The 71,097-nt window shown below is 52.3% G+C and overlaps 4 pseudogenes; 2 read left to right on the top strand and 2 right to left on the bottom strand.

Moving 5' to 3' along the window:
* Nucleotides 1-35,895: 35,895 nt before the first annotated feature.
* Nucleotides 35,896-36,687, top strand: LOC138070736 (melanoma-associated antigen 10-like; annotated as a pseudogene).
* A 24,977-nt stretch (nt 36,688-61,664) lies between these two features.
* Nucleotides 61,665-63,133, bottom strand: LOC138072009 (heat shock transcription factor, X-linked member 3-like; annotated as a pseudogene).
* Nucleotides 63,134-68,070: 4,937 nt separating this feature from the next.
* Nucleotides 68,071-68,848, bottom strand: LOC138070739 (melanoma-associated antigen 9-like; annotated as a pseudogene).
* Nucleotides 68,849-69,472: 624 nt separating this feature from the next.
* Nucleotides 69,473-70,268, top strand: LOC138070756 (melanoma-associated antigen 10-like; annotated as a pseudogene).
* Nucleotides 70,269-71,097: the final 829 nt, after the last annotated feature.

The raw sequence follows: 71,097 nt of genomic DNA, 5'->3' as shown, positions 1-71,097 counted from the left end.
TAGGCAGGACAGTGGTCCGCCACCGGGGCCCGAGACCGCTGACAGGTGACAGCGCTGACTGGCCTTCGTCCCGTCGCGTCCACAAACACTGAAGCCCCTGATTTCCGGTGTGTATGGCTTCCTGTACTCAAGTACTACTAGTTTGACTCAGTCGTGTCCGACTCTTTGTGACCCCATGGACTGGGGCCCACCAGGCTCCTCCCTCCATGGGATTCTCCAGGCAAGAATACTGGAGTGGGTTGCCATTTCCTTGGCCAGGGGATCCTCCCGACCCAGGGATTGAACCCAGGTCTCCCGCCTTGCGGGCAGACGCTTTAACCTCTGAGCCACCAGGTTGCGTACTCACGTAGGCACGCAGTTATGTAGACACGCACGTAGGAACAAAGGCACATTCCCCAGCCAGCCCTGTCCCCTTGGAGACGAACTAGGATCCGCCAAGCTCTGAGGCGCCTGGAAGGTCAGGCCAGGAGGAGCCTCGAGACCCGCGGCCTGGAGCGGGACCCGGGGGAGGACCAGAAGTGAGCAGTCGGGCGGGCGGAAAAGAGGGGAGGAGATGGGAGGAGCAGGGCGAGAAGTCTGTGGCTGAAGTGTGGGAAACACGTGGGTGAGGAGGAGCTTCTGGAGAAGGAGGCAGGGCTGGGGCGGGGCCGGGTGGGGCCGGGCAGGGTGGGGCGGGGTGGAGCCATCGGGGGAGCGGGGCGGGGCTGACAGGGATGGGGCTGTGGGTACTAGGAAGGCATGGAGGCTAGGACTGACCCACTCAGTGGCATAGGCCAGACCGTGCCCTTCTGAGTCTTTGCCATAGGCGTCCAGTCCCAGAGACTCGGCGAGAGGCAAAGTGACAGCGACCACATCCGATCTTCAGCGTGGACCCCAGGAGCCAGGGAAGCGGGGAGAGGCGGGGCCTCTGGGCAGAATTGCGCATCTCTGGGCAGAAAGCCCAGGCCAGCTCCCCTCCAAGCCACCCTGCGGCTGCTGGCCCAGTGCTGAGCAACAGTCTTTATCTGGGTTTTTTTGCAGATGAGAAGGACAATCCTCACTGTGTTTCTTGCTGCCCCTGGGACCTGAGATGTCCCAGAGAAAGGCAACTTCACCTTCAAAACTGTTTCCTGTCCTCTTCCTCTCTTCCGGGGGCTCAGCCCACCCAGGGCCGCCACCTGACTCTGCTCCTGACTCTGCCACCCTCCCTGCTGTGTCCCTGCCTCCCAAGTGCCTGACCAGAGTAAATTCTCCTCTTCCTGTCCACACTGCTACTGGCTGAGCTCAGACTGCATGGCCTGGGGTGGGTGCTGTCAGCCTAGCCCCCCCCCCACCCCCCGCCACCAGCCTGAACCCCTGCTGTCTCTCCTCCTCCCACCGGTGTTTCACATACCATGGTTCTGGTCACACTGCATGCACATCTGTCCTCATCAACCCCGGATGGAAAGCACAGCCGAGCCCTCTCCTCTTTCAGCCCCAACATGTCCATGGTGCCCTGGTGGGGCTTCCGGTGGTCCTAGGTCTCCTTCCTCTTCGCCCAGCACCCTGGGTGGCTGTGCTGGCCATGCACTCTGCAGAGCTCCTCCGGGACCCGACACTTTCTCATGCAGTTCTGTCCCTGGACCACTGGCTCCTCTTCTCCTGACCACCTACTGTCCTCCTTCCAGGCAGGACCTTAACATCCCTTTCTCCATCTGCCCGCGTGTCAGATGCTCTCATCTGGGAGTTCTGGGGCACCCTGCGTCTTCCTGCAGCCTGCCTGTGCCCCCCTCTTCCTCCCAGGCTGTGGCTGCTGTGCACAAGTGTGGACCGCCCCCCGCCCCCCGCCAACCAAGGTTAGCCGAGTCCCAGGAAGGCAGGGTCAGTGTCTCACTGGTTCCAGTTACCTGGGCACCCACACAACTGCTGCTGTGGGAATGAGTCGGTGGAGCAGTGCTTTCCCTTCCAGCGTGCAACCTGCTCTCTCCTTCCAGAAGCCTCCCAGCCACAAGTTGAGGGGCAGAGGCTGCCTCCTGGATTTGAGGCCTCAGCAATGCCAGAACCCGAGTGGTCACCAGACCCAACTCCCTCATACTGGGCGCCTTGCTCCTCACCCCAAGAGTGGTTACCAGCAGCCTCCAGACACCCCAGAATCTCCTGGTAGTGGTTTCAGATAATGAGGGAGGGTCCTGTGAATGGTGGGTGGGCTGCTGCTGTTCCTCTGAAATCCTGTTTTTTTCACATTAATTAATTATTTTATTATTTTTATATGACAGTATACATGTTTCAATGCCATTCTCCCAAATCATCCCACCCTCTCCCTCTCCCACCAAGTCTAAAAGACTGTTATATACATCTGTGTCTCTTTTGCTGTCTCGCATACAGGGTTATCATTAAAAAGAATACATTTGAATCAGTTCTAATGAGGTGGATGAAACTGGAGCAAATCTTGGTTTTGAAGTAGACCTTGCCCAGTGAACTGGAGACCTATGAGGTGTGGTTGCTGATGGGGCAGCTGTGAGGACCTCCTCCGTGGCATTTCTCCGCACCTGTCCCTTCCCTGCTGCTGGACCCAGCTCTCCTCACGTGCCCAGATGTGAGGACCGAGCCATGGGGAGTGCTGCCTCCCACCCCACCTGGGTCTCTGAGGCTTGGTGAGGGTTTCCACTTTGCTCTTGCTGTGCATTTGCAGGCAGCACTGACCTGGGACGGGCTCGACTCAGATTCTCAGTTTCCCTCAGGTCCTCCTTGGCCAATGTGGTTTCCTCTCTGAAATGCCTGTTGCCCATCTCTCTGCTGAGCTGTGTGTCCTTTCTGTGCTGAGTTGTGGGCACTTCTTTCAGGGTCTGGATGCTCATCCTGCCCTGGATTTTTTGTGTTTCAGATTTTCCCTCATCTGTTTGCAGACTAGTGACAGACTCAGTATTCGCCTGATCTCTTGGAGCCGTAAGTGCCCCAGAGGTCAGTGCGTGTCCCTCAGGCCCTCCCACTGGGGGCTGCAGTCCAGCCCCAGGCTTGGCACCTGGGGCGAGCAGTCCCAGAGGAGACACTGCCCTGGCGTCCAGCACTCTGCCTGTGAGAGAGGGCTCCTTCACGTCCGTGTCAGTCCCTTGGTCCGTGCCTAGCTTCAGTTCCAGGCCTTGGACTTCCCCAGGACAAGCCCAGGAGCAGCCGTGTAGCTCTGGGACATCAAGCAGCCTTCCCCTCTGTCCCTGGGGCAGCTCCTGTTGGCTCTGCCCCTCTCCATGCAGCCCAGATCGAGGGGCCAGCCTGAGAACCAAATGCACTTCTGATTTCATCTCAATTTCACTGCAGTTCCTTGAGAGGACACGGGTGTCCACTTTGCTACCACTTCTCGGGTGCTGCCTGCCCAGGGGATGGGGCACCGCCCAGGGGGACCTCAGGAGTTTATGTGAGCCTCTGGCGCTGCCCTGCTCACATTCGCATCACAGGCCTTTTTATCGCATCTGACCCGGGAACGGGAGATGCTGGTTTGCGTGTCTCCATCTCTCCTGAACTCTGGGGACTACGTGCTCTTCACTGTCCTCCATCTGGACAGGTTGGCCATGACCTGGGTGCCAGGCCCCCCAGCACTGGAGGGGGCTTCTGGACACCAGGCTGCAGCCCACTGAATGGGTCCAGCTGTTTTGTTTCTGAGATCAAGGAGCAGGGAGGGCTGTCTGGAGGAACATTGCCATCCCATACCCATGGTGGGAAGACTTCAGTGATTGGACTCTTGTGCTCTGGGCGAGAGCCCCATCTGGCTACCCTTTGAGTACTTGCGTGCACACCATGGAGACTTGGCTAAGCACAGAGAGGGTGTGAGCAGTCAGGAGCAGAGAATGCCCATGAGGCGCCACCAGGGTGAGAAGGTTCTCCAGTTCATCAGTGGGATGTGTATCTTCTCCTCTTTTTCTGTGCCTTTCTTTTACTCACTGGAATTTACACAGGGTTTCCGTTTGGCCTTACCATCTTTCACTCATATCACATGTTCGCCCAGGTCTCACTAAGCCCCGCATGTGGCTCTGGGGGATACTGCATTCCAGGCTCTCCCAGCTCAAGACCCACTGATGATTCCTTGGGACTGGCCTTGTGTCCCTTGCCCCTTGACCCCCTCTGCTCAGAAAGCCCAGCCCAGGGGGTCCTCCCAAAGTGACTGCAGAGTCAGAGTTAACTGGGTCTGTCACATCAGTGTCAAGTTGACCCTGTGTCTGGCAACATCCACGCCTCTGAAGGTCCCACCTCCTTACATGGGGTCACTGACCAAGAGCCTGAGGTCCCTTTGGGAAGGGCTGGGGTCATTGCCTTGTTTGTTTGCTGTGGTGCTGCAGCATCCTTCCCCCAGGGGCCGGCCCTATCCCTGTTCCTCGGTTCCCGATCTGAGAATTGGCTTGGGGGCCGAACCTGGACGAGGGATCTTGACCTGTTTACTGGGGTGGCTGCCCTTGGCCTCAGCGTCATTTTGGAGCATACCTTAATCCGTTGCCCATCCATTGAGCCCCCAGGAGGCCGTGTTGTACTGACCACCTGCCCGGCTCTGTGGGTTCGGTCTTCTGGGCGGCGGCAGTCCTATTCATGGCCCCTGGCTCCAGGCCACTCAGTGCGACCCTGCAAACTCTGCTGCAATCCCTGGGCAGTGGGGACAGGGAGTGGGGGGTGTCGTCCGTCTCTTCCATCATGAGGCCTGGCGAGCCTGGCCTGTGTTGAGTGGTGACTTCGCTCTGCTTGGTGGCCGAGCAGTATGTGACCACCTCTTCCCATGGTTCCTTGGTTCTCCCGCTGGTAGTGCTATGGGTCCTGCCACAACTCGGGGTGGGGAGCTCCCCTGCCTCCTGGGATGGAGGGCACCTGTGAGGGAGGGCTCCAGTGCCGTTTGCTCCCTTGGGGGTGGGGGTGGGAGGGCACCAGCTCTTTATTGGGTGGGGGGATGGGCTGCTGCTGCAGGCTCCGAAGTTCAGAGACATCTGGGTAGTCCTGGTCTTCAGGGGCCTGCCTCCCAATCTCCCTGGCCTTCATGTCAGGGATGCAGGTTTTCCCAGGAGGACCTCCGATGCCAGCGGGTCAGCTCTGCCTTAGCGGAACGTTCAGTGTCTTTGAGGTTCAGCCAATCCTGTAGAATCCTGGGCTGATGTTTGTCCACTGCCTGAAGCTTTGTCAGATACCACGGAGACCCTGGCTCCCCTGCCCCCGGTTCTTCACCCTGAGCTGCTCAGCCTCCTGTGGACAGCACAACAAAGAGGTCACTTCCCTCTATTTCCCCCTTGTCCCACACTCCTGGATCTTCTCACTTGCCAGGGAATTCGTCTCCCCCTGCCAGCCCAGTGAAAGTTCTAGCAGCTGGGCTGTGGCCTTGAGCCCAGGGCTGAGTGCACCTGACTACCCCCAGTAGGGGATCTCATAATCAGTGGGGCAGGGGATGTCAACCCCGTACCAAGGCCCCATCTTGCCACCTCTCCTCGGACAACTCCAGGGCCAGCCTCCTAGGCATGGGTCCTTTGTGAGGCTATTCCCGGGGGTGGGGTGGATGGGAGTTGGTGCTGGAGTCTGTCTGGGGACTCACCACTAAGGGGAGAGGGAGCAGGCAGGGTGGGCAGGGCATCCCTGCACCTGCGATGTTGACCTGACAGTTCCTGCCAGCCCGTCAGGAGGTGCAGAGCACAGAGAGGCGTTGGAGGTGTCCACGGTGGGCCCCAGTGGCCGGGCCCTCACAGTGCCTGAGGCTCGTGATCGCTACTGACCGAGCGGGAGAACTTAAACCAGGAATTGGTGCCTGAGCGGTGGCTGTGTGTACACACAGGATTCCAAGTGCCTTTGGCTGGGTGGCACCACGCTCTGCCCTGCTCTCAGCCTGGTGGGAGGGGCTCTTGGCGTCTTTCGCATGAGACAACTGCTGGGTTGGGCAGGAGAGCTGCTTCCAGTGTGCTGGCCACCTGGCCATCAGCTGGCCCCGGTGTAAGCACAGCCTGATGGGAGAGGGCAGGTCTGGATGCCAGACCTCACGAGGCAAAGCACATTCAAGCCCAAGGACACCTGTCCTGCAAGAGGCTCCTCCACCATGCAGGGTGTAAGGTCTCCACTCATCCCTATATCACTCAGGGCTGGGGTGGGGAGGCTGGAGCACATCTTCCAGGCAGATCTGTAAAGTGCAGAGCCTGAAATGAAGCAGAGGTTGGGGAGCGTGTAGAGTGGGGAACCAAACACTGACTCACATCAAGGGCTTTTTAGATAAGAGTGTCATCTGGGCTGGGTCTCATAGTGAAGAGGGTCTCCTTGGCTGGAAAATGGGGGAAGGGCCCCCCAGAAGGGTCAGACCCATGGAGGGAACTGAGCCCAGGTGTGTAGCTGGATCAAGGTCATGGGAAAGGGGCTGGGATACTAGCCTGGGTTCCACTCAGGGGCGACTCTAAGTCATCTGGCCTTTGCCCTGCGTACAGTTGATTAATGCCCTCACTTGCAGTTTTAAAGTCAAGCCATTGCCTCTCTGCCCGAGAAGAATTCATTGATTCAGTGATTTGGTTAGACAGTGATTGGACAAAGCTTTGTGTGCCTCCCATACACAGGGTCAGGCAGCAGATAGACAAGAGGGGCGCACAGGTGAGTCAGGCGACCGGCATGGCTCTTTCCAGGATGAGCGGCTCTGGTATCTGATGCCTGTCCTCGCTGAACTGGGCATGGGCACCTTCTTCCACAGGCTGACTTCTCCTGGCTTGTGATGAGGTCTCCAATTCTTGTTCTTGAATCCACATTAGGTTTCTATGTTCTGAGAGTTATTGTCGGGAGATGGTTAGATACCATCACCAACTCTAAATTGCCTCTCTGCCCAAGGAGAATTCATTGATTCAGTCATTTGGTTAGACGGTGATTGGACAAAGCTTTGTGTGCCTCCCATACACAGGGTCAGGCAGCAGATAGACCAGAGGGGCACACAGGTAAGTGTGTGAATTTGAGCAAACTGGGAGATGGTGGAGGACAGGGAAGCCTGGCATGCTGCATTCCATGGGGTCACAAAGAGTAGGACATGACTTAGCGACTGAACACACACAGAGGTGAGGGCGTTGGGCCCAGATTCTCCTGGCCCCCAGAAGTAGGTTGATTTGCCCCATGTGGCACCCAGTGTCCTCCAGGCTGAGCAGAGTGGCTGCTACTGATGCATTGTGCAGAGAAGGAAGATGTGGTGCAGGTGTGCCCAGACCAGCTCCCCAGTGGCCTGAGCTGTGGCAGCTTCAAGTCCCAGGAGTTTAGCAGTGTGGGCCCCTCGCTTACTGCCTTAGAAGGAGTAGGGCAGGCAGTGAAGACAAGATGATATGGGGAGGGTGGCCTTGGCCTGTTGTATTGCCCACCTAGAGTCCCCAGATGACACTTAGAGGAGGCTTTAGGAAAGGGGCCAGCTTTGTGTCTGAAATGAAACTAGAGTTTGACAGTAATGTGCTGCCTGCTCGTTGTGCCATCTGCTGGCCCACTCTTCCAACTTCACTTTTTTTTTAAATTGAAATATAGTTAGGACTTCCCTCATAACTCAGTTGGTAAAGAGTCAGCCTGCAATGCAAGAGACCCCAGTTCAATTCCTGGGTCGGAAAGATCCCCTGGAGAAGGGAAAGGCTACCCACTCCTCTGTTCTGGCCTGGAGAATTCCATGAACTGTATACTATATAGTTCATGGGATGGCAGAGTCGGACATGACTGAGTGACTCTCCCTCACTTTCACATAGTTGGTTAACAATGTTGTGTCCATCGTTTCTGGTGTACATCAAGGTGATTCAGTACATAAACACTTTTAGATTCTTTTCCATTATAAGTTATTGTAGATATTGAGTATAGTTCCCTGTTCTATACAGTAGGACCTTAATTATGTATTTTATACATTGTTGTTCAGTCACTCAGTCATGTTCGACTTTGTGACCCCATGGACTGCAGCACACCAGGCTTCCCTGTCCTTGACTCTCTCCCAGAGTTTGCTCAAACTCATGTCCGTTGAGTCAGTGATGCCATCCAATCATCTCACCCTCTAGCAGTCTCTTCTCCTTCTGTCTTCAGTCTTTCCCAGCATCAGGGTCTTTTCCAGTAAGCTGGCTCTTCACATCAGGTGGCCAAAATATTGGAGCTTCAACTTTAGCATCAGTCCTTTCAATGGATATTCAGGGTTGATTTCTTTAGAATTGACTGACTTGGTCTCCTTGGTGTTCAAGGGACTCTCAAGACTCTTCTCCAGCACCACAGTACTACTATTTTATATATAGTGGTGTGTATCTGTTAATCCCAAACTCCTAACTTATCCCTTCCCCTGCTTTTCCACTTTGGTAACCAAAAGTTAATTCTCTGAGCCTGTTTCTGCTTTGCAAATAATTTCATTTGTATCATCTTTTTAGATTCCACATATAATTAATATCATAGGACATTTGTCTTTCTCTTTCTGACATACTCCACTTAGTATGATAGTCTCTAGGTCCACCCATGTTTCTGCAAAAGGTATTACCTCATTATTTTTCATGGGTGAGTAGTATTCATGTGTGTGTGTGTGTGTGTGTGTGTGTGTGTGTGTGTACCACTTATTCTTTGTCCGTTTATCTGGTGATGGACATTTACACTGCTTCCATATCTTGGCTACTGTAAATAGTGCTGCAATGAACATTGGGATGTATGTATCTTTTCAAACTAGAGTTTTTGTCCTTTCCAGGTATATATTCTGGAGTGGGATTGCTGGATCATATGGCAGTTGTGTTTGTAGTTGTTTGGGGAACCTCCATACTGTTCTTCATATTGAGTGTACCAATTTACTTTTCCACCAACAGTGTACAAGGGTTCCCATTTCTATGCACCCTCTCCAGCATTTAGTCTTTGTAGGTTTTTTGATGATGGCCATTCTTTCCAGTGTAAGATGATACTTCATTGGAGTTTTATTTGCATTTGTCTGATAATTAAGAACGTTGAGCATCTTTTCATGTGCCCTTTGGCCATTTGTGTCTTTGGAGAAATGTCTATTCAGGTGTTCTGACCATTTATTGATTGGATGGTCTTTTCTCTTTTTTGCAGCTTCAGTTTTAGTAAAAGTGGTTGGTGATAAGAGCTTCCATGGCAGAAAGCTCCATGTAGTGCTTGGAGGGTGTGAATATAAAAATGAGGTGCTAAACCTAATATGTAATAGATTGTAAATTATTTCTTTCCCTTTTCCTCCTCTGACCATTTCTGCCTTCTTAATCTTTATAACTTTCCCAAAGCATGGAGATGTCAGATACATAGCAATGGACATTAAAATGGATTCTTAACTCTCCTTACCACAAAGATATAGCAACTGAATTTGCATGTTCCGTGCCTTGAGCCTATAGCAGGAGCCCAGGCATTGGCACAGAAGCCCATTGTTTGTATCCCACAGGTCCGTGAGGGTGGATGGCTCCTTTTTTGAGTGGATGTGTGTCCATGTAGCTCATAGCCTTGGCCAATGCATAGAACACATAGAGGGGCTGCCTATTTGTGCTCACGATGTGAATGACATGATCCAGAACCTGGGCTTTGGGATCCAGGGACCCGGGTTTGGACATCAGCTCTTCTCCTGCTGTGTAGTCTTGGCACTTGCTATCTCTGGGTGTGTCTCTCCTCTGTTGAAAACGAGGTAGCACAAGATGATGCTCATGTCACAGGGCTTTTCCAGGGCACAACCTTGGATGTCATGATGTCTCCCACTAGGGCTCAGGGTCTGTCTTTGCCTCTACTTCTGCAGCTGGGAGGTTATTCCAGCAACACTGCCTATGAAGATTTTTCTTGATTCCCAGACTTTGTAAATTTCAGAATTCTCTAACAGTGTTCAAGGGACTATAATGTGATCTCGGTAAAATTCCCTTATACTATTTGGAAGTTGTCAGTTGTGCATGTAGAAAATGAGATGATTGGTTCAGAACAGTGATTCTCCAACCTTTGTGCCCTGGGATATCTGTCTGGCAGGTGGGGTGGGGTTCAGCATCCCAAACAGATCAGAGGCAGGCTGCTCAGCTTAAGCGAGGACTGCTTCCCATCCCTCTTCTTCTTAATCTGTTCCTGGCCCACTCCTCATAGAGGTCCCCAAAGTGTGCCAAAGAACACGGTTTGAAAACTAGATCTCAGATTTCGGTGTGCATTCAGATCCCTCAGTGATCTTGTCAAATGTGGCTTCTGATTCAGATGTTCCGAGGTGGATGTGAGATTCTGTGCTTCTGAACAGACCCTAGTTGATGCCTAAGTGTCTGGTCCATGGATAGCATTTTGAAAAGCAAAGGTCTGATCACAGACTGCCTTTGACCTTTCACATCCTTTGTTTCGGACTTCTTACTGTTACTCTGATTGTGTCATAAAATTGTTGAATGAATGTTTCTATTAAGGGCAACATCTTCAACTATACAGATCTGGAAACTGACCTGGGATATGAAGGAGACAGAAAGTATTTGTTTCTCAACTGCGAGTGTCTGAAACACCTGTTAAATATTTTCTGAAGAACACAATTTGGGTTAAGAACCTATTGCACTTTGTTAAGAGTTGCATTTTGGTTTGGTTGTAGTCTGGATCATACAGAAAGTGTTAGTCGATGAGTCGTGTCCAATTCTGGGTTACCCCACTGAGTGTAATCTGCCAGGCTTCTCTGTCCATGGAATTTCCCAGGCAAGAATACTGGAGTGGGTAGCCATTCATTTCTCCAGGGGAATCTTCCCGACCCAGGGATAGAACCTGAGTCTTCTGCATTGCAGGCATATTTTTACCATCTGAGCCACAATGTAAGCTAATGGACACTTTTCTAAGGGAATTTCTGATGGAAACAAGTGACCTGCTTTCAGACCTGGCTGAGGCCTGTCTCCACACTCTAAGTCTAAGTGAAGGCTCAGAATTGTGGACAGCTGTTGGTGTGTCTGGCATCCATGTGCTTTTTTGATAATCTTAATGACATGGCATCTAGAAAGATACCTTCATGTAAGTGGCCTCCACCCTTTCTGTCCATTGCTGAGTTGAGTGCTCCAGGTTCAGAGTTGGTAGAGTGTTGTCTTCTGCACTCTGTTGGGACTCCTCTGGTGTGTGTCCAGAAGACCGGCTGCTTTGACAGACCATGTCAGTCTTTGTCTGTTTCAATTCAGTAACATCATGGCTAGAGTGGACCCACTTTAGCAAGGAGACAAGAGGCCAGTCGCTAGAGTAGCCAGTGTGTTGAAATGTCAGGTATCCTTTGTGGAATATGGCAGGAGAACAGTGTGCTCGGTGGCATTGCCCGAGCCCTTCATTCAGAAGGATGACCACTTTCCCATGGGGGTGGAGGTGGCATGTGCACCATCTGAGGAAGCGAGGTGAGACTGAACACCAGGGAGGCTGGATCCAAACACAGAGGTGTTCCTTTGGTGGTCAGTCAGTGAAGAGAACAGTCTAGGGGATGTGTGTTCCCAGGACTTGTCAATGGGCTTCTTTAGCATCAGGCACCTGGGAAGCCCAGACGGAGTGGGCCCAACCGCCCCCTCCTCAAGACGCTGACAGTCTGGCGACACTGGCCCATCAATAGCTCTGTCAACGGCCACCGGTCACCTTTTTTCTTCATTAATCCCCTCCCTCTCTGGTGTGTGAGCACCTCCTTGGTGCCTGGCCTAGGGACTACAAAGGTGGAGAAAATGGGGAAATTGCTGACAAGCCCCAGACTGGCTGACAGCACAAGGGGCCTTAAGAAAAGTGCAGCCCCTAATCTGGAATCTCTGAGGAGGGATGATAGGCATGTTGGTGCAGAGGCCATGGAGCTCAGTGCATGTCTGGGATACCAAACCAGAGTGCATTGCCTTCCCGTCACATCCCGAGATCATTCGAGTCACCGTAGGTACACGTGGAGGGCCTGTGCCTGAGCCTTGCTTGCACACCTTCGTCGAAGCATGAGAGTCTCTTTTCCCAGCCACCCCTCTCTCCTTCAGTTCCCCCTGGCATAAAACCAACAGTTAGGAGTAGAGGAGTCTCAGATAGAATCCTTAAGAAGAAGTTTCTGGAAGAATACCCTGTCTGTCCAGTACTTCCTGAGCTCTCTTAAACCCAGGGCCTTTGCTGACATGACACAGGCAGACTACTAATCGCTCTCTGGTCCCTGCGACCCAGGCCAGCCTAGTAGCATAAGCACAAATCTTAAACCACAGCTTTCCCCGAGGCAACCCCCGACTCCCACAGCTTGGTGTTTGAGTGCCTGCAGCTCTCTGGCTTTATCTTGTCCGTCTGTCTAATGAGGTTAATGAAAACAGTTCTGGGCCCAGGCTCAGCCGTCACTCTCCATGCTTCTCAGGGCTCTGACCCCCACCACGGGCCTTCCTCCCTTCCTCGCAGCAGCACTTCCCCCTGTCTCCCTGATGGTCATGGACTCGCCTCCACTCCCGCAGCCTGACTCCCAGCGTGCCCAGCAAATCCCTCCCTCCTCACTTCCTGTGTCCTCCTGAAGCCTCTGAGGCCGACTTCAGGACTGCTCCTTCCTCCCCAAAACTTCCAGAATCCTCTCTGTAGTACTCTTTTTGTGAAAGGATACCTTGGGCGGTTTCTGTGTGTATGTGTTTGTGTGTGTGTGTGCATGTTTGTGTGCAACCTTCCAGAACCCTCTCTATAGTACTCTTTTTGTGCAAGGTTACCGTGGGCAGTTTCTGGTGTGTGTGTGTGTGTGTGTGTGTGTGTGTGTGTGTGTGTGTGTGTGTGTGTGTGTGCGTGCGTGCGTGTGTGCGCATGCACACACGCACGTTTACATGGAACCTTCCAGAACTCTCTCTATAGTTTTCTTTAGGTGCAAGGTTACCTTGAATAATTTGTTTGTGTGTGCGTGTGCATGTGTGTGTGCATGCACTGTTACCCTAGCTAGACTGCAAGCCCTCTGAGGATAAAGACCTCACCCTGCTTACCTTGGTACTGTCCCCAGAGCTGCCTCTGCCAGAGGAGACACTAGGTGCTGACGGCTGGCTTTGAATCACTTAGCACTCATCAACTCTTCTGCACCACTCTGGACTTGGTAGGTGATGAGATGGGCCCTACCCAGGAGTCAGTGTGTGAAAGGCGGGTATGCAAGGCAAGTATGTCAGTAATCTCACTGGATGCAGGACCACTCTCTGTAGAAACATCTGAAGTGCTAGAATGCCTCTCCCTGTGAGAAGAGGGAGGTGGGCTCTGAGTGGCACACTGCAGAGTGGGTGGGGTGTGGATGGTAACAAGACAGGAGACTACCCTCAAGAGGCCAGTTCTGACCCCTGCACTCGTGACCTGCTCCCTGTCCCCAAAGAGGGTGTGGCGTGGAACATGGGACCTAGAAGGTCCTTTCAAGCTCGGTACATATTGGATGCTATGAGTGTACCATCCTGGAACTCAGTGTTGACAGACTCAGAGGGTTGTCTTTGTCTTTGTCTTTTTGGTTTCTGCGTTACTTGACTCGATGCTGTGCTGGCCCAGCATGGTTCTTCTCTGATGCTGGTTCAAGAAGCCCGCCTTCCCTGAACTGCTTCCTCCTGCTACCACTCAGTGTCTACCCAACATCATGCCGGGCTTCTCACCTCAGCCATGGAGGAAAGACAGCTGTGTAGTTTGGATCCTTGTATGATGTCCCAGCTCAAGCCATCTTTCCATTCTTTAGGTCACATGCTAGTCACTCACTCCCAGGTACTTTTTATTTTTTTATTTTTTGAGCCCTCAGTAAATGTAGGTGTCTTTTTAATTTTTATTTATTTATTTTGGCCTTGCTCTCAGGCATGTGGAATCTTAGTTCCCTGGCCAGGGATCGAACCCATTTCCCTGCAGTGGAAGCAAGGAGTCTTAACCACTGGACAACCAAGGAAGTCCCACTCCCAGGTACTTTCGCATTCTGGTTATCTGGAATTCGTCCTGATTGCCTTATCCTTGCTTCTGGTTAGATACCCTCCTCCCTTCTGCCTTGTTATCTTAGTCACAAGCCTTTTCTCAGTGTTTGGTTTCCCTTCTGTAAGTCTCTGGATCAGACAGAGATGAACAGGAAAGCTAATGAAGTTTAAGATTAAGCTTCAGAGTCATTGGCAGTTCCAGGCCTGGAAGGGGCCCTAGCATTATGGTATATGCCAGCGTCTGGTTTGTAAAATCAACGAACGGTGGTTTAGCCACAGTTGGCTCAGAGCATCTCTGTGTCCATTCTGCTGCCTCCATCCCTCTTGCTGTTGTATTGGGTGGCTATACAGTGACCATGGGCACATTGGGAATCTGGCTAAGGGGAGATTAAATCAGGAGAAAGTAGTTTGGATTTGGAGAAATATATTTTAGGGACTCCCAACCACTTCTGTACACATTCAAGTTATTCCTAGCTGTCCTGTATTGAAATAGCTTCCAGGAATACTCAAACTTACCATGCCTGTGTGCAGTATCAGGACAAGAGGTCTGAGGCTGGAGGGAACATTGTGATGTTACTGTGCTTCACAGCACTAGGTACCAGAAGTATGCTGACAGTGAGGGAGCCTCACAGGTCACACTACATGGAGCTAGAAGCTAGTCTATGGGAAAGTCTTTCAGTCATGAATCAGATATGTAAAGCCAATGAACACAAGTTCTGTCCTGTCAGGAGTATACTCAGTGTGCAGTGTATGCAATTATAAACACAAGATATATTTATATTTCCATTTGGATGGGGCTTGGGGGAAAAGATGTTCTTCAGAATCCCTGACATTGTGGGCACAGACATGAAACAAGACCCCAAACATTGAGGGGTGTGTGTGCAGATGAATTAATGTAGCAGGCCTGAGACTGCTGTTCATAGAAAGGGCTGCTTATAAGAGTGACCTTCTGCTGGCATCTAGCATCGTGGCTCTCAGAATGTCCCCAGTTAACAGAAAACTGTGTTTAGACCATTTATACAGAGTGCTTTATGCCAAACTCCATTTTCCTTCTGGGAGTCTGGGATTCTGGTGCACAGTAGGCAGATGCTGTCTATGTGACCAGCCCTGAAGAAAAGCTGTGGGCTCTGAATCTGGGCTGCCCTGGACAGAAACATTGCACACCTGTCAGTGCATTTTCCTTGCTGAGGGAAGGGTATCCTCTCTGTAGCCCCCCAAGGGAGGGAGAGAGCATAAGGAAGTCTGCACATGGATTCTTCCAGGCTCTGCCTGTCTTTCTCCCTGTGATCCACCTTTGCGTCCTTATTGAATTGCTGTACTTACATCTTAGCTGTGAGTGCAACTGTATGCTGAGTCCTCTGAGTCTCCAAAATCACTGCAGATGGAGATTACAGCCATGAAATTAACAGACGCTTACTCCTTAGAAGAAAAGTTATGACCAACCTAGGCAGCATATTCAAAAGCAGAGACGTTACTTTGTCAACAAAGGTCCATCTAGTCAAGCCTATGGTTTTTCCAGTAGTCATGTATGGATGTGAGAGTTGGACCATAAGAAAGCTGAGTGCCAAAGAATTGATGCTTTTGAAGTGTGGTGTGGAGAAGACTCTTGAGAGTCCCTTGGACTGCAAGGAGATCAGTCCATCCTAAAGGAGATCAGTCCTGGGTATTCTTTGGAAGGAATGATGCTGAAGCTGAAACTCCAGTACTTTGGCCACCTCATGCGAAGAGCTGACTCATTGGAAAAGTCCCTGATGCATGGGAGGGATTGGGGGCAGGAGGAGAAGGGGACAACAGACGATGAGATGGCTGGATGGCATCACTGACTCGATGGACGTGAGTTTGAGTGAACTCTGGGAGTTAGTGATGGACAGGGAGGCCTGGCGTGCTGCAATTTATGGGGTCGCAAAGAGGTGGACATGACTGAGCGACTGAACTGAACTGAACATAAAGTATCATGAATATTGGTGAAAAAAGTAATGACGCATTTTGGTGGGGCAGTAAACCAGTACCATGCAAATCTCAAACCACTAAAATATTAAACAAGTAATGAACGTTTATATTGAATATAAATATAAATGAACATTTCCCTTGTTTCTTCAAAACAAGCTTTAGATGCTATTTTTCTTGGACTTAAAGACAGGGAAATGAAAATATTTTTGGTATTAGATTATCAATAGAAGGTACTCATATCTTACTTATAGTTGCAGTTACACAGCTTAATGTGTTTGTCAAAATTTAGCAGTGTACACAGAAAATAGTGAATTTTACTGCATGTAACTTATGCCCTACAAATAAGTAAAACAATAGGTTATCTTTAGAGGATGGTTGGCTGTCCACAAATAACTACCACCGCTAACTGCAAAGTTTATGCATGTAAGACTGTTCATTAGCTTAAATACAGTATTTCACATAATCCCCTCAATGAGCCTGACACCATCATTAATTCCCATTTACAGATAAAATAATAGATGCTTGGAGATGTCATGTGCACAGTGGTACAGCTGGTAATCAGCTGGCCTGGAACGGGAACCCAGCTCTCACACCATGTACCTGCACCACCCTACACATGTCTGTCCAGAGGGTCCATTGCAGATGCCATACTCCTTCCTGCTGGAGACCCTTGGCCTCTGCAGGAAGAATCTGGGGTGAACTCACTTCAAGACTCTGCTCAACTAGGTGTTTGGGTCAGTCTTCATGTCCTAGTGATGCCAAGGGCACCAAAGGCAGCAGCCTTGCACTCCCTGCCCATATTCCCACCTGCTTCTCCCAGAGCAGCCTCAGTAGATGATGCCCCAATGTCCACCTGGTCACGTTCTGACTAACCATCTGCCCACAGATGGACCCACCCCATCGGAAGCGCAAAACTAGAAGTGATTGATCTAACTAGTATGGACCAGCCTCTATTATTCCATGGCCACCAAAGAATTCATCCCTGGTGCACCCTTTAATCTCCAGGGTCATGTTCACCCACAGTTCCAGCAACTTCTTTGTGGGACTGAACTTCATCTGAGGCAACTTAGGAGACAGGAGTGACATGTCAAATCACAATTTGCTTGCTGGTGTATAGGCTCAAGAAACCCTGGAGTTCTACCTGTGGGAGGGATGAAAGCACATCCATGCCAGGAACAAGCAAGGGCAGTGTGGAAAGGCTACGGGGTGGGGGAGGGTGGGGACAGGAGGCCCCTGGCCACCGGAATTCCCCGCACTGGCCTTCAGTCACCTGCTGCTCAGACACAAAATCCAACAGCAGAGTGGGAGGGGGCAGTGAAGTGAGCCTGAGTACCTGCCAGGAGCTAGAAAGGGGAGCAGGCACTAGGGGTGGGGACAGAGGTTGGTGGGGGCAGAATCTGGAGACAGGCAAAGGACCCCAGGAAGGACATAAACTTGGGAGAAGGCCCAGGTGCCCTGGGAAGGTCATGAGAGAGGGGGGCTCTGGGCCTGGGGAGGGACGAGGGGTGCTGGCCAGTGGGCTATGGGTTTCTGAAGAAAGACACTGGGTTTCTCCAGGGTCTGGAGAAAGCTGAAGAGTGTGGGGTCAGAAGAGGATGTGGGGTTGTGGTGGGGAGTAGGGGCAATAAGCAGATTTCAGCGATGGGGAGAGGGCCTCGGAGCTTGGGGGAGGGGAGAGTGCTCCAAGGAAGAGAGGGGGATCCAGGGAGAGGGCTCAGGATCACAGATCAGGATGGAGCCACAGGGTCTTGGGAAGAACATGGAGTCCTGGGGATTTCTGAGAGGACTCTGGGGGTCTGGGGAGGGCAACAGGGTGCTGGGAAAGGATGCCGAGCTTAAGAGAGGGCACTAGGGTCCTGGGAAGGGGCACGGGATCCAGGGGAAGAGTGCACGGGGTGAGAGGTGGGGCATGGGATTGGGTTGTGGGCAAGGAATCTGGGGAGAGGCACCGGGTCCAGGGAAGGAATTTGGAAACAAGGGAAAGGCAAGTGGTCTCAGGAAGAGGCACGGAGTCTGAGATGGGGCACCCAGAGTACGGGGAGGGATGTGGGACTGGGAGAGGGCTTGGGGTCCTGGGGAGCAACACAGAATCCATAGGAAGAGTGCGGGGTCCTGGGAAGAGACGCAGATTCCAGGGACTAACTCAGGGCCGCGGGGCTGGGGCCTCAGAGGGCTGAGGCAGCACTTTATCTGCTTCAGATGGAGTCATTGTCCAGGCCCCGGCAAATGTACCACAGGATCGCGCAGAGGATGAGCAGGATAGCCAAGAGGAACAGAGCCACGAAGATGGCCTTGGTCACCGGGGAGACCAGGGCCTGCATGGTCCCGCCGAGGGGGCGCCGCAGGGTCCTGAAGGAGGGACAGCGACGAGAGTGGTGCGGGCTGCCACCTGCGCCCGTGGAGAGACGCCCTGACAGGGAGGAAAGTTCTGCAGGCCAGCACCCCTGGGGCGCCTGCTCACTTGGGGCCAAGGGTGTGCCCGGTCTGGTGGAGACACCAGGTCCCCTGGACCCCCAGCCCGAGACTCCTTCACCGTGGTGCAGCCGGGAGGCTCTGCCCTTGGCCGGTGGGAATCAAAGAAGCTTGGGGCTGAGGGAGAACTGTCAGGCACTGTGGGGCACCTCCCGAGTGGACCCGGGGTCTCCTTGAGGAGAGAGACTGGGGAGAGGTGTGGGGGTCTCCCCCGTGTTCCCTAGGGCGTCCCTAAGAACCATCCCACTCATCTCTCTGGCACTTTGGGAAAGGACACATTGGGGAGGTCATATCTAGTCCCAGCCCGTCCCATCCCGTGCCCAACACTACACACTGACATTTTCCTGCACACAGTGACGGTTCCAGGGCCGTCACCATCCTTTGGTGGATCTTTAAGGAAAAGTGAAAGCCGCTCAGTCGTGTTCGATTCTCTGCAAGTCTCCTCCATCCATGGAAATCTTGAGGCAAGAATACTGGAATGGGTTGCCATTCCCTTCTCCAGGGGATTTCCTCACCCCGGAATCGAACCCTGGTCTCCTGCACTGTAGGCAGGTGCCTTACCATGATTCTGAGACACCAGGGAATCTCTGATCTGTAAGAAGAGAGAAGCCAAAAGTAACTGCTATGGGCCAGGGCTGTTTGAACAAATACCGAGCCTTCTCAAGGACCACCAGGTGCATCCACCTGTGCCTGGGGTGAGCAAAGGCCCACTTTGGCTGTTTTGTCTCCATTGCAAGCCACCCTCCCCCTCACCCCAACTCCTGCCCTCCTCTGCAGCCCACCAGTGGTTCTGGACCAGCAGCATCCCCATCACCTGGGTGCAGAGAAGAGAGCTGAGATCTCAGGCTCCACCCAGCTACACAGCGAGGATCTGCATATTAATGAGATCCCCAGAAGTGGGAGGGGCTTCCCTGGTGGCTCAGATGGTAAAGAATCTGCCTGCAATGCGAAAGACCCAGGTTCGATCGCTGGGTCTGGAAGGTTCCCTGGAGAAGGGAATGGCAACCCCAGAATTTCATGGACAGAGGAGACTGTGGCTTCCTTGGGTTCGCAGAGTCTGACACGACTGAGAGACTCACACGTTCACTTTCAGGAGGGGGAGGGAGCAAGTCACCACATGTTCACTGCGGCTTGTGCTGTGGTGTCTGCCTTGTAGAGTCTGAATGCGGGGTCATTGTGTCTTCCATAGTCAGGAGTGGCTTCCCCAGTGGCTCCTGCGTGCCTGCCCAGTCGCTTCAGTTCTGTCCTGGGTTGGCAAGCGGTTCTTTAAACCCTACCGCCTCCCAGTGGTGAATAATTCGCCTGCAATGCAGGAGCTGCAGGGGAGGAGGGTTGGGACCCTGGGTCGGGAAAATTCCTTGCGGGAGGAAACAGCAACCCACTCCAGAATTCCTGCCTGGGAAATTCCATGGACAGAGGAGCCTGGTGGGGCTACAGTCCATGAACGACTTAGCACGCACGCATATTCAGAAGTAATAGAGGCTGATTTCATCAGTGGAGAAGCTCCGGAGTGTGACTCACCTAGCAAGAGTTGTTCTCAGTTCCTTAGGAGCGTGATTTCATTCATTCTTGAGAAGAAATTTTTTCATGACTGAAGAGCAAGGACCATGAAGGAAAAAAAAATTGATCTTAATGGTTTACAGGAAAACAGAAGTTAGGACTTCCCTTCCCAGCCCCCACCCCACCTCCAAACCTCTGTTCTTGGTTTTCTCCTAATGTCTCAGGTGGAGACAGGCAATAAATAGTGATTTCTGTGCTCTGCACGTCACCCCTGAAGTCTAGCCTGTTCTAGTGGGAGGGGGAAGTAATGCTTTGCCTTCATGAGTTTGTCGGAAAACGTGATTGTCAGACTTGCAAGCACTGGCTGCACAGGCCAGATCACCTTTCACTCCCCTAGCTGCCCACATGTCACTTACGAGCCACTGTCAGGAGAGCATTGCTGTTGGAAGGAATGAGGCTACTTGCAGTTTGAGTGAGATCCTGCGTGCTCAGTCGCTCAGTTGTGTCCTACTCTTTGTGACCCCATGGACTGCAGCCTGCCAGGCTCTTCTGTCCATGGGGTTTCCCAGGCAAGAGTACTGGAGTGGGTTGTCATTTTCGCCTCCAGAGGCTCTTCTCGACCCAGGGATTGAACCCTCATCTCCTGCATTGCAGGCAGATTGCTTACCGCTGAGCCACATTGTGAAATATCTCTGAATGGGAATATCTCTGAACAGACTTAGTTCAAGCAAGGAGTGTTTCCCCATGGTCTTTGCTGCTAAATTCCTTAACTTGTCACTGCTCTGAGTTAGTGTACCATGATTTTCTCTGCTGAATCTTTTCCTATGGTGATAGCAACTTTCCTTTCTCAGCATCAGGCCAGACCAGCAGAACCATCCAGTCTGTAAAATATTAGGCACCTACTGTGTACCAGGTATCTAAAGGGTAAGGCAGTCAAGGCAACAATCAGTAAGACAGAAACCAGGATGAAAGTCTAGTGGAGGCCCTAGAACAGCATGCAGATACCTAGGGCAGAGGTAGGTGTAGAGTTTGCCTACTCAGATCTGAGCAACGTTCAGAAGAGAGACTGAAGAGTGAAATCAGATATGAATGGCGGAATGGGAGGAGGCTTCACGGAAAAGCTAACAATAGAGAGAGAGGGGAAGGTCACTGCATGCACCACTAACCCAGAAGTGTAAAGTGCAGTTCTATGTGAGATGTCCCAATAGGGTCATTCTGTGGCCAGAACAGAAGGTTGTGGCACAGGGCAAGACAAAAGGAACACAAATGCAGATGCTCGTGGGGTCTCGGTGGCTGATAAAAATGAATGAAGCTGCCCAGCTGCAGGAGAAACACCAGCCCGGCACAGGGGCCAAGTGTTGTCAGTGCTTCCTCTCTTTTTCTAATTGAGCTGTAAATCCAGATTTTGATGTTGCCTCTCCGAATTTTAAATGGTTGGCAACCACTATGGAAATACTTAAAGCATCCTTTCTCTCATACTGGCATGTATCCCAGCCCCGTTCCCCCACATATGACTCCCTCTGCTTTTCTCTGCTCCCCTTTCCCAGGGTCACACAGCGCCCAGCCAAGATGGTACCTGTGGGTAACAGGCAGTGGGTGGGAAAGGGTGAAGGGAGGAGAAAGGGCCATGGTGATGGAAGCTACCCAGTTCAGTTACTGTCCAGAGAGGCACGCCGTAAGTTCCTGGTAGGTGCTCTTTCTCTCTACCAATCGGAAATAGCACCCAGGAGACCAACATGAACAACTGATCTACCAATTGTATTGACATATATTTTACATACCAGAGAATTTACTCTTCACTCATTTTCAGTGTATCATTGAATGCATCTTAGTGTTCAGTATGTTGTTTGCTGTAAGTTTTTCTTTATATATACCCTAATCAGGTTGAGGAATTATGCTTCTATTCTTAGCTCATTGAATGAATGAGTGAGTGAGTGAAGTCACTGAGTCATGTCTGACTCTTTGCAACCCTGTGGACTGTAGCCCACCAGGCTCCTCTGTCCATGGGATTCTCCAGGCAAGAATACTGGAGTGGGTTGCCATTTCCTTCTCCAGGGGATCTTCCCAACCCAGGGACTGAACCCAGGTCTATCGCATTGTAGGCAGACGCTTTAACCTCTGAGCCACCAGGGAAGCCCATAGTTTTTATTTAAAAAGGCTGCTGGATTTCACCAAATGCTTTTCCTGTATATATTCAGGTAATCCTGTGGTTTTTGTCCTTTCTTCTATTAATATTATACATGACATTAATTGACTTTCACATGTTAAAACAGCTGCATATCTGGTATAAACCCAACTTGACTATGGTGTATCAACCCTCTTATGTGGTGTGGGATCCAGTTGATCAGCGTGTTGTTGAGCATTTTGTACATTTGTCATGGTCTATCGTTGTCTTTCCTTGTGATGACTTTATTCACTTTGGCATGTAATACTGACTGTGTAAAGTGTTTCCTCTGTCTTTAACATTTTGGTACAGTGTGTGAGGATCAGTGTTCATTCTTTTAATGTTTGGTAGAATTCAAAATTAAAGCCATCTGAACTGGGGCTTTTCTTTGTGGAAAGAATTTTTATATAATAATTCAAAATTCTTACTTAAAAAAAGTTATTTCTTTTGTTTGTGGCCGTGCGCGGTCTTTGTTGCGGCCCACAGGCTTTCTCTAGTAGCAGCTAGTGGAGACCACCCTCTCGTTGTGGAGCATGGGCTCTAGGGTGCACGGGCTTCAGTAGTTGCAGCGCATGGGCCCAGTTGCCCCATGACACGTGGAATCTTCCCAGACCAGAGATCTAACCCGTGTTCCCCACTGTGGCAGGCAGATTCCTAACCATTGGACCACCAGGGGAGTCCCCCAAATCCCGATTTTTAAGTTTTATATAGATATTCTACTTCTTTTTAAATATTCTTTGAAATATGTCTATTGATACAAATTCATATAGCACAAACTTTGTCCATTTAAAGTGTAAAATGCAGTCATTGATAGTGTGTTTGGAGAGTCAGTCAAGCATAACTGCAATCCGTTTTAGAAAATATCCAGCACACCACTAAGAACCCAAGTGGATGAACATTCACAGACACTGTATCCACCACCGCCTCCCCCCGGCCCACCCCAGCCTTGTGTGTGTGTGTGTTCAGTCGCTCAGTCATGTCTGACTCTTTGCAACCCCATGGGCTGCAGGCTGCCAGGCCCTCTGTCCATAGAGTTTCCCAGGGAAGAATACTGGAGTAGGTAGCCATTTCCTTCTCTAGGGGATCTTTCCAAGCCAGGAATCGAACCCATGTCTCCCACTGTGCCACGTGGGAAGCTCCCAGCCTTAGGTAACTGTTAATTCTCTTTTCTTATCTGTAGATTTCCCTATTCTGGACATTTCATATAAATGAAATAATAATATGTGGTCTTTGGTGGCTGGCTTCCTTTACCTAGCATGATGTTTTCGAGGTTCACCTACATTGTCTTTTTTCATTTTGCTTTTCATGCATTTGGTGTCACATCTACAAATCCATTTCTGAAATCCAACGTCATAAAAATGCATCTCTGCATTTTCTTCTGAGAGTTTTAATGGCTCAAGTCTGGGAATTGATCAAAGGGCTGCGACTCTCTGTTTTTGTGATTCAGAGTAGACTTTTGATCATTTGACTGGTGACATCCCTGCTTATACAGACCAAGTAAGAACTTACTGGGCTTCATGAGCAACCGAATAAAACCATAGAGCTGCCTAAGTCAGCCTGTTCAGCTTGGTGCTTTGACTCTTCTCTCCATTACTGTGACCAGGCCCACCTGGCCCTTGGTGGTTGTGTGCTCCCACTTGGCTCTGGCCATCTGGGAATCTAAATACCCCACTGCATTTAGGATTCCCAGTTCAGGGACTGCAGTTCCTACTGTGAGTTCTGGCCTGCAGAGAAGAGCAATCACAGAGTTCTTCAAGGGTGCTGGGGCTCCCCTCACAGTCTTGGGAAATGTATGTTTTCAGGATTCTCCCAGTGTGAATGAGTAGGTCTTAAATGACAAATCCTCACTAATGGTCAAATCTCTGTAAACCTCTGAATGCCTTTCTCTGTATTAAACCAAGGCAGGGCTGACATTTCCAACTCAGTCACTGTGGGCCAAATTTTGGTCCATAGTTCAGCCTACCAAACTAATAAAAGCCTTTTCTCACTCCCTGAGTTGCAATACTAAATGCAGAATGTATGCTCAGTGAATCATTTTGGCCTGATCTAGCTTTATGTGGGGAGGCTGATCCCACTGGGGGTCAGGAGGCTGCTTCCAACTGAGAGTGGGGAGGATTCTTCTACGGGCAAAGATGACTCACCAGACTTGATGGGCTCAGTGTCCCCAGCTTCATCAGGGTGTCCCCACACAGCTCTATCACAGTGTACAGAATCCCATTCTTTCTAAGTCAGTGCCCTCATTTTGAAAGGAAACACCTTAGTGGCAGAATTTAACTTCTAGTCTAATTCAACCAGTTGCAGGATGAGCATTTGCATATGATCATTAGCAATCTCAACCCTGTATCTACAGGAGATAAGTGTCTCCTTGTGGGTACACATAGAATCTTTTACGTCTTTAACTGTAAACTGAGCTACTCCTTTTCTTTCACCACTCTTTCCAACTACATTGGGAGCAACCAGAAAGCTCATTATACCTATCAGTGTTCTAAAAATGTTCAAAAGTATCATATACACAGTCACAGAACACCTTGCACCCAGCACTTCTTCTAAGTGGTTCATCAGGCATATCCAAAAGAGATATTTTGCATATCTGTATTGCCATAGACTATCGATGCTGTCTTTACTACAAAGTCATTAGCACCTTTAACCCTAATCAGATTACAGAGCTAATTCTAGAAACCACAGAACCAATTAAGAAAACTCATTTTTTAATTCGAAGTATAGTGGCTATACCGGAGAAGGCAATGGCACCCCACTCCAGTACTCTTGCCTGGAAAATCCCATGGACAGAGGAGCCTGGTGGGCTGCCATCTATGGGGTTGCACAGAGTCAGACATGACTAAGTGACTTCACTTTCACTTTTCACTTTCATGCATTGGAGAAGGAAATGGCAACCCACTCCAGTGTTCTTGCCTGGAGGATCCCAGGGATGGGGGATTCTCGGACACGACTCAAGCGACTTAGCAGCAGCAGCAGCAGCAGTGGCTATACAGAACTATATGTTACAGATGTACAATATAGTGATTTACAATTTTAAGGTTATATTCCATTTATAGCTATTACAAAATATTGGATATATTCCCCCATGTTTTGCAATATATCCTTGGAGCTTATTTTATACATAATCATTTGTACCTCTTGTTCCCCTATTCCTATCTTGCCCCTTCCTCCTTCCCTCTCCCAACTAGTAACCGTTAGTTTGTTCTCTGTGTCTGTGAGTCAGCTACTTATCTGTTAATATTCAGTTGTTGTTCAGTTGCTCAGTCCTGTCTGACTCTTTGTGACTGACCCCATGGACTGCAGAACGGCAGGCTTTCCAGTCCTTCACCATCTCCCGGAACTTGCTCAAACTCATGTCTATTGAGTTGGTGATGCCATCCAACCATCTCACCTTTTGTCCTCCCCTTCTTATCCTGCCTTCAATCTTTCCCAACATCAGGGTCTTTTCTAATGAGTCAGTTCTTTGCATCAGTGGCCAACATACTGGAGTTTCAGCTTTAGCATCAGTCCTTCCAATGAATATTCAAGACTGATTTCCTTTAGGATGGATTAGTTGGATTTCCTTCCAGTCCAAGGGACTCTCAGGAATCTTCTCCAACACCACAGTTCAAAAGCATCAATTCTTCAGTGCTCAGCCTTCTTTACAGTCCAACTTTCACATCCATATAGGACTACTTGAAAAACCATAGCTTTGACTAGTCGGACCTTTGTCAGCAAAGCAATGTCTCTGCTTTTTAATATGCTGTCTAGGTTGGTCATAGTTTTTCTTCCAAGGAGCAAGCGTCTTTTAATTCCATGGCTGCAGTCACCATCTGCTGTGATTTTGGAGCCCAAGAAAATAAAGTCTGTCACTGTTTTGAGTGTTTCCCCATCTATTTGCCATGAAGTGATGGGACCAGATGCCGTGATCTTTATTTTTTGAATGTTGAATTTTAAGCCAGCTTTTTCACTCTCCTCTTTTACATTCATCAAGAGGCTCTTTAGTTCTTGTTTGCTTTCTGCCATAAGGGTGCTGTCATCTGCATATCTGAGGTTATTAGTCTGCTTTATTTTTTAAATTCAACATCTAAGTGAGATCATACAGTATTTGTCTTTCTCTATATGACTCATTCAACTTAGCTTATTGCCCTCCAAGTCCATCCATGTTGCTGCAAATGGCAAAATGTCATTCATTTTTATGGCTGTGTAGTATTCCATTATGTATAAATATGTCTCTGTGTGTGTGCCACACCTTATTTATCCATTCATCCATTGATGGACACTTAGATTGCTTCCATATCTTGACAATTGTAAATAATTCTACTATGAACGTTGGGGTGCATGTATCTTTTCTAATTAGTGTTTTTGTTTTTATCAGATATATACCTAGGAATGGAATTGCTGGGTCACATAGCTCAATTTTATTTTTCTGAGAAACATCCCTACTATTTTCCACAGTGACTGCACCAATTTACATTCCCACTAACAGTGCACAAATATTCCCTTTTTGCCACATCCTTGCTGCTGCTGCTGCTAATCATGTCAGTCATGTCCAACTCTGTGCGACCTCAGAGACGGCAGCCCACCAGGCTCCCCTGCCCCTGGGATTCTCCAGGCAAAAACGCTGGAGTGGGTTGCCATTTCCTTCTCCAATGCATGAAAGCTACCGTTTGTTATTTGTGTTCTTTTTGATGATAGCCATTATCATAGGTATGAGGTGACATCTCATTGTGATTTTGATTTGCATTTCTCTGATGGGTTAGTGATGTTGAGCATCTTTTCATGTGCCTGTTAGCCATCTGTATATCTACTTTGGAAAAGTGCCTATTCAGTTGTTCTCCCCATTTTTAAAGTGATTTGCTTTTCTGACATTGTGTTTTTGAGCTACTTATATATGTTGGATATTAAACCCCAAATCAGTCATTTGAAATGTTTTTTCTCATTCAGTAGTTTCTTTCATTTTTCAATGGTTTCTTTTGCTATGCAAGAGCTTTTAGGTTTAATTAGGTCCCTGTGCTATGCTAAGTCGCTTCAGTCATGTCTGACTCTTTGCAACCCAATGAAATGTAGCCGCCAAGTTCCATGGAATTCTCCAGGCAAGAATACTGGAGGGGGTTGCTGTGCCTTTCTTCAGGGTATCTTCCTGACCCAGGGGTTGAACCTTCATCTCTTATGCCTTCTGCATTGGCAGGAAAATTCTTTACCAGTAGTGCCACCTGGGAAGCCCATTTGTTTATTTTTGCTTTTATTTCCTCGACTTTAAGAGATGGATCCAAAAACAATGCTGTTGTGATTTATGTTAAAAAGTGTTCTCCCATGTTTTCATCCAGAAGTTTTATATATTCAATTTTACATGTAGGTCTTCAATCCATTTTGAGTTTGTTTTTGTATATACAGTTAGATAATGTTCTAATTTCATTCTTTTACCTGCAGCTATCCAGTTTTCCCACACCGCTTACTGGAGAGACTCTCTTTTATCCACTGCATACTGTATTCTTGCCTGTTTGTTGTAGATTAATTGGCCATAGGTTCATAAGCATGTTTCTATGATTTCTATCCTATTTCCTTGATCTGTATGTCTGTTTTTCTGCCAGTACCATACTGTTTTGATTACTATAGCTTTGTAGTATAGTCTAAGGTCAAGAAGCTTGATTCCTCCAGCTCCACTCTGTTTCTCTTTTTCCTTTATGTGACAGTGTCTGGTCTTTGTTCCAGCACATGGAACCTATGATATTCATTGAGGCATGTGGGATCCTCAGGTGTGGCATTCAGAATCCTCAGTTTCAACACGTGGGGTCTGTTTAGATACAGCATGCAGGGTCTTTAGCTGTAGCACATGAACCCTAAGTTGTGGCATGTGAATCTCAGTTGCAGCTTGGTAACCCTTAGTTGCTGCATGTGGGGTCTAGTTCTTTGATCAAGGACCAAACCTGGTGCCCCTACATTGAGAGCATGGAGTCTTAGCCACTGGACCACCAGGGAAGTCCCTCCAGCTCTGTTTCCCTGCCCCCCAAGATGGCTTTGACTATTTGGGGTCTTCTGAGTCCATACAAATTTCTAGTTCTGTGAAAAAATGCCATTGGTAATCAAATAGAGATTACATTTAATCTGTAGATTGCTTTGAGTAGTATCGTCATCTTACAAAATTGATCCCTGCAGTCCAAGAACACGGTATAGTTTTCCGTCATGTTGTGCTGTCTTCAATTACTCTCATCAATGTCTTGCAGCTTTTCAAGTACAGGTCTTTTGCCTCCTTAGGTACGTTTATTTCTAGGTAGTTTATTCTTTTTGATGCAGTTAAATGGGATTATTTAATGGCAAATGGGATAATATCCTGAAGTTCTCTTTCTTCTGGTTGCTGTTAGGGTACAGAAATGTGAATAGATTTTTGTATATTAATTTTTTATATTGCAGCTTCACTGAATTCATTGATGAACTCTAGTAGTTTTCTGGACCAGGATGCTGGGAGTTATCTCGGCCAGAGCAAAAGGGAACCTCAAGCTGCCATGGACAGCCAAAGGGAGCAGGGGTAGGTGAGCATCTCGCAGAAGTATGCAAGGGCAACCAGAACATACAGAGAGGAAAGGGCGGAGGGATTCAGCCATTGGCAGGGACTGCCCTGCCACAATCCTGACAGCTGAGGAAGTAGCCAAGAGTGTTCGCAGGGTCCCAGACAGTCTAAAATGGAACTCACATTTTCAGGGGTCTGAGCCATCCTTGGGTCACATGGGAGGGCACTGAGTAGGGCTTCTGGCTACAGGAAACACTGGGCAAAGCTATCTAGCTCGCCCGAGCTGTCTAGAAACATTTAATTCAGGTGGTGTTTCAGCCCCCAGGTTGCAAGAACTGACAAGGAAGCCCATCCCCTCACTGGTGACAGGAGGCTTCCAGCATGGAGCCAAGGTCCACTGGGAGATCAGTGCTTATGCACCTTAGATGCAGACTTGCTGTGAGACATAGCATGCTTCCCCATAACCACGTGGCAGACTTAAGTGTCAGGAACCTTGCCACCTCCTGTACCTCCCCCGAGTCTTCGGGACCCCATGAGGCAGGCGCCCCTAGGATTACCTGTGTGGGGAAGCAGAGGCTCAGAGTGAGTGAACCAGGCAGCTGGGTAGCAGCTGGGGATCAACAGGGCAGCAGTGCCCACCTTGGCATCTCCTCACACAAGCCCTCTCTCTCACCCACTGGGCCAGGCTCCTGGGCCCCAGCTGGCTGACTCCTCAAGGTCAGAGGCGTTTCTGATTCTGGAAATCTCAGGAAGATCCTCAACCCCAGGACCAGAGTTGGGGTGAGGGGCCTTAGTGGGGTGGGCCACCATTGTGGGCTGCCCTGCATGGCTGCCTCTTTGATGCTAGACCACCAGGCCCCAGAGCAGAATGGCAGCTCTCATGGCCTGGACGCAGAGCTAGACAGAGGTCCCATTTATGGCAGTCATAGGAAAGGGAGCCACACTATGCATGAAGGCCCAGGGAGACCACTCCCTCCCGCATGCCTGGGACCATGATGTGCAGAGCAAGGCCTACCTGGTGTGGACATGGCAGGTTGCGGAGCCCAGAGGACAGCAGCCTGAGGACAGCAGCCTGTCCTCCTTCTGTGCCCCCATGACTCCCTCGTGGCTGAGACTGGAAAGAATCCACGTGCAGTATGGGAGACCTGGGGTCAATTCCAGTGTTGGGAAGATGTCCTGGAGGCGAGCATGGCAACCCACTCCAGTATTCTTGCCAGGACAATCCCCATGAACAGAGGAGCCTGGCAGACTATTATCCATGGGGTTGCAAAGAGTCAGACATGACTGACTAAGCACATGACTTCCATAGCTGTGGAGCAGAAGTTTAGTGCAGGAAAGCACAGGTCCTTTCCTGGGAAGTGTCCTGGTCAGCCAAGGAAGTGCAAGCCAGGGGTTGACACCTGCATAGAAAGCAGAGAAGCTTCTGCAGTCTGCCCGCTGCAAATGCCAAGTCCCCTCTCTGGGACTTGTACGGATACTCTTGAGCCACTCTGCGTCATTTTCCAAGGGCGAGAGACCATGGTGAGTTAGTGAGTCCTGAGGATGGGCAAGCTGGGGCACCGCCTCCTGTGGGTCCTGCTTTCTCCAAAGTGGCCTGGAGATGGATGGGTGAGGGCACCCAGGGGCCTAGCCAGGAGGGTGCTGGTTTCAGTAAGCCTTTTGAGACTCGGACTTTGCTATTCTCTCTCTCTCTCTCTCTCTCTCTCTCTCTCTCTCTCTCTCTCTCTCTCTCTCTCTCTCTCTCTCAGTGAAGCCAGGTTACAGTTCTGCTGCAGTCCTCTTTTTAAAAGAGACAGCCCACACCTCCTGGAGAAGATGAAGAGTAGAGGAGACGTTAAGTCTGTGTCTCGACAGGAGAAGAGCAGGCCAGCAGCCCTGGGCGTCCCTGCTGCACCCAGAACCGCACAGCCACAGTGCGGCCTGTCACCCTGCCCTGAGGGTGCCCAGGGGACCGCGAGCCACCTGGAACTCACCCCCATCACCGCCCTGGCCAGGACCTATGCTCCCTTGCTGCTGGTCCAGAGAAAGCGGGCCCACCCCACTTGATGAGTCCTGACACCTGGCAGCCCAAGGGCACAGAGGCTCCAGTCTCTCTAATCCCTGTCCTGACGTGGTGGCCCTGCCCTGATGTGGTGGCCCTGCCCATTGAGGGCCCAAGGCTCTGCTTCACCTGGCCTCTGGCTCAGATGGTTCCCTCCATGCTGGTGGTGGGCCCCACCACTGTGCCCACCCAAATCTTCAGCCTACCCTCTGGGCAGCTCCCAGTGGCCACGCTGGTGCCTCTGTGCACCACATGGATGCCAGTCATGGCTGCCGGGCCAGACCCCAACCTGACCTTGACTGCTCAGGCCCAGAACCCCTTCTGCTACTGCTCAGGCAGCCCCTCTTTCCCATAATCTCCAGCCATTCTTTCCCATAATCCCCAAACCCCTCCAGGTCCGCCCCCAGAAGACCCCAAACATGCACCCTATTCAGACAGATAGAGGTGGCCCTGTGGTCAGAACACTGCAGGACAATAAAGAGGCTGAAAACATGAGGGATTTCCCACCCAGCACACATCTGCAGTACCTCCATCCTGGGCCTGGCTGAGCATTTGAGTCCCTTCAGGTTGCTGCTCACTTGCAAAGGCAAGACAGATGGCCACTCACCCCAGCACAATGCGGGCACCTCATACACAGCTGGGGAAGTCTCGCAGACGCCCTGCACGCACTCTGGACAAGAGCCTGGTGGAGTGGCTTCATGGGCACAGGGACAGTGTCCAGCAGGCTCCTCACTTGACAGATGAGTAGAAATTAAGCCCCCAACAGAGTACTTACTGCCCTGAGACCCACAGGGCTGGAGCCTGTGGTCCCTGCTTGAGGTCTGCAGGTGTTTAGTCTGGGGGCTCGCTGGTGTCTGGACACCAGGCCCGAGGTTTGGCTTCATTGCAGGGCCTGCATCTGGTGACATTTTCTTGTTTCTCTTTTCTTTTCCTTTTTCAGCTGAGCACTTCAAGGGTGTCACACCTCAGCACCCTCTGCTCGCTGGGGTGTCCAGTTTGTAACATGCTTTCTCTTAAAAGAGTGTTTGTCCTGAGGAGCATAGTAACTAGCCCTCCAGGGTCATGCTGCAGAGACAATGGCTCTGAGGTCAGGTGAGGGAAGAGTGCCAGTCCACTGGAAGCGGAAAGCTGGGTCTCCCTTGTTGGCAGTCTGGCGCAGGCAGAGGAGGCCCTGAGAAAGGTCACAGGGCGGTATAGGCCAGGGTTCTGTCAGCCCCAGCACTGAGCTGCCATGACACCCGAACAGGCTGCTCACTTCCAAGCCAAAACGCTGCTCCTTATGAAGGTTCGCTACCTGGGGAACACCTTACCTTTTGAGAAGTTCTCATTTGTCTTTTTGCCTTGACTTCCATATGCCTCTTGACCTGGAATCATACACAGATGCTGCTATTTTAAAACCACGTTCCCAGAAGCCTCAGCATGTGTAGCACCCGCTTACCTGTAAATCTATAGAGAAAGCAGAGAGAGGCAGATTTCAATCTCAAGTCATCTGCTTGTCACAAAAGGCACCTTTTATTGACAAAGTCAAGGCTGCCCGACATCAAAAAAGACACCCATGTGGTACATTGCTCAGTCCTTGGTAGATTTTGAATGATGTCTGTGGAGTGAAGTGGCTAAGCACGTGTCCTCCTGAGCCAGGCAGAGGCGGCAGCCTAAGGTCACACAGGAGTGCAGGGAGGGAGCATGGCCTTGATGGGCTGGCCCTGGACAGTGAAACTGTCTTGAGCCCCATACATGCCCGGGTCACCAGAGGAGAGGCCAGGCGGCTCCAGAGGCACAGAATTAGTTCTGTCCCCGGGGCCGCACAGGCAACAGTGTCTAGTAGAGCGGAAATGCAATTCAACCAGACAGGGTGTCTCAGAGAGGGGCCCTGCCTCACAAGTGCTCCAGCTAAGAAAGGGTGACCCTGGAGGCCCCACTGGGCAGACCCTGGGGAGCCAGTGATCCATGGGCAACTCACTTCCCCCAGCCCTGCCCGAGCCTCCCTCAGCCCAGTGCTCATCTTGGGTCCTCAGTGGCCCCTGGGCTCCCTTGCTCTGTCCCTTCACAAAGGGAGGCACCATGGCCAAACAGGGATGAGGTGGGGAGGCTGAAAAAGGCTGATTTCTGGAGGATGGAAACAAGGTGAGCAAAGCTGGCAGTGCTCTGGAGTGCCAGCTCTCTGCAGGAGGAACTGCCTGGGACTCCATGGGAACCGTCATCAGGAAAGGCACTGGATTGGATCGAGCTACAGATCTGCAGGGGAGGCTGAAGAGACACCACAGCCTGGGTCTTGTCCATGCCCGACCCCACAAGCAAGGCCTGTGACTGGACAGCGAGGTGCTCAGCCATCTGCTGAGCCTCTGGAAAGAGAGGAATGGTCCCCATCTCCAGGGTCTGAGGTCCCGGCCAGGGGACCCGCCAAGGCCCCATGCAAACCCCCCAGGTGACAAGCTCTGCACGCCCCCACCCTCAGCAAACCTGGGGATGCCCAAGCCTCGCTCAGGTAGCACCTCTGGCCTCCAAGCAGCGCTATGGGGGGTTGTAGGGGGGCTGGGGGTGGCCAGGCCATCATGGGGGCTGGGCTGGACTGCAGTGAGGCTGAGCCCTTGGCCTTCAGGGGCCCCAGGTGCAGGGCGGGTCAGCCACCCACCCTCCCCTCGAATGTCTCTCCTTTCTGGGAGAAGAGTCTAAATTTGTCTGACCAGTGGGGACTTAGAACCCACAACTCACGAATTCTTGAACCCCGAGAGCCCCTCTGCCCACTCTGCCCATGAAGGGCTCATGGGAGGGGGCATCCATGCAGACCAGTGGAAGAGAGCCACCAGGAAATGACCCTGGGGATACCCCAGAGAGGAGGCATGTGAAGTTACTGTGAGCAGCCAAGGCCATCTATAGGCTGCTGAGTTCTTGCTAACTCACCTGCCGCTGCTCACTCTCTTCAGCTAAAACAACATTGTTTATACAACAGTTTCTGAAGTCTGGTGATACTGAGGAGCCCCCATGGGAAGGCGAGTGGCTCCCTGTGCTCCCCCATGGTCATGGGCACAGCAGCCCCTATCCAGCATCTGAGCTAGGACTGCAGCCTTCTCTCAAGGCTTAAGGAGGCCCCCTCCTGAGAGAGGACGAGGGGGTCCAGTCACCCTGGAACAGAGGATCCTATAGAATACAACTCCCCCCTGACTGGGACTCCTGAGGGCCCCAGTTTGGGCTGTCAGACTGAGACCCCACACCCCCTCACTTCCTCAGTGAACTTGGGGAGTCAGAGGCTTGCTCTTTGGGACGCAGTCTCAGGTGGGCAGAGGGAGGGGCCCACGTTCTGCTAAGACTCGAGGTGAGGACCAGAGGAGGCTGAGGGTCCCCAGGGGATGCATGTGCGGCCCTCCTGACAGCCCTGGGGGGCCCTGGGGCGTGGCGTCCATATGTAATGTCACTGATCCCGATGGGAGTGAAGTGAGGGCCTGGGTCAGGTGCCCGGGTTCAGGTCAGCAGACTGAAGGAACCCAGCTGTGCTAGGAGTCAAGCTAGAACCCTGAGGGGGACTCTGGGGCCCCAGGACAATGCAGGTCATCACTGCTCTCAGCCCTGGCAGGGTTGTGGGAATGAGCCCCCTACTCCCACTTGCTTCTCGGGCTCCTAGCTGGGGAGGGCCTGGTTCTAAGGGGAGCAAGGTCAGAGACAGAGGGTGGTGCTCAGACCTGCTGAGAGTCAAAGTGAAGAGCAGGAGGAGGCTTGAGGAACGCCCAGGACATCATCTCAGCTTGGGAAGCCCTGGGCTTGGAACACTGATGTCATGCCCACAGACTTCCCTTTGGGGTCTCAGTGAAGTGATGGCTTGGTGTGAGGGCCCTGCCTCCAGTCAACACAAGGGGCACCCCCGGACCTGCCAGGGCTCAAGATGAGGGCCTTGAGGGAGGACACAGGGAATCCCACAGGTCCCAGCACCTGCTGTCAGTCGGGGGCGACTCTCATGGGGGCATGAGCTCGGGATCTCAGAGACACTGGAGACTTGACATAAGGGGCGGGGCCTCAGAGATTGGAGGGGAGACTCTGAGGCTTTGAAGGAGTTTAGGTGAGGACCCCGAGGGAGGACTGAGAGGACCCTGGACCCCAGTCAGAGGAGACCTCAGAGAGCCTGTCTCCGTTGTCAGTCCAGGGCGACAGTGGGGTAGAGTGAGTGCAGCAGGTGTGGCCTGACTCCCTGACACGTGTCTGCGAGAGATGGGGCCCTGGTGTAAGGCTCGGGGCTTCAGCTGGGAGAGGCGAGAATCCAGGTCCTGCCCGGGGGCAAGGTGAGGTGCCTGAGGAGAGCTGAGGGGACCCGAGGGGGGATTGAGAGACCCCACAGTCCCCGCCCCTGAAGTCGGCCGTGGGGGCCCTTGGGGTGAGAAGCGCACACTAGGCCCGTCTGCCCTCCTCACATGCGGGTTTCAGAGAGACTGGGAGTGGCAGGGCCTCAAAATGGAGGATGGGATAAGCCTGGGTCCTGCCTGATGTCCAGGCTCCATGAGAGGAAGGAATGAGGCAGTTAGACCCAACATGGGGAGGGACCCTTGCCTCTGATGGTCTTGGAGGCTGCAGAGTGGGGTGAAGAGGGTGAGCAGTTTCTTGACCTCTGGCTTAGGGACCTCAAGACCTGAGGCGATCAGGCGGTGGGCTGAGGCTTCAGGTCCACAGAGGGTGGACTTCCCGGACACCGAGGGAGGACTGAGCAGACCCCTGCCCCTGTGGTCAGTGCTGGGAGGCCAGGCAGGATGTGAGGAGGAGCTGAGGACCGAGCATCTCCCTAGGCTAGGACCCATTGGAGGTCCTTGGTAGGTGCGGCCACATGTGGGGCCACTTACCACTTTCTGTCGAGGCTTGCATCTTGTTCTAAGTTTCCATGGAGGCCCCCAGAGGGGACAGATAAGGTCGTGCCATGGGAAAAGTGAACACTACAAGGGAACCCCGAGGGGACCTCCCACCACACAACTGGGGGGACCTCACAGAGTACACCCCTCCTACCATCAGAGAAGGCTCAGGGCTGTGCCACAGGATACCCCTGAGCTGCCCCCTCCATTTCTCTCACAGGAGCTGTAGGAACTGGGAGGTGAAGGCAGAGCTCTGAGGCCCGTGTCCTTTAGGTCAGAGAGCAGAGGAGCTCCAGGTAGTACCAGGAGTCAAGGTGAGGCGGGTGCTCTGAGTGTGCACCAGGGGCTCCCCACCCCAGAACAGAGGGGAACCCACAAGGGCCTAATTCCCACAACTTGTCACACTGGAAATCTCGAGCTGTGTTGACTGCACCCTGATGAGCCACCTCACTTCCTCCTTCAGGTAGCCAGAGGACTGGCCACTCTGGAGGCATGCCCCTGTGCGGTCTGATAGCACCCCTAAAGGGGAGACCTGTAAGTGGCCTGTATCAGACCACCCAGGGTGCGTTTCTCAGCCGAGGCTGCTCACACCCCCTCTCTCTCCCAGGCGGGTGGTCCCCATGTCCCCCTGCCTCACTTCTGTCTGTGGTTTGATCCCAGGCATCATGCTCATGGTTGAGATGAGTGAGCTGAGCAAGCCAAGCAAGCCCGAGGAAGACCTTCAGGACCCAGGAGAGGCCCAGGGCCCGGAAGAGGCGCAGCTCTTGGGGGCTGAGGCGGGGAGGGCTGCATCTGCCTCGGCCTCGTCCCCTCGATCTCCTGCTCCACCCTTGTGGAGGCCTTGCCCCAGGAAACTCTTAATGAGATGGTGACAGGAAACCTGGTGACGTTCCTGCTCCACAAGTATCAAGCCAAGGAGCTGACCTCCCAGGCGGAAATGCTGAATAAGGTCCTCAGGGATAACCAGGAGCACTTCTCGGTGGTCTTCAGCCAAGCCTCGGAGAGCAGCTGGTCTGTGGCGTGGAAGTGAAGGAGGTGGACCCCACGGAGCACATCTACATCATGGTCCCCACCCTGGGCCTCACCTGCGATGCAATGCCGAGTGGTGGGCAGAGCATGCCCGAGGCCAGCCTCCTGGTGCTGGTCCTCAGCCTAATCATGTGGAATGGAGACCATGCCCTTGAGGAGGAGGTCTGAGGAGCACTCAGCAAATGGGGATGTTTGTTGCAAGGGAGCACTGTGTCTTTAGCGATACGAGAGGGCTGCTGACCCAAGTGTGGGTGTGGGAGGGGTACCTGGAGTACTGGCAGGTGCCTGACAACGACCCTGCTTGATACGAGTTCCTGTGGGGTCCCCGGGCCTATGCGGAGACCAACAAGTAGGAAGTCACGGAGTATCTGCTCAGAGACAACCAAAGGTTTTCCAGGGCCTTCCCACCCCCATCTGCAGAGGCTGTGAGGGAGGAGGAATAGGAGCCCTGACCCAGAAAAGTAGCCAAGCTGATCTTTCCCTCTGTGATTGAAGATGGAGCGGTCAGCCTTCTCAGTAGTGATGGCCTGGGCCACTTGGGGGAACCCGGTGTGTAGCATCTTTGTGTTCCTTTTCTCTGTGATGACATGCAAAATCATCTCTGTTTTTTAGGAATTTTTCAAATGTGTTTTTTCAGCTTAAGCCTTAATAAACTTCAGTGTCTAACTTTGTGAATGACATTGATCCCACATGTATTTGTACTTAACCAGTTTAAGGACCAGAGTTTTGCTGTTTTGTAAAAGAGATTGGGAACTCTCCCATTTTATTTTGTGACCCTGAGCAAGATCATAGAAATTGGAATTACAAGTATTTTGGATATGTGAACTTACTCAGCAGTATATAGTTTGGTGGAAAAATTGGAATATAAAAAACGATTGTAGTGAATTCTCACTTCTTACAGGTTTTGACTGTCCTTTTCTACAGCTAATCTGCATCTGTTTACTTGGATTTTGCCAGATTGTTATTTAAGAAACTAGGAGAAAATTGATGAGATTAATAAGCCCCCTTCTCACTGGTTCATTTATTCCACTGAACTTCAGGAGGTGAGGTGTTAGGGCAGAGGGTAGAAGCTTCAGATCCGCAGAGGATGGACTCTCGAGACCCTCAAGCAGGATTGAGTAGACCTCCCACCTCTGTGGTCAGTGTTAGGAGGCCAGGTGGGATGTGAGGAGGAGGTGAGCACCGAGCATCTCCCCAGCCTAGGACTCGCGGGAGGCCCTGGGCAGGTGACACCACATGTGGGGGTCCTCAGTGCTTTCTGTTCAGACTCAGGTCTTGTTCTGAGTTTCCCTGCAGGCCCCCAAAGGGGAGGGACCAGGCCATGCCAGGGGAACAGTCGGCAATATAAGGGAGTCCTGAGGGGACCAGCCACCCCACAACTGGGGGACATCGCAGAGTTCATCCCTTCTACCAGCACAGAAGGCTCAAGTCTGTGCCACAGTCTACCCCCTAGGTGCCCCCTCCATTTTTGATACAGGAGCTCCAGGAACCAGGAGGTGAAGGTGGAGGTCTGTGGCCTGTGTCAGAGAGCAGAGGAGGTCCAGGCAGTGCCAGGAGTCAAGGTGAGCAGGGTGCCCTGAGTGTGCACCAGGGGCTCCCCATCCCAGCACAGAGGGGAACCCACAAGGCCCTAATCCCCACAGCGCGTCAGACCCAGAACCTCACACTGTGCTGACTGCAACCTGGGGAGCCAACTCCTGTCCTCCTTCGGGTAGACAGGGATCAGGCTGATCTGGAGGAGCCCCTCTATGAGGCCCGAGAGCACCCCTCAAGAGGAGACCTGTAAGTGGCCTGAGTCAGACCGCCTAGGGTGGTTTCTCAGCCAAGGCCGATCACAACCTCCCTCTCCTGCAGACCTGGGGTCCCCATCTATCCCCCTGCCTCACTCCTTTCTGCAGTTCGACCCTGGTCACATTGCCTGGGATGCATGAGTTCCGCCAGCCTGAGAGAGTCTTTCAGGATCCAAGAGAGGATGAGGGTCTGATGGAGGCAAAGTTCATTTGGGGTGAGGAGGAGGAGGAGCAGATGAAGGAAGGAGATGCAGCTTCCTCCTCCTCCTCTCTCCCAGTCTGGGGCACCCTGGAGGAGGTGGCTGCTGCTGCAACAGCCAGTCTCCCCCAAGCCCTTGGTGTCTGCCCCTCTCCCACTGCCATGGCTGCCAATCTTGGGAGCCAATCTGAAGACCATGGCCTCAGCAGGCAAGATGAAGTACCAGACACCTCACGTGACCAGGAAGATGCAAAGTCCTCACTCCAAGATGCACTACAGGTGAAGAAGAAAGAGCTGGTGCGATTCCTGCTCAGCAGGTATCTTGCCAAAGAGCTGATCACAAAGGCAGAAGTGCTGAATAGTGTCCTCAAAGATTACCAGGACCACTTCCTGGTGGTCCTCAGTCAAGCCTCAGAGTACCTGCAGCCGATCTTTGGTTTGGAGGTGAAGGAGGTGGACCAGAGTGAGCAGACCTAGATCCTGGTCCCCACCCTGGGCCTCACCCTCAAAGAGATGCTGAGGGATGGGCAGAGGTTGCCCAAGGCCGGCCTCCTGGTGGTGATCCTGTGCCTGATCACTGTGGAGGACAACCGTGTCCCTGAGGAGGAGATCTGGGGAGCACTCAGCAGGATGGGGGTGTCCTGGGAGGGAGCACTACACGTATGGGGATCCCAGGGAGCTGTTGACCCAAGTGTGGGTGTGGGAGGGGTACCTGGAGTACCGGTAGGTGCCTGACAGCGGCCCTGCTCACTATGAGTTCCTGTGGGCTTCCTGGGCCTATGCAGAGACCAGCAAGTTTTAAGTCCTGGAGTATCTGGACAGAGTCAGTTGAAGGGGTCCCAGCTCCTTCCAGCCCCTCTGCAGAGGCTGCGAGGGAGGAGGAAGGGGGACTCTGAGCCAGAGGAGCAGCCAGGCTCCTTCCAGGCCCACATCCAGCAGCTTGCCCAGGGGGGGCGGGCAGGAAGGGAGGTGATCCTTCCCTCTGTGATTGAAGAGGGAGCGGTCAGCCTTCTCAGCAGTAAGAGCCTAGGCTTGTTGGGGGAACCCAGTGTGTGGCATCTTCGTGTTCCTGTTCTCTACAATGACATGGAGACTCATCTTTCTTTTCTTTAGGAAATTTTCAAATGTTATTCCTTTTTATAGAAGACGATGCATCCCAGTATCTAACTATGTCAGTGACATTGATCACCGTGTGTTTGTACTTAGCCAGTTCACGAACAAGGGTTTTTCTCTTTTGTAAAAGCGATTGGGAACACTTCCATTTTGTTTCGTGGTCCTGCACAAGATAACATGGAATTAGAATTAGAACGATTTTGGAAATGTGAATTTAGTTAGCAGTGACATAATTGGTGGAAGAATTAGAAAATAAAAAGTGATAGTAGTGAATTCTTGCTTCTTATACTTGTTGTGTGTCAGTTTGTACAGCTAAGGGATCTCGGTTTATTTGAATTTGCCCGGGTTATCAAAAGTGGCAAGTAATCTGAGTCAAGCAGCCCCTGCTCACTGGCTCATTTATTCTGAAGACCTTTACAGAGTCTCTGCTCCGTGAAAGGCCCTGTGTTAGCAATGGGGACACTGGGAGAAGCAGGACACCCCCACACCTGGAGCGATGGTCTCAGAGCCACAGTCACATGAGGTGCATCGTGGGAATGAGGGGAAATGAGACATTGCTGTAAGGTATCTCTTTGGGTCTTGGATAAACCTCAGAGAGATCTGTTTCTGGGGCAGGATGGAAGGGGTCCTGGCTCTTCTCGCATTGCTGCTGACCACAGGAATGGAGTAGGTGTTTTCTACCCTGTATCTTCTAGGCATCCTGCAGAACTCAGGTCACACTCCCTTGAAATGATGCCCAGAAATCCATGGGCTGACCCTCTCTTTCCTGGTCCCAGGGACCCAGATCTTAAGGTGTTAACTAGCTTTTAATTATCTTGATTTTCACTGGGCATTGTAATCAAAGACTCGACATTTATTGGCACTGCAATGATGAAAATAAGGGTTGGGGTGGAAGACCAGCAGGGACACAGGCAAAGAGTGGTTTTTGCTTCTATTTCCTGGACCAGCTTGGGTCCTGCTGGAACACTCCTCCACACCCAAATTTCACAGTTCCTCTAACTGAAAATGGGGTTACCGGGTAGCTCAAACAATGAAGAAACTGCTTGTATTGTGGGAGAGCTGGGTTCAATTCCTGGGTCAGGAAGATCCTCCTGGAGAAGGGCATGGCAACCCACTCCAGTATTCTTGCTTGGAGAATTCCATGGACAGAGGAGCCTGGCAAGCTACAGTCCATGGAGTTACAGAATCAGACATGACTGAGTGACTAACACTATGTTCCACTATGGTCTAACTGGAAAAGTTTCTTAGTTTTATTTATGAAACATCCTATTGAGGTGCATATCCTCTGACCTGTCCTGGACCACAAAGCAGCCAACTCCATCCAGTGGAGAGTGGAGGAGTTTCTGGGGGCAACAGTGTGGGAAATTCCTGCCCCGCCATCACAAGGCTAACAGCCACCAGGCCTTGAGCTCTGTTCTGTCCCTCAGGGGCATCCTGCAGCCCAATACATGGGGCTCCTCACACCTGCTCGCCTCCCAGATGAAGAACTGAGGCTGCGGGGCTTGGGCATCTTCCCAGGACCACTTGCTAGTGAGGGCTGGGGTGGGCTCGGAGCCCTGGTCTCAATTCCTCTGGAGGCCCCGCCCTTCCCGCCCACCCCAGGCCGCGACCCTACCTTCCAACTTCTCCTGCCTTCCTCTTCTCAGTGCTACACAATGCCTCTGAGGTGACAAAATCAGGCCTGTGGAAGGAAGGGGACGAGGAGAACCAGAAGCACTGTGGGGCTGCTCTGGGGTTTGCTGGGAACTGACTCTGCCGGGGGCTGGCATCTCTGTCCAGCCCCAGCGCCTCCCGAGTGAGGGTGGTGCCCTGTCCCTGCTGTTGCCATGGGGCCTCCTGCCCAGCTGAACCCGCCAGGCTGACCAGCTCCTCTCCGAGCAGGAGAGATGGAGTGTTTGACTGAATGGCCCCAGTGCCCACTGGGATAAGGCCTCTACAGGAGCTTCCTCTGATACGGGAGGGCAGGTAACATGGGCAGAACCCCGAGGCTCCAGGTCTCCCCAGCCTCAGTGAGGGAGAGGAGCAGCTGGAAGGTCCCTGAGCTGGGGACACCGGAGCGGGGATGCCAAACACAGGGACAGGAAAGCAAGGTTGAGAAAGGCAGGCCTTAGACATCATGAGGGCTTGTGTGTGCACAACACAAGTGTCCTGAGCCACAACTGAGAAAGACCCCTCAGCTCCCAGCCCCATCCCTGCCCATGCTCTGCAAATCCCCCATCTTAGCCCAGGGCTGTTGAGGGCAGATCCGTTTTAACCTGTCTGGCCTTGGCCCTGGGGCAACCCTGGACCAAGTAACCCACTAGGTTACTGTCACCTCATTCTACTGCTGAGGAGGCACTGAGGGATAGATAGATAGCCCATGACTGCATGGGACCTGAGCACACACACGTCCATCCTCAGTTTTTCCCTTGTACCTGGAGGAAGGGTCCCTGTTTACTGGAGGGGGGAGGGGAGGAGCAGAGCTGTAGGCCTGAACCTCAGCAGGGTCTCAGCACCTCGCAAGGAGGCTCCATTTCCACGTGGCTATGAGGATGGGGACAAAGTCCCAGAAGAATCCAGCCCAGGGCCTCCTGGGCCTTTCCTTCACCAAACACAACAGAGCCACAGTTCTCACAGGCCCACAAGGCACCTCGTGATCAGGCTCCTATCCTGGTGGCCTGCTCTCCTCACCCCTAGATTCCCCCCAGTAGACATGAAGGCCATCCTTCCATCCATGAAACATTCCAGTGAGTTCCCACCTCAGGACTTTTGTAGGGTGTGAGGAGTCACATCGTGTCCCTCAAGTCCTGGAGTCTCGATCCCAAGTACTTCGGTGGGACCTTACAAAGGAAAGGTCTTCACAGAGCTGATGGAGATCAAGTGAGCTGATTAGGATGGACCCTCCTCTAACACGATGGCTGTCCCCATACATAGGACACATTGAGAGATAGAGAGGCACACAGGAAAACTCACGATGAAGAGAAAAGAGGATCTCTCCAAGTCCAAACACGCCCACCATGGCCAGCAAAGCCCCGGAAGTGAGGAGGGGGAAAGATGGGACAGACTCACTCCACAGCCCTCACAAGAGCCAATGTCCGCTGACACCTTGACCTCAGCTGCCGCTCAGTAGACAGCCCAGCCAGGTTCCTGACCTTTGGGGTGTCACCTCCCATGAGTCATGCACCCTGAAGCAGAAGGGGCTCCTCAAGGGTCCCCTAATGTTGCCACAAGTTTCAAATCAGCAGCTGAGAATCTCCAGCTACTGATTCAGGGGCCTCCCCAAGAGGCTCACCAGCATGCAGGGTCACTCCACCCACCAAGGGTCTTGAAAACACATGACCCCAAACCCAAAGACAAGTACAAAGTTTCCACACGGTGAACACCAGCCCTTGTCGCTCTGCCCTCAGAGGAGTATCTAGGAGCCTGTCTTTGGATGTGAGGCTGCCAGGCACTGTGTCCAACACACATGCTTTGTGAGCCAAGGGACGCTTTACAGCAGGACAAGGGTCACCTGCAAGGACAGACTGCTGCCTGTTTCTGGGCCTGTGGGCCTCTCTGCCTGCTGACGCTCAGCCCAGCCCCCGGGCTCCCCCATCACCCTCTGGACACTGTTCCAAAACAGGGAATTTGGACCAGAACACAGAGGGAAAAACACTAACCAGTTTCCTAACAACACATTTCTCTCAAGCACCCAGACCCATCAGGGCCAAAACGACTGGCAACGCCATCTATTCATAAAGGTCAAAGTCCCCAAGAGTCTCCCTGAGTTGAGAGCAGAACCACACGAGAGGAGTACCGGACCCCAAACCCCCACCAAGTGGGCAGCACACCCTAGGGTGGGGCCGGATCACACCGAACCAGACGGGCACGTACAGGGCACAGCAGTGACTGGACGGTATCACCATGAGCTGGTCTCTCCATCACCCTCCCCTTGACAGCCCAGCCTGGACAGGCCTCCTGCCCAAAGAGGATCAGGTGCTTGAGGATGTCTACCTGGAAGACGTCTTTCCAGGCCCTCCCCAGGACAGGCTGCAGCAGCCAGTGGGGGTCAGCGAGCACAGTCAGATACTTCTGTTGCAGGTTGGGTAGCAGGGTTTGATTCTCCAGCTCCTCCACCTTGTCGGGACCTAGGTTTTCTGGGCACAGCAAAGTGTCCCCAACGTTCACAAGATCTGTGTACAAAGACAGGACACAGAAGGAGAACAAGGTGATTCACAGTCATGCTTATTAGAGACTAAGACCGTATCACAGAGCAGACCCGGTGAACTGGGTCCTCTGTTTGAGCCTTTCAGATGGGCTCAGCTCAGCAAAGGGAATTTAGGACGAGGTCAATCGAGGGAGGGAGCGAAATGAAAGGGAGAGGCCTGGTGTTCCATGAACACACCAGGCCACGGGCAGCTCTCAGTCTGCCCACTGCAGGCCGCAGGGACAGAGCAGGAGGGCCCCGGTGGGGAGCCTGCAGACATCAGGTCCCCAAGTGACTCACCAGCAGAGAGGTGTTGCTGTGGGGCCTCACCCCTGGGGACTCAGGGGACTTGCTCAGGCCCGGCTGCAGGTAGTGGGGGTGGGGAACCCAGGCTGGGTGCTATGCTACCTCTCAACATGCACACACACACAGACAAGTGCCACGTGCAGACCTGGACCCACTTTTGCCTCAGAGCACAACCAGGACTGAGGCCCAGAATGGTGGTCACGTACCTCGTGCCACCATCTCCTAGCCCAGGTATCCTCGCTGCCCCTCTGAAGAAACCCTAGCCCACTCCACCAACTGGTTCAACAGAAAACAAATGAGCACAACCCAGCTGAGATCCAGGGCAGCACCGGGGGCCGTGCAGGCAGCATGGGGCAGGGCGCTTGCTCCACGATCCTCACTTGCCCTAGGTCACTCTGTGGCTGAACTGGTCCCCATCCCGCAGCAAGGCCCGGATCTGGGTGTGGCTCATCCCCAGCCTCTGCTCCAGCAGCTCCCGCCAGGACATGTCCTCTCACTGCAGGTGCCTGATATGGACGGCCAGGGTACATTGCTTGGTCTGCATAGCACAGGCCGGCACTGAGTTTCCAGGGTCTTGACACCATTTAAGACTAATTCCGTGAAAGGCTGTCAAAAGGACAGAGCACTGAACTTCATCTCCCAGGGCTCCCAGGGCCTCACGTGGCTGCAGAAACACAGAACCACAAAGACCAAGAGCCTGACACAGAGGCCTCCAAGCTCACAGCCCTGGGCAGGATCTCAGCCCCATGTGCCCAAGCAACAGCCAAGCCTGCTGACACAGAGGAGAGGGTCACAGAGGGCTGGCTCTTTCCTTCCATCTCCATGTGGTCTGCTGACAGGGGGTGGTGACCCAGAAGACCCAGCCATCACTTGCAGTCTGTGGGGAGGTCAGGAAGGAGGGCAGGACAGCAGAAGAGGGGCACGAGGTGAGTTCCAAGACAGAGGGACTCAAAGCCCTGGGAGCACCGAGGAGGGAGGGTGGGTTCCCTGGCTTCACAGCCCAGTGGCCAGGTTCTGGTCCTCTCCCAGCACAGACAGACACAGTCCCGGGTTTGGCTTCCCCCATCCCCGGCCCCCACTGCAGCCCTCAACTCCCCGGCCCCCATGCCTGCCCATGCTCTGCAGATCCCCCATCTTAGCCCAGGGCTTCTGAGGCTGATCTGTGCTAACCAATCTAGCCTCGGCCCTGGGGCCACCCTGGACCTCAGACGGCCCTGCCAGGTGTCTTCCCCTTGCCTTTGGAAGCCGCCTTCCTCCCAGCCTTTCCCACACCATGGCCTCCCCTGTCAGCAGATGCCCCGGCCCCTGCCCAGAACCTAGAGAAAAAAACAGAGAGCAGGAACTTCTGGGACAGGCATACTCCATGTCCTTGCCAGGGCCTGGGACAGTACCACACAGGAATCACAGAATTCAAACCTCAAATAACCCGCTAGGTTACTGTCATCTGACTCTACAGCTGAGGAGGTGGTGAGAGACAGAGATAACCCATGACTGCACGAGACCTGACCACATACACATCCATTCTCATTTATTTTGTTGTACCTGGAAGTTGAGGCCGGGGGGGGATCCCTGTTCACTGGATCGGGGTAGAGGCAGAGGAGCAGAGCTACGGGCCTGAACCTCAGCAGGATCTCAGCACCTGCAAGGGAGCCTCCATTTCCATGTGGCTGTGAGGACGGGAACAAGGTCCCAGAAGAACCCATCCTAGGGCCTCCTGGGCCTTCCCTTCCCCGAGCACAGCAGAGCCACAGTTCTCACAGGCCCATGAGGCCCCACATGATCTGGCTCCTGCCCTGGCGGCCTACTCTCCTCACCCTTGGATTCACCCCTGGTAGCTTTGAAGGCCATCCTTCCATTCTTGGAACATTCCAGTGTGTTCCTACCTCAGAACCTTTGTAGGGTGTGAGGAGTCACATCACATTCCCTCAAATCCAGGTGCTGGAGTCTCAATCCCAAGTACCTCAGTACAGACAAAGGAAAGGTCTTCACAGAGCTGATGAAGTTCAAGTGAGCTGATTAGGATGGTCCCTCTTCTAACAGGACAGCCGTTCCCATACAAAGGACACACTTAGAGACAGACAGGCACACAGAAAAACTGGGGTGAAGAGGAAGGCAGAGATCTCCCAGCCCAGACACGACCACCATGGCTGGCAATGCCCCAGAAGTCAGGGGGGGAGAGATGGGACAGACTCTCTCCACAGCCCTCATGAGCGCCAACATCAGCTGACACCTTGACCTCGGCTGCCGGCCTTCTGAACCAACACAGTTGGTAATGTGAGCCACCCAATGCAATCCTGATGTGACTGCTGGCAGATGAAGACAGAGGGTCAGCCCTGTATGTACATCTCTCCGCAGGGGCAAAGGAAGGGTGGTGTGGGGATGACTTCTCTACTCCCAGCATCTCAGGCACACTTCTCCATGTCTGCACGTCTTCAAGTGTCTGTTTTCACCTCCCAGTGTCCGGGGTCCCACAAGTTACTGACTTGAAGGGAAAACTCACTGTGCCAATACAACCACTTGACGTGACCACACACTCACTGACTGAAGGGCCATGCAGGAGGAGGCCCAGGGCACAGGGCGTAACCCGAGGTGCTGACACACACCAGCAAATGGCCTTCTGCAAAGGCTCCCCTGTGTCCACTCCCCCAACCACAGTCATGCATGCCATGTCCTCATGCACTGGCTGGCCCCAAACATCATCATCCTGCTGAACCTTTACCTGCTGGGTGACAAAGGGTCACCCTCTTCACTGGGTGAACATATCACAATGTTTCCTCCAGCCTCACACCTCTTGTCTTGATACTGCACACAGGCATCATAAGTTCTAGTATTCCTGGAAGTTATTTCAATACAGTATGGCTAGGAATAATGTGCATGTGTGCAGAATTGGTCGTGAGCCCCTAAAATATGTTTCTCCAAATCCAAACTACTTTCTCCTGATTTCATCTCCCCTTAGCCAGATTCCCAATATGCCCATGATCACTGTATAGCCACCCAATACAAGAGCAAGAGGGATGGAGGCAGCAGAATGGACACAGAGATGCCCTGAGCCAACTGTGGCTAAACCACGTTTAGCTGATTTTACAAACCAGACGACTGGCATATACCATAATGCTAGGGCCCCTTCCTGTCCTGGAAATGTGAATGACTCTGAAGCTTAATCTTAAACTTCATTAGCTTTGCTGTTTATCTCTGGCTGGTCCAAAGAGTTACAGAAGGGAAACAAAACACTGAGAAAAGGTTTGGGACTCAGATAACAAGGCAGAAGGGAGGAGGGTATCTAACCAGAAGCAAGGATAAGGCAATCAGGACGAATTCCAGATAACCAGAATGCGAAAGTACCTGGGAGTGGGACTTCCTTGGTTGTCCAGTGGTTAAGACTCCTTGCTTCCACTGCAGGGAAATGGGTTTGATCCCTGGCCAGGGAACTAAGATTCCACATGCCTGAGAGCAAGGCCAAAATAAATAAATAAAAATTAAAAAGACATCTACATTTACTGAGGGCTCAAAAAATAAAAAATTAAAAAGTACCTGGGAGTGAGTGACTAGCATGTGACCTAAAGAATGGAAAGATGGCTTGAGCTGGGACATCATACAAGGACCCAAACTACTGAGCTGTCTTTCCTCCATGGCTGAGGTGAGAAGCCCGGCATGATGTTGGGTAGACACTGAGTGGTAGCAGGAGGAAGCAGTTCAGGGGAGGCGGGCTTCTTGAACCAGCATCAGAGAAGAACCATGCTGGGCCAGCACAGCATCGAGTCAAGTAACGCAGAAACCAAAAAGACAAAGACAAAGACAGCCCTCTGAGTCTGTCAACACTGAATTCCCTGATGGTACACTCATAGCATCCAATACGTACTGAGCTTGAAAGGACCTTCTAGGTCCCATGTTCCACACCACACCCTCTTTGGGGACAGGGAGCAGGTCACGAGTGCAGGGGTCAGAACTGGCCTCTTGAGGGTAGTCTCCTGTCTTGTTACCATCCACACCCCACCCACTCTGCAGTGTGCCACTCAGAGCCCACCTCCCTCTTCTCACAGGGAGAGGCATTCTAGCACTTCAGATGTTTCTACAGAGAGTGGTCCTGCATCCAGTGAGATTACTGACATACTTGCCTTGCATACCCGCCTTTCACACACTGACTCCTGGGTAGGGCCCATCTCATCACCTACCAAGTCCAGAGTGGTACAGCAGAGTTGATGAGTGCTAAGTGATTCAAAGCCAGCTGTCAGCACCTAGTGTCTCTGGCAGAGGCAGCTCTGGGGACAGTACCAAGGTAAGCAGGGTGAGGTCTTTATCCTCAGAGGGCTTGCAGTCTAGCTAGGGTAACAGTGCATACACGCACGCACACACACACACACATACAAACAGAAACTATTCAAGGTAACCTTGCACCTAAAGAGTACTATAGAGAGAGTTCTGGAAGGTTCCAAGTGAATGAGCGCATGCACACACACACACACACACACACACACACACACGCACACACACACAGAAACCATCCAAGCTAACCTTGCACAAAAAGAGTACTGTAAAGAAGATTCTGGAAGGTTGCATGCACACACACACACACACACACACACACAAACCAGAAACCACCCAAAGTAATCTTGCACAAAAAGAGTACTATAGAGAGGGTTCTGGAAGGTTGCACACACATGCATACACACACACACACATACACATAGAAACCGCCCAAGGTATCCTTTCACAAAAAGAGTACTACAGAGAGGATTCTGGAAGTTGTGGGGAGGAAGGAACAGTCCTGAAGTCGGCCTCAGAGGCTTCAGGAGGACACAGGAAGTGAGGAGGGAGGGATTTGCTGGGCACGCTGGGAGTCAGGCTGCGGGAGTGGAGGCGAGTCCATGACCATCAGGGAGACAGGGGGAAGTGCTGCTGCGAGGAAGGGAGGAAGGCCCGTGGTGGGGGGTCAGAGCCCTGAGAAGCATGGAGAGTGACGGCTGAGTCTGGGCCCAGAACTGTTTTCATTAACCTCATTAGACAGACGGACAAGATAAAGCCAGAGAGCTGCAGGCACTCAAACACCAAGCTGTGGGAGTCGGGGGTTGCCTCGGGGAAAGCTGTGGTTTAAGATTTGTGCTTATGCTACTAGGCTGGCCTGGGTCGCAGGGACCAGAGAGCGATTAGTAGTCTGCCTGTGTCATGTCAGCAAAGGCCCTGGGTTTAAGAGAGCTCAGGAAGTACTGGACAGACAGGGTATTCTTCCAGAAACTTCTTCTTAAGGATTCTATCTGAGACTCCTCTACTCCTAACTGTTGGTTTTATGCCAGGGGGAACTGAGGGAGAGAGGGGTGGCTGGGAAAAGAGACTCTCATGCTTCGACGAAGGTGTGCAAGCAAGGCTCAGGCACAGGCCCTCCACGTGTACCTATGGTGACCCGAATGATCTCGGGATGTGACGGGAAGGCAATGCACTCTGGTTTGGTATCCCAGACATGCACTGAGCTCCATGGCCTCTGCACCAACATGCCTATCATCCCTCCTCAGAGATTCCAGATTAGGGGCTGCACTTTTCTTAAGGCCCCTTGTGCTGTCAGCCAGTCTGGGGCTTGTCAGCAATTTCCCCATTTTCTCCACCTTTGTAGTCCCTAGGCCAGGCACCAAGGAGGTGCTCACACACCAGAGAGGGAGGGGATTAATGAAGAAAAAAGGTGACCGGTGGCCGTTGACAGAGCTATTGATGGGCCAGTGTCGCCAGACTGTCAGCGTCTTGAGGAGGGGGCGGTTGGGCCCACTCCGTCTGGGCTTCCCAGGTGCCTGATGCTAAAGAAGCCCATTGACAAGTCCTGGGAACACACATCCCCTAGACTGTTCTCTTCACTGACTGACCACCAAAGGAACACCTCTGTGTTTGGATCCAGCCTCCCTGGTGTTCAGTCTCACCTCGCTTCCTCAGATGGTGCACATGCCACCTCCACCCCCATGGGAAAGTGGTCATCCTTCTGAATGAAGGGCTCGGGCAATGCCACCGAGCACACTGTTCTCCTGCCATATTCCACAAAGGATACCTGACATTTCAACACACTGGCTACTCTAGCGACTGGCCTCTTGTCTCCTTGCTAAAGTGGGTCCACTCTAGCCATGATGTTACTGAATTGAAACAGACAAAGACTGACATGGTCTGTCAAAGCAGCCGGTCTTCTGGACACACACCAGAGGAGTCCCAACAGAGTGCAGAAGACAACACTCTACCAACTCTGAACCTGGAGCACTCAACTCAGCAATGGACGGAAAGGGTGGAGGCCACTTAGATGAAGGCTATCTTTCTAGATGCTATGTCATTAAGATTATCAAAAAAGCACATGGATGCCAGACACACCAACAGCTGTCCACAATTCTGAACCTTCACTTAGACCTAGAGTGTGGAGACAGGCCTCAGCCAGGGTCTGAAAGCAGGTCACTTGTTTCCATCAGAAATTCCCTTAGAAAAGTGTCCGTTACCTTACGTTGTGGCTCAGATGGTAAAGAATCTGCCTGCAATGCAGAAGACCCAGGTTCAATCCCTGGGTTGGAAAGATTCCCTGGAGAAAGGAATGGCCATCCACTCCAGTATTCTTGCCTGGGAAATTACATAGTCAGAGAAGCCTGGTGGATTACAGTCCATGGGGTTGCAAAGAGTCGGACACAACTCATTGACTAACACTTTCGCTATGATCCAGACTACAACCAAACCAAAGTGGAACTCTTCTTGACAAAGTTGAACAGCCTCTTAACCCAAATTGTGTTCTTCAGAAAATATTGTACAGATGTTTCAGACGCTCGCAGTTGAGAAACAAATACTTTCTGTCTCCTTCATATCTCAGGTCAGTTTCCAGATCTGTATACTTGAGGATGTTGCCCTTAATAGAAACATTCATTCAACACAGATTTATATTTTATGACACAATCAGAATAACAGTAAAAACTCTGAATCAAAGGATGTGAAAGGTCAAAGGCAGTCTGTGATCAGACCCTTGCTTTTCAAAATGCTATCCACGTACCAGACACTTAGGCATCAACTGGGATCTGGTCAGAAGCACAGAATCTCAGGTCCACCCCAGAATATCTGAATCAGAAGCCACATTTGACAAGATCACTGAGGGATCTGAATGCACACCGAAATCTGAGATCTAGTTTTCAAACCGTGTTCTCTGGCACATTTTGGGTCCTCTATGAGGAGTGGGCCGGGAAGAGATTAGGAAGAAGGCGGATGGGGAGGAGGCCTCGCTTCAGCTGAGCAGCCTGCCTCTGATCTGTTTGGGAGGCTGAAACCCACACCACCCCCCAGTTAGATATCCCATGGGCACAAAGGTTGGAGAATCACTGTTCTGGACCAATCATCTCGTTTTCTACATGCACAACTGACAGCTTCCAAATAGCATAAGGGAATTTCACCAAGGTCACATTATAGCCCCTTGAACACTGTTAGAGGATTCTGAAATTTACAAAGTCTGGAAACCAAGAAAAATCTTCATAGGCAGTGTTGCTGGAATAACCTCCCAACTGCAGAAGTAGAAGCAAAGACAGACCCTGAGCCCCAGTGGGACACATCATGACGTCCAAGGTTGTGCCCTGGAAAAGCCCTGTGACATGAGTGGCATTTTGTGCTACCTGGTTTTCAACAGAGGAGAGACACACCCAGAGATAGCAAGTGCCAAGGCTACACAATAAAAGAAGAACTGACATCCAAACCCAGGTCCCTAGACCCAAAAGCCCAGGTTCTGGATCATGTCATTCACATCATGAGCACAAATAGGCAGCCCCTCTGTGTGCCCTATGCATTGGCCCAGCCTATGAGCTACATGGACACACATCCACTCCAAAAAGGAGCCATCCACCCTCACGGACCCGTGGGATACAAACAATGGGCTTCTGTGCCAATGCCTGGGCTCCTGCTATAGGCTCAAGGCACAGAACATGCAAATTTAGCTGCTATATCTTTGTGGTAATGAGAGTTAAGAATCCATTGCTATGTATCTGACATCTCCATGCCTTGGGAAAGTTAGAAGGATTAAGAAGGCAGAAATGGTCAGAGGAGGAAAAGGGAAAGAAATAATTTACAATGTATTACATATTAGGTTTAGCACCTCATTTTTATATTCACACCCTCCAAGCACTGCATGGAGCTTTCTGCCATGGAAGCTCTTATTGCTAACCACCTTTAATTAAAACTGAAGCTGCAAAAAAAAAAAAAAAGACAATCCAATCAAAAAATAGTCAGAACACCTTAATCGACATTTCTCCAGAGAAGACACAAATGGCCAAAAGGCACATGTAAAGAGGCTCAACATTCTTAAATATCAGACAAATGCAAGTCAAAACTCCAAGGAAGCATCACCTTACACTGGACAGAATGGCCATAATTAAAAAACCTACCAAGAATAAATGCTGGGGAGGGTATAGAGAAAAGGGAACTCTTGTACACTGTTGGTTGAAAACTAAATTGGTACAGCCAACATGAAGAACACTATGGAGGTTCCTTAAACAATTACAAACAGAACTATCATATGATCCAGTAATCCCACTCCTGGATATATTCCAGGAAAATACAAAAACTTTTGAGAGACAAAAATTTTCTCAAACTTCTGTTTGAGAAGATACATGCATCCCAATGTTCATTGCAGCACTATTTATAATAGCCAAGATATGGAAGCAATGTAAATGTCCATCACCAGCTAAACAAGATAAAGAAGATGTGGTATACACACACACGCACACAGACACACACAGACACAGACACAGACACACACACACACACACACACACACACACACACACAGAGGAATACTACCCAGCCATGAAAAATAATGAAGTAATACCATTTGCAGAAACATGGATGGACCTAGAGATTATCTTACTAAGTGGAGTATGTCAGAAAGAGAAAGACAAATGTCCTATGATATTAATTATATGTGGAATCTAAAAAGATGATACAAATGAAATTATTTGCAAAGCAGAGACAGGCTCAGAGAATTAACTTTTGGTTACCAAAGGGGAAAAGCAGGGGAAGGGATAAGTTAGGAGTTTGGGATTAACAGATACACACCACTATATATAAAATAGTAGTACTGTGGTGCTGGAGAAGAGTCTTGAGAGTCCCTTGAACAGCACGGAGGCCAAGTCAGTCAATTCTAAAGAAATCAACCCTGAATATCCATTGAAAGGACTGATGCTAAAGTTGAAGCTCCAATATTTTGGCCACCTGATGTGAAGAGCCAGCTTACTGGAAAAGACCCTGATGCTGGGAAAGACTGAAGACAGAAGGAGAAGAGACTGCTAGAGGGTGAGATGATTGGATGGCATCACTGACTCAACGGACATGAGTCTGAGCAAACTCTGGGAGAGAGTCAAGGACAGAGAAGCCTGGTGTGCTGCAGTCCATGGGGTCACAAAGTCGAACATGACTGAGTGACTGAACAACAATGTATAAAATACATAATTAAGGTCCTACTGTATAGAACAGGGAACTATACTCAATATCTACAATAACTTATAATGGAAAAGAATCTGGAAGTGTTTATGTAGTGAATCACCTTGATGTACACCAGAAACGATGGACACAACATTGTTAACCAACTATGTGAAAGTGAGGGAGAGTCACTCAGTCATGTCCGACTCTGCCATCCCATGAACTATATAGTATACAGTTCATGGAATTCTCCGGGCCAGAACAGAGGAGTGGGTAGCCTTTCCCTTCTCCAGGGGATCTTTCCGACCCAGGAATTGAACTGGGGTCTCTTGCATTGCAGGCTGATTCTTTACCAACTGAGTTATGAGGAAAGTCCTAACTATATTTCAATTTAAAAAAAAAAAAGTGCAGTTGGAAGAGCAGGCCAGCAGATGGCACAACGAGCAGGCAGCACATTACTGTCAAACTCTAGTTTCATTTCAGACACAAAGCTGGCCCCTTTCCTAAAGCCTCCTCCAGGTGTCATCTGGGGACTCTAGGTGGGCAATACAACAGGCCAAGGCCACCCTCCCCATATCATCTTGTCTTCACTGCCTGCCCTACTCCTTCTAAGGCAGTAAGCGAGGGGCCCACACTGCTAAACTCCTGGGACTTGAAGCTGCCACAGCTCAGGCCACTGGGGAGCTGGTCTGGGCAAACCTGCACCACATCTTCCTTCTCTGCACAATGCATCAGTAGCAGCCACTCTGCTCAGCCTGGGGGACACTGGGTGCCACAGGGGGCAAATCAACCTACTGCTGGGGGCCAGGAGAATCTGGGCCCAACGCCCTCACCTCTGTGTGTGTTCAGTCGCTAAGTCATGTCCTACTCTTTGTGACCCTATGGAATGCAGCATCACGTCCATTGAGTTGGTAATGTTATCTAACCATCTCATCCAGTATCCAGGCAATAACTCTCAGGACATAAAGACCTAATGTCATCTCTCTAAACCTCTTTCTGGAGTCAGTAACAACAATTGGAGACCTCCACACAAGCCAGGAGAAGTCAGCCTGCAGAAGACGGTGCCCTTGTCCCATTCAGCAGGGACAGGCACCAGCTGCCAGAGCCACTCATCCTGGAAAGAGCCATGCCAGTCGCCTGACTCACCTGTGCGCCCCTCTTGTCTATCTGCTGCCTGACCCTGTGTATGGGAGGCACACAAAGCTTTGTCCAATCACTGTCTAACCAAATCACTGAATCAATGAATTCTTCTCGGGCAGAGAGGCAATGGCTTGCCTTTTAAACTGCAAGTGAGGGCACTGATCAGCTGCACGCAGGGTACAGGCCAGATGCCTTAGAGTCTCCTCTCAGTTGGACCCAGTTTAGTATCCCAGGCCCTTTCCCATGACCTTGATCCAGCTACAGGCCTGAGCTCAGTTCCCTCCATGGGTCTGACCATTGGGGGGCCCTTCCCCCATTTCCCATCCAAGGAGACCCTTTTTACTACAAGTCCCAGTCCAGACGGCCCTTCATCTAAAAAGCCCTCCATGGTCCCTTGATGTGAGTCAGTATTTGGTTCTCCACTCTACATGCTCCCCAACTTCTGCCTTGTTTCAGGCTCTGAGCTTTACAGATCTGCCTGGAAGATGCGCTCCAGCCTCCCAATACCCCAGCCCTGAGTGATACAGGGGTGAGTGGAGACCTGACGCCCTGCACAGTTGAGGAGCCTCTTGCAGGACGGGTGTCCTTGGACTTGAATGCGCTTTGCCTCATGAGGTCTGGCATCCAGACCTGCCCTCTCCCATCAGGCTGTGCTTACACCGGGGCCAGCTGATGGCCAGGTGGCCAGCGCACTGGAAGCAGCTCTCCTGCCCAACCCAGCAGTTGTCTCATGCGAAAGACGCCAAGAGCCCCTCCCACCAGGCTGAGAGCAGGGCAGAGCGTGGTGCCACCCAGCCAAAGGCACTTGGCATCCTGTGTGTACACACAGCCACCGCTCAGGCACCAATTCCTGGTTTAAGTTCTCCCGCTCGGTCAGTAGCGATCACGAGCCTCAGGCACTGTGAGGGCCCGGCCACCGGGGCCCACCGTGGACACCTCCAACGCCTGTCTGTGCTCTGCACCTCCCGACAGGCTGGCAGGAACTGTCAGGTCAACATCGCAGGTGCAGGGATGCCCTGCCTACCCCTGCCTGCTCCCTCTCCCCTTGGTAGTGAGTCCCCAGTCAGACTCTGGCGCCAACTACCTCCCCCCACCACTCATGGGAACAGCCTCACAAAGGACCCATCCCAAGAAGGCTGGCCCTGGAGTGGTCTGAGGAGAGGTGGCAAGATGGGGCCTTGATACGGGGTTGACATCCCATGCCCCACTGGTTATAAGATCCCATCCTGGGGGTAGTCCGTGTGCACTCAGCCCTGGGCTCAAGGCCACAGCCCAGCTGCTAGAACTTTTGCTGGTCTGGTGGGGGAGAGGAATTTCCTGGCAGGTGAGAAGATCCAGGCATATGGATCATGGGAGGAATAGAGGGAAGTGACTTCTTTCCTCTGCTGTACGCTGGGCGATGATCAGCCTAGGGTGAAGAACAGTAAATACCAAGACAGGGTCGGCGGTGGGGGATGCCAGGGTCTTCCAAGTAGCTGACAAAGCTTCAGGCAGTGGACAAACGTCAGCCCAGGATTCAACAGGAGTGGCTGAACCTCAAAGACACTGAACGTTCCACCAAGGCAGGCCTGACCCACTGGTATTAGAGGTCTTCTTGGGAAAACCTGCATCCCTGACACAAGGGCCAGGGAGACTGGGAGGCAGGCCCCTGAAAACCAAGATTCCCCAGAGGTCTCTGAACTTCTGAGCCTGCGGCAACAGCCCGCCTCCCCCACCAAACCCCATAAAGAGCTGGTGCACCCCCACCCCCGAGGGAGCAAACAGGACTGGCTTCCTTCATCACAGGTGCCCTCCATCCCAAGAAGCAGGGGAGCTGGCCGCCCCTGATCTGCTGCTGCTGCTGCTGCTGCTAAGTCGCTTCAGTCGTGTCCGACTCTGTGCGACCTCAGAGACGGCAGCCCACCAGGCTCCCCCATCCCTGGGCTTCTCCAAGCAAGAACACTGGAGTGGGTTGCCATTTCAGAACCCAAATCACTACCAGCACGACACTCCAGGAACCACGGGAAGAGGTGGTCACCTACTGCCCTGCCGCCAAGGAGAGCAAAGTCATTGTGTAACACAGGCCGGGCTCGCCGGGGCTGGTGATGGAGGAGATGGATGACACCCCCTTCCCTCCGTCTCCACTGCCCAGGGACTGCAGCAGAGCTCGTGGTGTTGCACTGAGAGGCCAGGAGCCAGGGGCCAAGACGAGGGCTGCCGCCACCCAGGAGGCTGGACCTACAGAGCAGGACAGGTGGTCAATACAACGTGGCCTCCTGGGGGCTCAATGGATGGGCAACCAACCAAGGTACAGTCCAAAATGACACTGAAGCCAAGGGCAACTGCCCCAGTAAAAAGGTCGTGGTCCCTCATCCAGGTTTGGCCCCAAAGCCAGTTCTCAGATCTGGAACCAAGGAACGGGGATGGGCTGGTCCCCGGGGGAAAGATCACAGCAAACAGACACCAGAATGACCCCAGCCCCTCCCAAAGGGACCTTGGGCTCTGTGATGGTGAACCCACGCAGGGAGGTGGGACCACCAGAGGGATGCAAGTTGCCACACCTAGGGTCAACTTGACAGCTACGTGAGAGACCCAGTTTACTCTGACTCTGCAGCCACTTCAGGAGGACCCCATGGGCTGGGGTTTCTGGGCACAGGGGGTCAAGGGGCAAGAGACATGGTGCCAGTCCTGAGGATCCGTCAGTCGGTCTTGAGCTGGGAGAGCCTAGAATGCACAAGAGTCCACTCGCTGAAGTCCTTCACCACGGGTATGGGATGGCAGTGCGCACTCCAGACTGTCCTCCCTTCTCCTCAGTCTCACAAACTAAATATCTGGACTCGTTCAGTGGGCCTCAGCAGGGTGTCTGGACGCCTCCTCCAGCGGTGGGCTGCTGCCATACGCTCCAGCCTGGGTCTCACCGCGCATGCTCAGTTGCTTGTCTGCAGTTCCCCTCCTGGTGGGGCCCAACCACGAGTCCATGGAGGGCAGCCCCACTGACTGTGGCGGCCCCTGGATCTTTCCAGAGTGGCAGTGTGAAAGGAGGAGTCATTTTCTCTTGTTCCTTGCAGAGTCTCCTGGGCTGTAAATCTCCATCACTCCTAGGGGATGGGTTTCTATGCTGTGGGCTGAGGCATCGTGGGGTCCCTGTCCCAGCCATGTGAGGACAGGCCAGCTGCTGTGATGAGCAGAACCAACCCTGAGGGAACCTGAATGTGTGTTTCTCATCAGTTGGGCCCTCCTGGGTCCCCGTGGTCTGAGGCCCCTGCCAAGGAGAAAACCGTGGTGGCTTGGTGTCCAACACTGCTGTCTTGTCACAGGTGGTTTTCTCCCTGTTGCTCTGGTCCTCGTGCAGGTGAAGACGCCCAGACAGTCAGGAGGAAGAGGGCTTTCTCCTCTGGCCATCAAGCAGGCACCCTCTGCTTCGAGAGGTAGGAGCTCTTGAAGCCCCTTCTTGCTCAGTGATTCCATCCACACAGGTGAGATTTGGAGGCATCCAGGAGGAAGAGGTTGGGTTGCCTGAGACACTGACTGGTGGAAACTGGGCAAGCCAGGGATCCAGTCACATACCCCAGTAGAGGACATAGCAATGGCCATGCCCCAGGGGCCAGCCAGGCTGTATGGTAATTAACACAGACCCAGTGAAGAGAGTGACCCTTTGTCACCCAGCAGGTGGGCAAAGGTTCAGCGGGATGATGATGCTCGGGGCCAGCCAGTGCGTGAGGACATGGCATGCTTAACTGTGGTTGGGGGAGTGGACACAGGGGAGCCTTTGCAGAAGGCCATTTCCTGGCATGTGTCAGCACCTCGAGTGTGTGCCCTGTGCCCCAGGCCTCCTCCTGCATGGTTCTTCAGTCAGTGAGTGTGTGGTCACGTCAAGTGGTTGTATTGGCACAATGAGTTTTCCCTTCAAGTCAGTAACTTGTGGGACCCCCGACACTGGGAGGTGAAAACAGACACTTGAAGATGTGCAGACATGGAGAAGTGTGCCTGAGATGCTGGGAGTGGAGAAATCATCCCCACACCCCCTCCTTTGCCCCTGCGGAGAGATGTACATACAGGGCTGACCCTCTGTCTTCATTTGCCGGCAGTCACATCAGGATTGCATTGGGTGGCTCACATTACCAACTGTGTTGGTTCAGAAGGCCGGCAGCCGAGGTCAAGGTGTCAGCTGATGTTGGCGCTCATGAGGGCTGTGGAGAGAGTCTGTCCCATCTCTTCCCCCTCACTTCTGGGGCATTGCTAGCCATGGTGGTCGTGTCTGGGCTGGGAGATCTCTGCCTTCCTCTTCACCCCAGTTTTTCTGTGTGCCTGTCTGTCTCTAAGTGTGTCCTTTGTATGGGAACGGCTGTCCTGTTAGAGGAGGATCCATCCTAATCAGCTCACCTGACTTCCATCAGCTCTGTGAAGACCTTTCATTTGTCTGTTTAAGGTCACACCGAGGTACTTGGGATTGAGACCCCAGCACCTGGATTTGAGGGAACGCGATGTGACTCCTCACACCCTACAAAGGCTCTGAGGTAGGAACACACTGGAATGTTCCAAGGATGGAAGGATGGCCTTAATGGCTACTGGGGGTGAATCCAGGTGCAAGGAGAGCAGGCTGCCGGGGCAGGAGCCATATCACGTGGGGTCTCATGGGCCTGTGAGAACTGTGGCTCTTCTGTGCTTGGGGAAGGAAAGGCCCAGGAGGCCCTAGAATGGGTTCATCTGGGACCTTGTCCCCATCCTCACATCAATGTCGAAATGGAGGCTCCCTTGCAGGTGCTAAGACCCTGCTGAGGTTCAGGCCCGCTGCTCTGCTCTTCTGCAGTCACCCCACTCCAGTGAACAGGGAGCCCCCTCCAGGTACAAGGAAAGAAGTGAGAATGGAGGTGTGTGGTCAGCTCCCCTGCTTCATGGTTTATCTCTCTCTGTTAGCACCTCCTCAGTTGCGGAACAGGGTGACAGTAACCTAGCGGGTTATTTGAGGTTTGAATTCTGTGATCCCTGTGTGGTGCCATCCCAGGCCCTGGCGAGGACACAGAGAATGCCCGTCCCAGTAGTTCCTGCTCTCCTTTGTTCTTTCTCTAGATTCTGGGCAGGGGCTGGGGCATCTGCTGACAGTGGAGGCCATGGTGCAGGAAGGGCTGGGAGGAAGGTGGCTCCCAAAGGCATGGGGAAGACTCCTGCCAGGGCCATGTGAGGTCCAGGGTGGCCCCAGGGCCGAGGCCAGACAGGTTAGCATGGGTCTGCCCTCAGCAGCCCTTGGCTCAGATGTGGGATCTGCAGACCATGGGCAGAGATGGGACCCAGGAGCTGAAGAGTCTTTGTCAGCTGTGGCTCGGGACAGCCAGGGTCCCTGGGCTGGGAGATGGCAGCTGAGGTGCCTGACCACCACTCTGGGCCTCAGTCCCAGTTGTGCTCTGAGGCAAAGGTGGGTCCAGGTCTGCACGTGGCACTTGTCTGTGTGTGTGTGTGCATGTGTCTATGTGTGTGTGTGTGTGTGTCTATGTGTGTGTGCCCAGTAGAGACCATGAGAGGCTGCACAGCACCTAGCCTGGGTTGCACACCCCCGCTGCCTGCAGCCAGGCCTGAGCAAGTCCCCTGAGTCCTCAGGGGTGAGCAACACCTCTCTGCTGGTGAGTCACTTGGGGACATGATGTCCACAGGCTCCCCACCGGAGCCCTCCTACTCTGTCCCTGCGGCCTGCAGTGGGGAGACTGAGAGCTGCCCATGGCCTGGTGGGTTCGTGGAGCACCAGGCCTCTCCCTTTCATTTCAGTCCCTCCCTCGATTGGCCTCGCCCCGAATTCCCTTTGCTGAGCTGAGCCCATCTGAAAGGCTCAAACAGAGGACCCAGTTCACCTCGGGTCTGCTCTGTGATACAGTCTTAGTTTCTAGCAGGAATGACTGTGAATCACCTTGCACTCCTTCTGTGTCCTGTCTGCACACAGATCTTGTGAACGTTGGGGACACTTTACTGTGCCCAGGAAACCTAGGACCCAATGAAGTGGAGGAGCTGGAGAATCAAGCCCTGCTACCCAACCTGCAACAGAAGTACTTGACTGCGCTCGCCAACCCCCGCTGGCTGCTGCAGCCTGTTCCGGGGAGGGCCGGGAAAGACATCTTCCAGGTGGACATCTTCAAGCACCTGATCCCCTTTGGGCAGGAGGCCTGCCAGACTGAGCACTCGAGAATAAGGTGACAGAGAGACCAGCTCATGGTGACACCGCCCAGTCGCCACCACGCCCTAGGCATGCCCATCTGGTTCGGTCTGAATCAGTCCTGCCCTGGGGTGGGCTGGCCACTTGGTGCGAGGCCAGGGGCAGGGACTCCCCTCATGCAGTGCTGCTCTGGACTCAGCGAGAGTCTCTAGGACTTTGACCTTTATGAATATATGGCATTGCCACTCGTTTTGGCCCTGCTGAGTCTGGGTGCTTGAGAGAAATGTGTTGTTAGGAAACTGGTTAGTGTTTTTCCCTCTGTGTTCCGGTCCAAACTGCTTGTTTTGGAACAGTGTCCAGAGGGTGATGGGGGAGCCCGGGAGCTGGGCTGAGCATCGGCAGGCAGAGAGGCCCACAGGCCCAGAAACAGGCAGCAGTCTGTTCTTGCAGGTGACCCTTGTCCTGCTGTAAAGCGTCCCTTGGCTCACAAAGCATGTGTGTTGGACACAGTGCCTGGCAGCCTCACATCCAAAGACAGGCTCCTAGATACACCTCTAAGGGCAGAGCGACAAGGGCTGGTGTTCACCTTGTGGAAACTTTGTACTTGCCTTTGGGTTTGAGGTCATGTGTTTTCAAGGCCCTTGGCCTTGGCATGACCCTGTTTTCTGGTGAACCTCTTGGGGAGGCCCCTGGATCAGGAGCTGGAGACACTTAGCTGCTAATCAGAAACTTGTGGCATCATTGGGGGACCCATAAGGAGCCCTTTTTGCTTTAGGGTGAATGACTCATGGGAGATGACACCCTCAAGATCAGGAGCCCAGCTGGGCTGTCTGTTGAGTGGCAGGCAAAGCCCACGGACCAGCCCATCCTGGGCTCACCTTAATGCTTGGCTTATGAGCCAGATCCTTGGCTGAGTGTGTGAAATGCTGCTGCTTCAGATGAAAAGGGACCACAGGGACCGGACCGAAGCCTGCCTGGGACGTGGGCTTCCAGCCTCATCTGGCTCACCCAGTGCCATGTGTGAATAGCATGGATAGATAGATAGAGAGAACACAGACTTGCAGCTCTTGTTCGATTCTTTATTTAGTCCAGTGGAGTTTTGCTGTACTTTATTAGAGCCAGAAATCAATTTTTGATTACAAGATAGTGCTCCTGATTCTCTCTAGGAGTCTGGGAGCTCAGGGATTGGGCTTGTCCTTGACCTGCTCACAGAGGACACACATAATCTGAGGACGCTCCCTGCTCCTCCTCTGCCTCAGGGGCCTTGTTTGGGGCCATGACGGAAAGGGCTGCTATCAGGATGGAGTAACAGGGGTTGTACAAAGCCATCACTGATTTGTAATCTGGGTACTCTGGGGGGCCTCAGGCAGTTCCCCTGGGCTGTTCTTTCCAGCAGTAGCTGGGTGTACAGACATGGCACTGCTGGATGTACCCTCCCCACTGGGGCTTCCCTGCTCACTGGGGAGATGGTTTCCCCCTGCCCACTTGGCTACACTGCCCATAGACCAAAGGCGAGAGAGCACAGATGAGTGCCGGCTGGGGTTCTGTGAGCAGTTGGGGTTCTCTTCTGGACTTTCTTGCCCACCTCTTGGGTGCACTGGTTATGTTGGGAGTCAAGGAGAGTGTCTGGTTGCCATCGCTCAGTTCTTTCTCTTTGGGGTAGCTATTGAACAGGTGGTGGGCTGAGCAGTTGTTCTGGGGTCATCTTTCCTCTGGATGTTCTGCAGGACGAGAGGCTTGTCTCTCTGAACATTGGAGTTACAACATATCTGAAAGGAAATGAATCATTTTTGCCATGGTCGGGGAGAGGAGCCCTTCCTCCCCGCTCTCCTCCCCACCACTGTCCTGGCCTTGCCTAAGTATGGAGATAAAGTCTCTTCATTCCTGACATGTTATGAGGCTTTAGCATGTCGCTCCTCACTTGAGGTGTTACTGGACCTCCCTGACATCAAGTGGCCCCTCAGGGTCTTGAGGCACCCCTGCAGGTCCCAGAGTCACCCCTGCAGGTCCCGTCTAAGGGGGTTCATGGAACACAACAGGCCCTGCTTTCTCCTCTTTCATTAGCCACCCTCTCACAAGAAAAATGTTTTCCTGGCAAATGAAACCTGTCCAGCACTTGGCTCGCCTAGACTAGTCTCCCTGGAATGGCTTTCTACGTTACCATCATCCTCTTCTTCCCTGCAGAGCAACCCGGAGGGCAGATTTTACTGAACCCATAGAGGTTCAGTTCACGGATGAAACTCTTCACACTGTTTGTCTCAAAGATCCTGTCTGTGCCTCTGTGCTAGAGGACCTCCGTCTGGAAGAGATCTGCCTCGATGACCACCATGTCTCCTTTGTTGTTCCAGTGCCCAGAGGTGAAGGCCGCATCCTCCACGATCCTCTAGAGCTTCCTGGGGAAGGAAAGCCCTAGGACAGCATTGTTCTCTTCCTCATTGGCCATTTCTGGGTTCGGGCCCTGTGGCGGCAGATTGTCATGGAGGCCTGGATCGGGGCTCACGGGTTGGTCACCCTGCTTCTCCAGAGCCTCCCTTGAATCCACGTTTGGATCTGGGGAGGAATCACAGGGATCCCCTGCTATGGGCTCCTCATCAGTTGATAGGGCCAGCAGGGCTGCACGTGCCTCATGGGCACTCTGACTAACCATGGAGCTGGTCTAGTTCAGGAGCATTCTCTACCCAAGCAGTGAATGCTCAGGGCAGAAGGGCCTCAGACCACAGTCAGGGTGCCCCATAAATAATCTCTGGAGATTCTAGAATCTGTGTCTCAGGCCAGGCAGCCAATTAAGTGGTCAGCTCCCTTAATTGTTTCATGATGTCACAGAGGTGATGTGGAGAGGCAGTCCTGGCCTGGTGTTGGGGAGGAGGGGATGGAGACAGAGCTGGGATCCCCAGCTTGTCTCTTGTCTGAAAGTACAGAAAAGTACATTTCAGGTTGCCTGCAAAGGCTCCCATCTGTAGCCAGGCCCCTTGTTTCAGGGAGCCAGGCCCTGGATGGGTTGACAAACGTGCCCCTGGCTCCACTCCATCCCTACCGACGGGCAGGCTTTTGCTGAAGGGCCAGGCCCTGGTGAGTCCTCGCTCAGCTACCACTGAGAGACCCAAGGGGTCTGATGGGCCCCTGGCAAGTGTCCCTCTCGGAAGATGGGGTCTGTAACGGGCTGTTTTGGCCTAGCCTGAGTTGGTGGTCCCACCTCTCCATCCCTGACCCCAGCCTTGCCCCTCTTCTGGCTTGGTCTCTTCTGGCTGGTGCTGCTGGTTGCTAGGTCCCGCTGAGATGGCCCCAAAGTCAGAGTCCTGCTGTCCTGCTCCCCCGCCGCCCAGGTCGAGCTCTCCCCAGAGTAGGGCTATGCTCGAGCACAGTGGGAGCGACCTCACATCCCACTTGACTGTTCCCCAAACACCTGAGATATAGACTACTCATGACGCCGTGTGGGAGGGCACAGCCAGGCGCTCTGCTGAGCTTGCAGCCTCGCCAAAGTCTGCCCACACCAGACATCATCCTGCTGCAGATCACAGGCTGCTGTCTTCAGTTTCTACTTCTTCCCATAAAGACCACTCTCGTGGCCCTAGAGTGCTCACTTGGGAACACCTGTGTGTGTGTGCTTTTCTTGTCCCCCTCCGAGTCTTGGATTCAGCCTCCCTGAGGCTTCCTCAAAATTCCTGTTTCCTTTTGTCGATGGGTTGAATGGGCTTCTGCTACCCCTGTTCCTGGCCTGCCATGTCCAACTTGGGTCTCAGTGGGCACCTGCCCTTTGAAGGACTTGATTGGGGGCTCAAGGTACAGCTTGTTCTGTTGAAAACAAACATTTCACTGGTATTCTATGAGGCCAGCTCTGGTCTTCTTTGCCCCTGTCCCTGTCCCCACCACCACTGTGGACCTGATCTCCCTTACCCAGATGGCAGGAACATAGAACGATTTTGTTGGCTCACAGATTAGGTGCTTTTCAAGGGGCTTCCTTTACACACACTCACTCCCAGGGATATGTCTAACTTGTTGAGGTGCTGCTGCTGCTGCTGCTGCTGCTGCTAAGTCACTTCAGTCATGTCCGACTCTGTGCGACCCCATAGACGGCAGCCCACCAGGCTCCCCCGTCCCTGGGATTCTCCAGGCAAGAACATTGGAGTGGGTTGCCATTTTCTTCTCCAATGCACGAAAGTGAAAAGTCAAAGTGAAGTTGCTCAGTCGTGTCGGACTCTTTAGCGACCCCATGGACTGCAGCCCACCAGGCTCCTCTGTCCATGGGATTTTCCAGGCAAGAGTACCGGAGTGGGGTGCCATTGCCTTCTCCAACTTGTTGAGCTAGATGTGACCAAAGGAAGTCCCTGTCTGCCTGTATTTGAAAATGGATGAGAGTCCGTGTGTGGGACTGGATGAAACCCCAGTGAAAGTCACCTGTCTTCACCACACATGGGCAATAGGGCAGTGGGTTTGGAGATACGTGTTCTCTGACCTTGGGGCCACTGTTCTTCAACATCACCATGTAAGGGACAGACTGGCACCTTGGAAAGGCCTGTGTGTGAGGACCCTAGAGCTCTGTACCCCTAGGGAGAGTGTCCCCCTAATTCTGCCACTCAGCAGGGTCATTTGCCCTGTGTGAGGGGCATAGCCTAGTGTCTGAAAAGGGAGAGCTAAGAGGGTGTGGAAGAGGCTCTCCCAGAGGCCTTTCAGTCTGAGGCCTGGTGGCTAGAATGGAGCTTGCAGGCCTTGACCTGTGCTTGCTCCCTTGCCTTTGCGCTCCTAAAGAGGTTGACAAGGCATTCCTTCAGGTCAGTTCATCTGACTGGGACATGAACCTGGAGGCTATGATCATTGGTGGGGGCCCCTGGTGGCTCCTCCAAAGGGGACCAAAGACTGTGATACCTGTGGCAGCCTGGCTAGGTGGCCTTTCCTGCTCCCATGCTCACCCCACTCGGGGTCCCTCCTTGCCCCCTGGGTCCTGAGAGAGCTGCCTTTTCTGGTCCCCCTCCTCCAGGCACCAACCGGGACCTGGCACTGGGTTTGCGTGGCACCAAGGAGTCTTTGTCAGCTCTGGCTCAGGACACTTGCATTGTGCACACACAAGCTCTCACGACGTTCAATACCTGCCTTTCTCAACCTCACTCTCCTGCCCCTGCACTTGGCATCCCCACCCCAGTGTTCCCAGCCCAGAGGCCCTCCAGCTGCCCCCACACTCAATGCAGCTGGGGAGACCTGGAGCCTTGGGGGTCTGCCCGTGTTACCTTCCCTCCCATATTGGAGGAGGCTCCTGTAGGGGTCTTATCCCAGTGGGCACTGGGACCATACAGTCAGGCCCTCCTCCCTCCTGCTCAGCAAGGAGCTGGTCAACCTGGCAGGTTCAGTTGGGCAGGAGGCCCCATGGCAGCAGCAAGGATAGGGCGCCGCCCTCATGCGTGAGGCGCTGGGACTGGACAGAGATGCCGGCCCCCGGCAGAGTCAGTTCTCAGCAAACCCCAGAGCAGCCCCACAGTGCTTCTGGTTCTCCTTGTCCCCTTCCTTCCCTGGGCCAGGTTTGTCACCTCAGAGGCATCGTATAGCACTAAGAAGAGGAAGGCAAGAGAAGTTGGAAGGTTGGGCCGTGGCCTGGGGTGGGTGGGAAGGGTGGCGGCTTCAGAAGAATAGAGACCAGGGCTCTGAGCCCACCCCAACCCTCACTAACACATGGTCCTGCAAAGATACCCAAGGGCTGTGGCCTCAGTTCTTCATCTGGGAGGCAAGCGGGTGTGAGGAGCCCCATGTGTTGGGCTGCAGGATGCACCTGAGGGACAGGACAGAGCTAGCAGGGCCTGGCAGCTGTTTGCACTGTGATGGCAGAGCAGGAATCTCTCACATTGTTGCCCCCAGACACTTTTCCACTCTCCACTGTGGGATGAGGTTGGCTGCTTTGTGGTCCAGACATGGCAGAGAATATGACCCTCAATAGGATGTGGAAAAGTGAATCAACCAAACAGGATGTTTCATAAATAAAACTAAGAAACTTTTATACTTAGACCATAGTGGACCACAGTGTTTGTTGCTCAGTTGTGTCCGACTCTTTGCAACCCCATGGACTGTAGCCTGCCAGTCTCCTCTGTCCATGGAATTCTCCAGGCAGGAATACTAGAGTGGGTTGCCATGCCCTTCTCCAGGCAATTTTCCTGACCCAGGAATCGAACCCAGGTCTCCCACAATGTAAGAAGATTCTTCATCATTTGAGCTACCTGGTAATCCCCATTTCCAGTTAGAGGACCTGTTAAATTTGGGTGTGGAGGACTGTTCCAGCAGGACCCAAGCTGCTCTAGGAAATAGAACTAAGAATCACTCTTTGCCTCTGCCTCAGCTGGTCTTCCATCCAAACCATTATTTTTCTTCATGGCAACCTCAACAAAGATCGAGTCCTTGATTACGGTCCTTGATTACGATGTCCACTTATAATCAAGATAATTTAAAGCTAATTAACACCTTGGGTTCCAGATCCCATGGACCAGGAAAAAGAGGGTACTTCCATGGATTTCTTGGGTACCACTTCAAGGGAGTGCAAAGGAGTTCTGCAGGATTCCTATCAGATATGGGGTATGAAAATACCTCCTTTGCCTCTATGATCAACAGCAATGTGACAAGAGCCGGGACCCCTTCCTTCCTGTCCCAGAAAGAGATCTCTCTGGGCTTTATCTATGATGAAAAAGGATACCTCACAGCAATGATCCATTTCAGAATTTCCCGTCACCCCAAAGACACACTGTCTGCAAGTCTGAGGGCTGCCACCACCCAGCCTCATCACAATCACATCCCACAGAAGGAACCCAGCTTCTCAAAGCCCCAAACTGCCCTGGCTCAGCCACTGACACTCCAGTGCTCCTCCTGAAGCCCCACCACCCTGCCCTGTGTTGCCTTGTTCAGTGTGACTAGGGGACATCTTTCCACCTTCTTCGTGTGACTGTGGCTGCTAGACCATTGCTCAAGGTGTGGGGTGTCCTGCTTCTCTAGTGTCCCCACTGCTAACATGGCCTTTCACAGAGCAGAGGCTCTGTAAAGGTCTTCAGAACACATAAGCCAGTGAGCAGGAGGCTCAATTAATTATCTGCTACTTCCTTAAATAACCCAAACAAACCCAAATAAACAGAGACAATTTAGTTTTTGAAAATGACACACAAGAAGGACAGAAGCACGAATTCACTATGATTACTTTTATCATCTAATTCTTCTCCATCTATTACTGCTAAGTAAGCTCATGTTTCCAAAACAGTTCTAATTCCAATTCCATTGCATCCTGTTCAGGACCACAAAACACAATGGAAGAGTTTCCAATCTCTTTTACAAAACAGCAAAACTCTTGTTCTTGAACTGGGTAAGTACAAACACACTGTGATCAACATCATTCACAAAGCTAAGACATTGAAGTTTATTTAGCCTTCTGTGCAAACAATGAAAGCTTTAAAATTTTCTAAGGAAAACAGAGATGAATCTCCATGTCATTGTAGAGAAGAGGAACCCAAAATTGCTATACACCAGTTTTCCCAACTGGCCCGGGTCCTCATTTCTGAAAAGGCTGAACACTCCCTCTTCAATCACAGAGCAAAGGATCAGACTAGCTGCTGCTCTGGTTCAGGCTGCTGAATCCTCCTCCCTTGCAGCCTCTGCAGACAATGGAGGGAAGGCCCTCAAAACCCTTTGTTTGAGCAGAAATGCCATGACTTGCCACTTGCTGGTCTCTGTATAGTCCTGGGAACCCCACAGGAACTCGTAGTGGGCAGGGTGGCTGTCAAGCACCTGCCAGTACTCCAAATACCCCTCCTGCACCCACACTTGGGTCAGCAGCTCCTTGGGCTCCCCAAAGACCCAGTGCTCACTCCCAACACACAGCCCTATCCTGCTGAGTGCTCCCCAGAACGCTTCCTCAGGGGCCCCGTCTCCATTCTGCATGATCAGGGTGAGGAGGCTGGCCTTGGGCAGGCCCTGCCCACCACTCGGCATTGCATCACAGCTGAGGCCCAGGGTGGGGACCATGATGTAGATGTGCTCCCTGGGGTTTACCTCCCTCACCTCCACACCACAGACCAGCTGCAGGCTCTCCGAGGCTTGGCTGAAGACCTCCGAGAAGTGCTCCTGGTTACCCCTGAGGACCTTCTTCAGCATTTCCGCCTGGGAGGTCAGCTCCTTGGCTTGATACTTGAGGAACAGGAACTTCACCAGGTTCCTGCCACCATCTCATTAAGAGCTTCCTGGGGCAAGGCTTCCACAAGGGCAGAGCAGGAGACTGAGGGGACAAGGCTGAGGGGGATGCAGCCTCTCTTGCCTCAGCCCTGAAGAGCTGCACCCCTACTGGGCCCTGGGCCTCTCCTGGGTCCTGAAGGTCTTCCTCGGGCTTGCTCAGTTCACTCATCTCAACCACGAGCATGATGCCTGGGATCAAACCACAGACAGAAGTGAGGTTGGGGGACAGATGGGAACCACGGGCCTGGCTGAGGGAGAGAGGGACTGTGAACGGCCTTGACTGAGAACTGCACCCTGTGCGGTCTGACACAGGCCCCTTACAGGTCTCCTCTTGAGGGGTGCTCTCATACCTCACAGGGGTGTGCCTCCAGGGTGGTCAGTCCCCTGGCTACCTGAAGGAGGAAGTGAGGTGGCTCTCCAGGGTGTAGTAAGCACAGCCTGAGATTTCTGGGGCTGACTTAGCAGGGGGATTAGGCCCTCGTGGTGCCCCCTCCGTTCTGGGATGGGGAGCCCCTGGTGCACACTTAGGGCACACTCCTCACCCTGACTCCTAGTACTGCCTGGACCTCCTCTGCTCTCTGACCTTAGGCCATGGGCCTCAGAGCTCTGCCTTCGCCTCCTGGTTCCTGGAGCTCCCGTGAGAGAAATGGAGGGGGCACCTTGGGGGTATCTCATGCATTTCTCAGCCAAGGCTGCTCATACACCCTCTCGCCCTGAGGTGAGTGGTCTCCATCTGTACCCCTGCCTCACTTCTGTGTCTTGTTCAACCCTAGGAATCATGCTCGTGGTCAAGATGAGTGAGCTAAGCAAGCCCAAGGAAGACCTTCAGAACCCAGGCAAGGCTCAGGGCTGGGTGGAGGCGCAGCTCTTGGGGGCTGAGCGGGGGGAGGCCCCACCTGACTTGGCCTCCTACCCCCTAGCATCCTCCTCCTCCCCTGGGGAGGCCTTGCCCCAGGAAGCTCTGAATGAGATGATGGCTAACTTGATGAAGTTCCTGCTCCTCAAGTATTGAGCCAAGAAGCTGACCTCCCAGGCAGAAAAGCTGAATAAAGTCATCAGGGATAACCAGGAGCACTTCCTAGTGGTCTTCAGCCAAGTCTCAGAGCGCCTGCAGTTGGTCTGTGGTGTGGAGGTGAGAGAGGTAAACTCCAGGGAGTATATCTACTTCATGGTCTCTACCCTGGGCCTCACCTGCAATACAATGCTGAGCGGTGGGCAGGGCCTGCCCAAGGCCAGCCTCCTGGTGCTGGTCCTCAGCCTGAACATGTGGAATGGAGACGGGGGCCCCTGAGGAAGCATTCTGGGGAGCACTCAGCAGGATAGGGCTGTGTTTTAGGAGTGAGCATTGCGTCTTTGGGGAGCCCAGGGAGCTGCTGACCCAAGTGTGGGTGCAGGAGGGGTACCTGGAGTACCGACAGGTGCCTGACAGCCACCCTGCCCACAATGAGTTCCTGTGGAGTCCCTGGGCCTATGTGGAGACCAGCAAGTGGCAAGTCATGGCGTTTCTGCTCAGGGTCAAACAGAGGGCTTTTAGGCCCTTCCCATTCCCTTCTGCAGAGGCTGCAAGGGAGGAGGACTCGGCAGCCTGAGCCAGAGCAGCAGCCAGGCTGATCCTTCTCTCTGTTATTGAAGAGGGATCAGTCAGCTTCTCAGAAATGAGGACCCAGGCCAGTTGGGGGAACTTGTGTGTAGCAATTTGGGGTTGCTGTTGTCTACAATGACATGGAGATCCATCTCTGTTTTCTTTAGAAAATTTTCAAACTTTGATTTCATAGAAGGGTAATACACTTCAGTGTCTTAGCTTTGTGAATGATGTTGATCCCAGTGTGTTTATGGTTACCCAGTTCATGAACAAGAGTTTTGCTGTTTTTTAAAAGAGATTGGGAACACTTTCATTGTTTTGTGGTCCTGAACAAAATACAGTGGAATAGGAATTAAAATTGTTTTGAAAATGTGAACTTATTTAGAAATAATATTGAATGAGAAGAATTATATAATAAAAGTAATTATAGTGAATTCATGCTTATGTCCTTCTTGTCATTCACAGTAACTAAATTATCTCTGTTTATTGAATTTTACTGGGCTATTAAAGAAAGTATCAGACAATCTGAGCCCCCTGCTCACTAGCTCATTTATTCTGAAGACTTTTACGGAGCCTCTGCTCCATGAAAGGCTGTTAGCAGTGGGGACAGTAGGAGAAGCAGGACACCCCCACATTTACAGCGATGGTCTAGAAGCTGCAGTCACATGAGGTTTGCCTTGGGGGTGAGGGGAATCTCTGAAATGGATCATTGTTGTGAGGTGTCCTTTTGCTTCTTGGATAAACCCCAGGGAGATCTCTTTCTGGGGCAGGAAGGAAGGGGTCCTGGCTCTTGTCCCATAGCTGTTGACCACAGGGATGAAATAGGTGTTTTCCAC

Source organism: Capricornis sumatraensis, chromosome X, assembly GCF_032405125.1.
Source record: "Capricornis sumatraensis isolate serow.1 chromosome X, serow.2, whole genome shotgun sequence".
Taxonomy (NCBI): Eukaryota; Metazoa; Chordata; class Mammalia; order Artiodactyla; family Bovidae; genus Capricornis; species Capricornis sumatraensis.
This window is presented reverse-complemented; position numbering and strand designations above follow the sequence as displayed.